General features: G+C 44.7%; 1 protein-coding gene across 2 annotated transcripts; it reads left to right on the forward strand.

Moving 5' to 3' along the window:
* Positions 1-6,094: 6,094 nt before the first annotated feature.
* Positions 6,095-49,138, forward strand: LOC146020700 (protein mono-ADP-ribosyltransferase PARP15-like). 2 transcript variants are annotated; one of them, XM_083154031.1, is made up of 13 exons: positions 6,095-6,202; positions 17,292-17,452; positions 19,142-19,204; positions 20,379-20,552; positions 21,683-21,846; positions 29,367-29,487; positions 32,439-32,501; positions 36,305-36,481; positions 38,718-38,890; positions 42,656-42,701; positions 43,705-43,850; positions 44,603-44,777; positions 47,068-49,138. In XM_083154031.1, the coding sequence occupies exons 2-13, from the start codon at positions 17,338-17,340 to the stop codon at positions 47,361-47,363; spliced, it is 1,713 nt and encodes a 570-aa protein (XP_083010157.1). In that variant the 5' UTR covers positions 6,095-6,202; positions 17,292-17,337; the 3' UTR covers positions 47,364-49,138. The 2 variants fall into 2 exon arrangements, with proteins under 2 accessions (XP_083010157.1, XP_083010158.1); XM_083154032.1 differs by lacking the exon at positions 6,095-6,202 and adding an exon at positions 17,082-17,190.
* The last annotated feature ends 22,951 nt before the right edge of the window (positions 49,139-72,089 follow it).

The raw sequence follows: 72,089 nt of genomic DNA on the forward strand, positions 1-72,089 counted from the left end.
TTTTAAAGATTCAACAATTTGTAATTTTGACACTTTGTTTGCTGATAACTAAATACTTTTTTCTAATAGATATCTCTGTATTTCTATTTGTATTTGGTTTATCAGAAATTCCACCTTGCATGGTTTTACTTTTATCATTTAGACATACGTTGTAATTTATCGCCATCTAGTGAGAAAATAGAGGAAATGCGTGTTACAGTACTTTCTAGTTTTTTTTTTATATGTGTGAGAAAGAGATGTAGTTTGGTAGCAGATGGCAGTGTTCTGGAGACTCATGGACACTAGACGATTATAGATGATTGGAGTTAAAGAATATAACTTGTTATTTGTCACACTGACCCACTCTCATTGCCAGGACATCTGAATAGTGTCATTGGGTTTAAAATCAACAGTGCAGATATCACCCAATAAACTGTCTAAAGCATTGGGATCCAAATGTTCTTGAAACATGGGGGGAAATTTACTAAAGGAAATTTGTAAAAAAATAGGTGTATTTGTATCCAGAAATACACTTATTTTTTACATTTACTATCCCGAAAATACGGCAATTCGTAGTCGTATTGATGTGCTATCAATACGAATACGAATTGCCGTATTTTCGGGATAGTAAATGTCAAAAATAAGTGTATTTCTGGATACAAATATACCTATTTTCTACAAATTTCCTTTAGTAAATTTCCCCCCATAGGGTCTAATTTAGACATGATCACACAGCTGCTCATTTGCAGAGCCCTGCGAACGGGTATACACCGCTCCACCAGAGGGAAACTTTGCTCCGTGCACACCAGCCAGTTGCTTAGCAGGGCTTGCAAAAATTAGCTGGATCGGCGATCAGCTACAAATCCATCCATGATTTTACCACTGTGTGCAGTCTGTGCGTAGCCCAGCACTTACTCCATGCCTGCAATAGAAACAGGCTGATCGGGACTGGAGCTGATGTCACACGACTTGCCCTGAAACACCTGGGCGCGCCTGCGTTTTCCCTGACATTCCCAAAAAACAGCCTGTTTCCACCCCCAGGCCAGCTTTCTGTCAATCAACTTGCCCGCAGCCAGCAATAAAAAAAAGTAGCAGGACTTTATGGCAGAATGGCCTGTACGCACGCGCAGTCTACTGATAATCACCCAGCCTGCAAATTCCCAGCCATGCATCAGGGCTGAATTAGAGCCCAGAGTACCCTATAGCAGTGGTTCCCAAACTGTGTGCCTAGGCGCCCTGGGGTACCTCAAGGCTCTTGCAGGGGTGTCTCAGGTTGGCGGTCCAGGACCAAATCATTTATGTTCATTGTGATAGGGAAAACGAATGCTAATCATAAAACATTAGGACGATCATTTCCATATGTATTAATAAAAAATTGTTATTCTAAGGGTACCATGGATCTAGTCAACAGGCAGACAATGAAATTCATACCTCCACAAAGCTGACAATTAAAGCTGATTTACCACTGGGCAACCTAAATGAGCGCCTAGGGCCAGGCGAATCCCAGGGGCCCATTGGCACCTGTCATGCAAGCACAATGGACCACAATGGAGGCATGCGGAACGCAACTGTGCTGCCTCCTCTCCACAGCACGAATCACAGGAGCAGATGTTATACTGCTGGGGGTGGTGACTGGGATGTGCTGCAGCAGAAGCTGAGCCAACAGGGAGGGGCCAGGCAGCTCTGCTCTCCAATTGGACAAGGGGCTTGCTGTGAGAGGATGCTCTTTGTCCGTAGGTAGCAGCCTGATCAGCCACCTGATGGATGGTGTTGCGGGGTGTTCGGGGTGTCCCCTCATGGAGCGGCGCATGTGACAGCTGTTAAACTGATTACAGTATGCGGATGGGGAACACGAGATCCCTGCTAGGTTCGAGGCAGGGGTTCGGAAGGAGTAGTGAGAATGAGCTTCAGGCCCATCCACAGCTGCTGGAAGCACACAAGGAGAGGCTGATAAGGTGCGATAGGGGTCTTAAGGGCTGCATGTGCCAGGTTCAGGGGGGGGGTGAGGCCACGGATGGTAGTACGGTGTATGGGTGGTCACAGGCTAAGGACATCAGAGGACACGTAAAAGAAGAGGTGTGGGTTAGGGCTACAGGCTGGGCGTAATGGTGGCCACACAGGGTGTATGGGGTTGATGCTATCCACATGGGGGTGTGTGGGGTCCAAAGGCTGGGGGTGATAGAAGCCACACTGGGAGAAAGGGTGTGTGTTTCATCCACACTGGGTAAAGGGGTTTGTTTAATCCACACTGGGTAAAGGGGTGTGTTTGAAGGCCACAGTGGGTGAACTGGTGAGTATGAGGACCACAGTGGGTAAAGTGCTGAGTATGAGGGCCACAATGGGTGAAGGTGTGTGTGTCACACTGGTTGAAGGGGGGTGGGTGTGAAGGCCAAAAAATGTTATTTGAAAGTCTGACCCAGAAGTCACATGACCACTATACCTGGACGTCACTCTGCAGGAGCTGCAGTCATTGGAAGCAGGTAAGTCACCGCTTCGCCATCAGGAACAATATGAGGACATTCTATAACAACAACATTGTCAGCATTCTGATACCACATGCATCACCTTTATGTTCAGCTGCGTGACGGTGGACAGGGTTTGCGCTTCTCCGTTTCCATGTATTTTATAATTTAGCATTGGAAAAAGTCCAGAGAAGGGCTACCAAGCTAATAAAAGGGATGGAAGCCTTAATCTATAAGGATTGATTAGCCAAATGAGGAATGTTTACGCTGGAAAAGAGACGTAAGGGGAGATGTTTAACTTGTACAAATATATTAAGTGCCTAAATCAGTTACTAGGACATGCGGGCATGAGACTGGAGGAGAGAAGGTTTAGTACACTTAGAAGGAAGGAATTTTTTAAGGTCAGGGCAGTAAAATGACTGAACTCTCTTCCGGATGAGGTGGTGTCGGCAGATACAATAACGTCATTTAAATTAAGGTTAGACAATTATTTATTGGATAAAAACATCCAGGGTTATAACTGGTAATCAAAGGTTGAATTTGATTGAAGTAAGTCTTTTTTGCAAACTAAACTACAGTACTATGTAACTATGGGCATTATTCTAGTTCACTCTTTCTGACAAATTCCTTCTTAGATGGACAAAACCATGTGCACTGCAGGGGGGAAGATGTAACATGTGCAGAGAGAGTTAGATTTGGGTGAGTTATTTTGTTTCTGTGGAGGGTAAATACTGGCTGCTTTATTTTTAAACTGCAATATAGATCTCACTTTGAAGTAAAACCCCACCCAAATCTAATTCTCTCTCATCTGCCCCACCTGCAGTGCACATGGTTTTGTCCAGCTAAGAAGGAATTTGCCTCTAAGAGTGAACTAGAATAACCCCCTATGTAACTATGTTTTACCCAGCACATGGACCATACATAAACACTAAGAGCAGAATGTAATGCCGCACGAGTTTGGCTTTGCACATGCGTATGGGTGAATATACGCATGTGCAGGGCTGCTGTAAGTACTCGTTCAGAGACTATTATAGTCCCAGAGGTGTTTCCACGGGGGACGGGCAGTGGGCATACAGGGGGCCAGCGCATGGGGATGCCCAGCTTTTCCTGGGCTTGCGCCACAAAAATGATGGGTGCGCCCAGAAAAACGTTGTGCATCCCCGTGCAAATGCAGGCAGGTGGAAGCCTGCACCAGGCTGGCGGATGACATCACATTATGTCAGCGCCTGATTCCTGTTCAGCCATCTCAGGGCCAGTTCTGCGAGCGGTCAAAAAATCATTTGATGGTTGGCGAACGGATATGTACATGTATGTAAGCATCCCTGCGTGCGGCGGGGGCGGTCGTTCATCGGGGCGGCGGTAACTAGGCTGCTCTGAAAAAACGCAGCCTAGTGAGCAGGACAGAATCGGGCCCATTGTCCCTAGTGATGCGCTGTGCGGCTCCCTCTCGGCACTCAGGAGGCGGAGCTCACACGCACCCAGAGGATGTGTTGCTTTCCCTCCCGGTGCGGCCGGGCGGCTCCTGAAAATTGGGTCCCCCTCCTGGCCCCCCAGAAAGGTGGGCAACCCTCCCAGATTCCAGTGACCCCCCCCCTCCTGCGCATCTCCCGTGGCAGCGTTAATTTCCCGCAATTCGCAGCTGTTCGGTGGAGGGGCTAGCCTAAAGATGAAGATCGGCATGTAAATCAGGCCCCGCCCCTGTAGTGCTGCCGACAGTCTCCTCTCCGGACTTCTCCCGGAGAGGAGACTCTAAAAGTAGGCAACCCTGGTGTGGGGTGTAGTCATTACATGACCAATAACAAAAGTGGAAGGTACAGTACAGTACTATACATCTGGCACCTTGCGTGGAACTTTTTAATTCATCATAGTTTTATCTGTCAAAATATGAAAGCAAACAAACTTGTGTTTGAAGTCATCAGGGAATTCACGGAAATATGATTGGGAGCTGATTACCGGAAAGTGAAAGTAGACAGCACGTCCATATAAATGCCTTAGGTTTCTCTTTATTGTCTCAGAACATGACACATTCAACACCTACAGTAGGTAAGAAGACAAACATTAATAGAAATGAGGCACATTGGTAAGAAAAAAAAACTTACAGTAAGTCATATTTATAATATGCTGGTTGAGTCTTTCTGTGAAATACTATATTTAATACAGTATACAATACTTTTAGCCAATTTCTAGAGAAAATGGGACTGTTTCAGTAGGATGGCATATATGATTAGCTGCTCGCTGCAGCTTATCATATGCAATCCTAAAGGTCCATACACACTGGGCGATATTGCCCAGTTGTATGGACAGCAATGATGGGCTGAAAATCACTCAGTGCACACACACTGAGAGATTTTCACCCGTCCAAGTAATTTTCGTGGGGGTGGATGACGTTCCATAGCAGGACACTATGAAAAGCCATCTACATTGCCACTCATCTGCTGGTAATACTTGAAGCACTTCTGCTGGAAGTGCTTCAACCCGACTATGATGTGGCAAATGTGCGTGCATATCGTGGCAGGTGAATTGTCGTGCACACCAGCAGCCGGTGGGCATTCTCTCCCAGCATGCATGCTGTGTCGTGCAATAGTGACAGCCAAGACTGAAGAAGATACATCTGTAATATGAGAATTGCATACCTCCCAACTTCTTCAGTAGGGAACCGCATGCATGCCCAAAAAGGGTGTGTGGCCTATGCTAATAGGGGTGCAGTATATAAAAATGAGCCACCATTGGGCCCGCCCCTGTTTATTGCCCTCTGCAACGCTGAATAGACGCTGTGTCTATTCACTTCAGGCTGGGGGGACTCCCAATTGCCCCCCCACCCCCACCCCCACCACCAGACACTACCAGCCCCGGGCTGTACGCGGGAAGGTCCGCAAGAAAAGGGGACAGTTGGGAGGTATGGAATTGTATATAAAGCAGTATGTTGTAATAGAACTGTCAAATCAGAAACTTCCAGGAATATATTCTAGAACTGTATTTCAGATTTAGGGATTGTTATGGACTACTGTATGTTCTGCACATTTTTATTTATGTTCAGTCATTAGCCTTACATCCCTCAATGGAACAACCCTACATTATTTAATGCAGGGTTGCCGACCCTCCCGGAATTACCGGGAGGATCCCGAAAATCGGGTCCTCCTCCCGGCCCCCCGGAAAGGTGGGCAACCCTCCCGGATTCCAGGGGACCCCCACGCCACCCCCCAATTGCGGCGTCTTCCCCATACCTTTTGGATTGAGATCGTCAATCCGCGGGTGTCAGAGGAGGGGCGGAGCTAAAATCGCGTCATTTTAGCTCCGCCTCCTCCACGGAGATCCGTGAATTGGGGGTTTTAACATCCTGGGAGCGGGGCTTAATGATGTAAAGCTCAAGCCCCGCCCCCCGACCTGCAGCTGGAAGTCTCCTCTCCGGGCTTCTCCCAGAGAGGAGACAGAAAAAGTCGGAAACCCTGATTTAATGTCATGTATAATTATTATACCTTTCCAAATCAAGTATCTTTTTTTGTATTATTATTATTATTTTATTACAGTGATCAGCCTGTGTTGTCCATTTGGCGCGCATAGCTGATTATACTGTCCCAGGCCCTGCAAAGCTTTCTCTAACGAGGGGTTAAAGGAAATGAACTTACTTGTTATTATACTGGGTTTGGATGAAAGGAAAGTGAAAGCAAAGATTTAGTTTTGTTTTACATTTCATACAGAACAATCTGAGATAAACAGGCTGCGCTGCACAAGAGAACACCGATTCAGGCACGGTGCTAAAGGTACCTTTCATTTATATTATATTACATATATTAAGCTGTTTTTTACATTAGTTGTTTTTAGTATGTTTTATTAAATTTAATAATAGAACTTCCTGATGCAGAAACTCATATCTCCTAACTGTCCTTATTAAAGTAGTCCTGTGCCATCTAGTACCATGGTTTTGGACTATTACTGTATATACAGAAAGTGCTGTTTGTAGTTCTGGAGCAGCCCTCGTTGGTGCTAGACAAGGACCTAAGGGATGTGCTTCACTCTGACTATGATGTGGATCTTATTATTACTTCTTCCATACATACATATATATATATATATACATACATACATACATACATACATACATACATACATACATACATACATACATACATACAGAGGGGAAAATATGGATACCCTCTAAAATCATTGATAGAAAAGTTCTGTGACCATAACAAAATACCAAGACCAAGAGTGCTTTATATAGGTCACAGAAATACAGACGTGTCCTCATCTTTACACCATATTGTGAGAGGCGCCTGGTGGGGCAGTGTACTGCGCAGGAATCTTTATGTATTACTTTATGTTACTTGTTATTAAAGAATTTCGGTACTTGTTTAGTTTCACGGCGGAAGATAAATCGCATGCGATATCGCATGCGATGCAATGCGATCAGATGTGATTTGATGCGATTTTGTACCTGTTCATACCCCCACTATCCATGTCGGCGTGGAGTTGATTTTATATAGTGTGGCGAGCGATTTTATATAGTGTGGCGAGCGTGCCCGCGTGTCGTTAATGATGATTGATATCTACCAAACATGCAGGTCAATATGGCAATATAGCCAAGCGACCTGCATGTTTAGCGGCCACCGATATCGTTCAGTGTGGATGCACAATATCAATAGCCAACTAACATATCGGCCACAGCCCCATTGGCTAGTGTGTATGGGGCTGAAGGGCGATGTTTGTTAAAGTTGGAAGATTCTCATTTCCGCACAACTGGGTGTGTTCAGTACACAGTAAGGGAATTGCAAACTGAAGTCTGAGCTCTCAGTGTCACTGCTCACACCTGAGTCTGCAATATACACATACGGTAACAAAGGAAAATAACACAGAAGTGGTTTTGTGACAAATTCCCCTGCTGTTATATAAAATCATACCTATTATACATGCCCTTAAGTGCGGTTTTGATGTAAGGAAGTATATGTTATTCTGCGTAGCCAACTTTCAGCGACTAGCTTCATACATACTTCCAAACTGTCCTGATTTTCGTGGGACAGTCCCCATTTTTTGGGGACTGTCCCATGTCCTACAGGGGGGCGGCAGTGTCCCGTGGTGGTTGGGGTGCAGTTGGGAGTCCCCAGCCTGCTGCTGGGGACTCCCAATGAATAGTCGATGTGTGCATGCGCACAGCATATATTCAGTGAAACAGAAGGGCTGGGGGGTGTGGCCAGCAGCTTACACAATGCTGGCCATGCCCCCATAGTAATGAAAAACAAGGGTGTGAGGCTATGCCCCCTTTTGTAACGACCATGCCCCCTTTTTGTCTGGCGTGGTTACCAGTGGCGTAACTAGCTTTTTTGCGCCCTCCCCCCCCCCCCGCCGCATATTTTTTTACCGCCCCCACTCCCCCTCCCCTCGGCGCCCCCCCATGCCCATACCTGCCCAGCCAGCCGCATCTTCGGTCACAGTCCCGTCTCTCCCGGCGCGCCGGCTCCTGCTGCAGTATGGCGGCAGCCATTTTCTAAGTGTCCGTTTTCATTATAGAAGCAGGAGCCAGCACTGGGAGAGACGGGACTGTGCCGGCACGCAGACAGGTACCAGACAGCGGCGGGTAACTATAGCCCCGCAGACCCCCGGCGCCCAAACTTTCTCTGTGCCTCCCCGCCACTGCGGGGGCTGCGGAGCTATAGTTACGCCACTGGTGGTTACAATGTTGAGAGATATGCGCTTCTCCACTTGTGGTTAAGTGTGCTATTGGGTGGCAAAGGACCTGATCGCAATACAAATTTGTTCTCAAAATGGGCCCAACAGTGTTGCACTGCAGGTGGGGCAGATGTAACATTAGGCCCTTTGTCCCTTTCCACTTTATGTCTCTCAGCCCTATCATGCCCATGGAACACTCCATGTCTTGGAAGTTCCTTGAAGAAAATTAGTCTTAAAGGTGGGACAAAACACAAGGGCTAAAGGTACAATTGTTGAATTGTGGTTCCCCATATGCTACACACATCCAGTGGTGCTGAGTGGAGGAAGGCATGTACTATTTTCCCCACTACGTGCCCCCCAAACACCCCCCCCACCCCTTCATCATTGTAGACAGCAGAAGTGGGAGAAGAGAGGACACTGCTGTACCCTATCTCTCATTGGGGCAGATGTATTAAGCCTGGAGAAGAGAAAAACCGGACATAAAGTGGAGATAAAGTGTAAGGAGATAACCCACCAGCCAAACAACTCTCAACTGTCATTTTCAAACACAGTTCATTGGCTGGTGCTTTATCTCCTTCCACTTTGTCTCCACTTTATCTCCACTTTATCTCTTCTCCAGGCTTAATACATCTGCCCCATTGTGATGCACAACTGCCCCCTGCTCCTTACCCAGCACCCCCCTCCCTCATCCATGCATCGACCACACCCCCTCCAAGTACTTGAGCTCAGCCTGGCTGTCAGTGCCGCTGCACACATCCACATTAATTTACCATTGCGTGTACTGTATATAGGCCCTTATTCAGATCGCTTTGCTTGGACGTGAATTCGGGCAGCATACCAATGCTGTGCGTATACGCATGCGCAGAACCATTTCTGCGCATGTCTGTATGCAGGGAGCGTGCAAACTCAGCAAGAAGTCCAGTCGCAGAGTTCTCACTCCTAGCCTTCTGAGCAAGGGGTGGAGAGGGGCGTTGCGGCCTAATCAGGGTCCTTACCATATGCAAGTATCCTGTGTTCCATGGGCGTTCCCATAAAAATGAAGGGCATGCGTATGGAAATGCGCAGTCGTGACGTGCGTGCGGGGGGGGGCGGACAGCGGAATTACCCGAATGTCAGCTGCCCGTCCATATCCCTGCTTTTCTTTGCTCATATGTACGAGTGTTCTAGACCGAATTCGGCGTGTGAATGGGTGGCGCGGGCGATCCATTCACTAAGCGGGGTTTGGTACATTCGTTTCGGCCCATGCACGTGTCCGAGCAAAGCAATCTGAATAAGGGGCTCAGTACAGTACAGATGGGGCAAGCTTCTTCTTTGCTGGGGAATCGCCAGAACGTCAGCGCTGGCGATCCGCCAGCAGCCTTGCTAACCAGCTGACTGAGACGCGCGTGCGTCTCACGCGCACGCGCGCCTCAATCTCCGTCGGCGGGGCGACGGGAACCCTGTCCATCTCCGCCTCAGGGAGACGCACAGGGTTAGGGGTTTGTGCGGTCAGGCGGTGGGGACCCCGGGTTACCGCCGATAAGCCGGCGGTGACCCGGGGGAGCGCCTGGAAGCGTCGTCGGAAGGGGACACGAGCGCCTCTCGTGCGCGCGCGTCCCCTTCTCGCTATGCAGATGGCGTTGGCGGTGGATGGTGGCTGGCGTAGCCATCCCCTGCCAAGATGGGACCTGCCCCATCTGTATGTCTCAATTTCAGCTCACCAGGACTTGGTGGACCTGTGTTCCTTGATTTCTGCAGGGCTGTTTTTGTAAATTCTCCAGCTTTTCAGAGCAAATGATGATTGTAATTTCTGAGACAGTACCAGATTTTTGTTAGATTTAGTGTGTATAGTGTGTATCCAGGCCTGGGAATTGATTTCATAGATTTGTAGCGTAGCTTGTAGTTTATGATTTTTGGTTACAAAAAGATAGTTTGTTGCTAGTGCAAATACTGCTGCAGTCCCCTGTGAAAGGTTTAAATGGGGACATATGTATCATAGGGTTAGGGCAGTGGTTCCCAAACTGTGTGCCGTGGCTCCCTGGGGTGCCTCGGGACACATGCAGGGGTGCCGCGGCTTGGTGGTCCAGGACCAACTCAAATTATTTATGATCAATTATTTATGGACAAAACCAGTGCTGGCGGCTGCGAATCATAGAATGTGTACAAACAGAAGCAAATCCTGCCCTTTACCACATAACTGACGCTAAGAATCGCATATAAACCCAATCTAATTTATTTTTTTGGACCTAGGGGTGCCGTGAAAAAAATTCTGATTCTCTAGGGTGCCGTGAATCAAAAAAGATTGGGAACCTCTGGGTTAGGGGAAAGTACATTCAAGGCGTGCCTGCTGCACTGTGGAAAGTCCCAGCAAGTCTGTTATCAAATATATCAGACTATTTTCCTATGCCTTAAAGACTGTTGATTTTGTTAAATCAACAAATGCACCAGTCTCTTTCTGTAAAACTACTGGACTAATGGAACAGGAGAGAGTTACTGCTCATTTAACCGGGGCCAAAACTAGAATTCTTGTCATCTGGGTAATGGCAGTAATTTCCCCAAATCCCTCCAAAGAAAAAAAAAGAATATAAAATATATAGCATAATTGGCACATTATTGGGCATCATTGTTCCCATTGCTCTAAGTTTCTCTGTCACATGACACCAACCCCCCCCCCCCCCCCCCCCAAGCAGCATGTTCTACTACATGCCCCCATGTGTGTCCCCATTCATTGCACTACAGTCAGGGCTATTTTTCAGCAGGCTCCAGCAGGAACTGAGGCCCTTATTCTAGTTCACTCTTTCTGACAAAATATTTCTTAGATGGACAAAACCATGTGCACTGCAGGTGAGGCAGGTGTTACTTGTGCAGAGATAATTAGATTTGGGTGGGGTTTTACACCTGCCTCACCTGCAGTGCACATGGTTTTGTCCATCTAAGAAATATTTTGTCAGAAAGAGTGAACTAGAATAAGGGCCTCAGTTCCTGCTGGAGCTTGCTGAAAAATAGCCCTGACTACAGGGGTTATTCTGGTTCACTCGCAAAGGCACAATCACTCTCTAATGGACCGTATGCACTGCAGGTGGGGCTGATGTAACATGTGCAGAGAGAGTAAGATTTGGGTGGGGTTTGTACTTCAAACTGATATCAATATTGCAGTGTAAAAATAAAGCAGCCAGTATTTACCCTGCACAGAAACAATAATACACCCAAATCTAACTCTCTCTGCACATGTTACATCAGCACCACCTGCAGTGCATATGGTTATGTCAATTAGAGTGTAATTGTGCCTTTGAGAGTGAACCAGAATAACCCCTTACATCCCTATACTACATGCCAATATAGACTGCACTACACCAGTACACAGCATGCTACAATACATTCCCTTTCACGGGGCACTACACTACATTATACACTATATCCCCCTACACGCTGCACTACACTACATGCTATAATAAATCCGCCTACATGATGCACTACATCCCCTACACGATGCACTTCACTACATGCTACACTGCATCCCCCTACATGCTGCACTACCACACTACATTCTACACTACATCCCCATACATACTGCACTACATTTACATACGTGACACACTACACTGCATCCCCCTACACAACACACTACACTACATCCCCCTACATGACACACTACACTACATGCTACACTATATCCCCTAAATGCTGCACTACACTACATGCTACACTACACACCCTACATGACGCACTACATCTCCTAGACACTGCACTACACTACATGCTGTACAACATCCCCCTACATGCTGCACTACTACACTACATGCTACATTACATCCCCCTACACAACACACTGCACTACATCCCCCTACATGACATATTTCACTACATCCCCCTACACATTGCCTCACACTACATGCCACACTACATCCCCTACACAATGCACTACACTACATGCCCTGTACACTGCACTACACCAGTACACTACATGCTACACTACATCCCCCTACACAACATACTACACTAAATCCTGCACTATATACCCTACACAAAGCACCAGACTACATGCTACGATACACCCACCTACATGCTGCACTACCCTGCATGCTACACTAGTAACACTACATCCCTCTACAAAACGCACTACACTACATGCTGCACTATATTCCCCTACACATTGCACTACACTACATGCTACAATAAATCCCCCTACACACTGCACCACAATACATTTTTGTGCCAAGGGCCTTTTGTATAGGGAAAAAAATCCTTCGGGGGCCATATGTAAAAATATCTCTTAAAAATTGTCCTGCTGCAGCCGTCCCACACGCCGGTGGCTGCCGCTGACTAGGACTGACAATTTCCGGCTGCTGTTGATTAAGAGGAATCTCGCAAGAACTACCGACCTCTCGCGAGAATTCCCTTGTACTTGACTCCCGGCAAAGCTGCCAGGCAGGTGGGAGGGCCACCCAGACCGGCTACAGGGGCTGTATATGGCCCCCGGGCCTGAGGTTCCCCACCCCTGCCCTACACGTTGCACTACATGCTACATTGCATCCCCCTACACAACGCACTGATGCTACACTGCATCCCCCTACATGCTACACTACATCCCCCTACATGCTACACTATTCTACATCCCCCTACACACTGCACTACAAAACAGGGCTTTGCAGTGAGTGCTGGCCTCCTTCTCTCTGTACCTGTCGGGGAGGAAGGCAGAAACTTGCGCCGGTTAAGGCAGAGTACACAGCCTGGCTTTGATGGTGTGGAGGCAGAGCTGCTCTACAGTGCTGCGCTACACTGCTCTACAGTCCAGCCTCTTAGGCTCTGAATAACCAGGAGCAGCAGCAAGTGGCAGCATGTAATGACAGAGAAGGAGCAGAGGCACGGCTTTCAGCACCCTCAACTCCAGTGCCCAGGGCATGTGCCCCCCTGCACCCAAAGTTGAGGCCCTGATTTTACCATCATATATAATGCAAAGAAAGAGATTGATTGCCTTGTTGATTATACAGATAATTATTATTTTCTAAAAAATCCCTTTATAGGATAAGATAAGAGGCCGCAGTGAATTTATAGGGGTTAAAATCATACATACAAACACATACACATATACACACAGATGGTGTTTTAAGTGAACAAAATAGAAGGAAAAGTGATCCTTAAAAATAACCTTTGTAATTGAAAATGTCAATATTTAATCAAGCACTATCTAGGACAGATAGAACACAGCTGTGTGGAAGGAATATTTAAAAGGGATATTCATATACCAATTTTTGGGCTCTTAAAAATAAAAGTGCCTAAGAAATCTCACTTTGGTCAGTAGAGGGCAGTAAAGTTACACCAAACACCCCATAACCTAGTATACATCATAAAGTGATTTTTCTGAAAAAACATTTATGTGAAAAAGGAGCTAAGGGTATATTCCAATGACCGATAGTAGTCATTGACACCTTTCTGGAATTTTTTTCTTATTTACATTGAGACAGTGCTTGATTAAATATTGACTTTTTTAATTACAAAGGTTATTTTTAAGGATCACTTTTCCTTCTATTTTGTTCACTTAAAACACCATCTGTGTGTATATGTGTATGTGTTTGTATATATGATTTTAACCCCTATAAATTCACTGCGGCCTCTTATCTTATCCTATAAAGGGATTTTTTAGAAAATAATAATTAAAAGTTAAATTTTATGTGTATTGATTAAAGTGCGGTCCCTGAACAACAGTCCTTTCTCTTTTCTTTAAATATGTTAACTTGTTACTGTTTGGGATCTGCACCCCCACTAACCGATTTAATAAATGTGGGGAATGGATCTTCGGATCATATAAACAAGATTTTTTTCAGTGTGCAGGCATGCCCCCAGCTCCGACAAGGAGCAACCCATCCATACATGATTATACAGATAACAATATGTGGATATATTTTTTTTGCGCTCATTTTAGCGATGCACCAGAAGCTCATAAATCAGTCCACAACCTCCTTATCTCATCAGCAGAAAATTACATAAATAAGATAATTGTGCTTATTTGCCGTTAAGGTTGAGTTGTTTTGTATGTCCATGTCACTTCTGTTTGGCAGCAATCTGTCCTGACTTTGCCCATCATGAAGAGCGGATAAGTGGAATACAAGTGGGGAGAAATTGTGGTACAAGCCAGTTATGGGGGGGATGAGAATTAGAAGGTATAATAGATTAGATGGGGGAAAAATAGAAGACACACATAAAGTGATGGACAGAGGGACACATATGGACACAAAAAATTACATACCAATTTGTTTTCCATTTAAATGATTGCCCCTTTAAAACATGTATAGGTCAGGCTAATAAATCTACCCCATAGAGGGAGAACAGATACATTATACAGATGACAGGAAAAAACTTGGCATGGCTTAGGTCAACAATCAAACGGCCGACATGAGTTTTTAAAAAAACAATTTTGGAGCCGATGTCACACCAGGGGGCTTAGTTGACAAGACTGAGACCTCTGGTGGGGACCTGGACCGGTACCTGAACCGGGGAGGTTGGGGAGGACCCTTGCGCATGGACTGCGCGACAGTGCACCCAGAGCCAATAAGCAGTCAGAGGTAAAATACAACCGGAGTTTATTTGCAGATGGTTGTAATAATGACAGACAGTAAAGTATGCAGGGATAATGACAGTTCATGCAGATTGCAATACTTTACAGATATGATGAATGGTATCGATGGTGGAACATCGGATATCGGATATGGAGATGACTGTGGGTCCGGAATGACGGACGGGAGATGACTGTGGGTCCGGAATGACGGACGGGAGATGACTGTGGGTCCGGAATGACGGAGGGAAGCAGGAGATCCGGAATATCGGATTAGCGATGAAACATCGATGGTGGATGATGCTGGAGCATCGGAAGGACCAGAGTCCCGGAGCTAGGCTTGGTCGCTGGGCTGAGAGGCAGGATCACAGGCGGTGGAATAACCTGGACTTCACAGGAGATGGAACAACCTGGAACACACTGCAGCATGGAAGACAACACCAGCAGATAAATACACTTTCACGGAGACAAGGACAGCTGACCATACACTGGAGACAACTGAAGCACTAGCAATGGTTCTGAGAGCTCCCAGCATACTTATCCCCACTGGGTGGCCAGGATTGGACGAGGAAGTATGACAGGGAGATCAGAACCAACAGGATTGGACAGCACAGACATGTGACTGGAAAGAACATGGCAGCCCCCATGTCTGCTATGGCGGGAAAGTGTGTTTGTGCACACCATGCTGGATACTGGGAGCAATGGCGGCGGACAGGTGGATTGCCGTGCACTGGGGACTGTCACTGGGAGACAGGAGGCCGGCAGAGATGACGTCTGGACCGCAAGCTGAACCTGCGGAGGCACTTAGCCGGTAAGAAAGTCTGTCTGACAGCTCGGATCGTGACAGCCGACTTGTACCGACAGGCGGTATTTCTTACCCTACTATCCACTAGGGCAGGGCTGGGCAACACCGGCCCTCCAGATGTTGATAAACTACACATCACAGCATGCTTTGCATCAGTTTCAGCATGGCCACATAGCAAAACTAATGCAAAGCATCCTGGGATGTGTAGTTCATTAACATCTGGAGGGCCGGTGTTGCCCAGCCCTGCACTAGGGCGTGGAGGGAGGATATAATAGTGTTCTGAGTGCAGCAAGGCACCAAGCCAGAAGCATGGCGAGCGTAGCAGTACACTGATACGGTCCATGTCAACATACGTTGAAATTCGGTACAAAAAATGTGAAAAACTCATGTCGATCTTTTGACTGTCAATCTTCTTATTGTGGACCTATTGCTTGTGTTGACTCAACCTAAGCCCTATTGATCTTTAGTGGTCAAGTTTTATAGTGTCAACCCCAAGACCCATACCCGATTAAACTGAGTTGTGGTTGGGCACTGGGCAGAGAAGGAGCCAGCGACTACTCACATTGAATTCTGCGTTTGTGCACCTTATTGTGCACAGGAAGTCATACCACAGAGGGGGTGCAGCCCGAAGAAAGCCCTGCAGTCATGAATGGAAGCAAGTAATGAGTGTGAATGAGAGACATAGATCTTGTGAATAGCAAAGGTTTGTTTGGGAGATATTTTAAGATAAGCAAAGAGACAGGGGCATTTTAAGAGAGGAGAGGACCCGCGCGCAGCTTCTGCTGTGGGCCCCCTCCTCTTTGATGGGGCCAGATGCACTAAGCTTCAAAAGTAATAAAATGGAGAGTTATAAACAACCAACCAATCAGCTCCTGCCTGACATTTCTCAAACACATGGAACAGGTAGGAGCTGAATGGCTGGCTGATTATCACTCTCCATTTTTTGAGTGATTTTGTGTCTTAGTTGCTGAGATGCGGCTGCGGGACTCCGGAGGGTTAAGTATAATATATGGGCAAAGAGATGTACAGTATGTTGGTGTAGTTTGGTTAATGGCTTCCTTGTGTGTGAGTAAAAGTAGGAAGATTAGTCTCGCAGCTGCATTGGGAATGGATTGTAGTGCTGAGAGACTCTTTTTGGTAAAACTAGTAAGAAGACTATTGCAATAATCAATGACGGAGCTATTGAGAGCATAGGTTAGGTTTTTGCAGTGTCTTGTATAAGAGTACTATATACGGATAACTAGAGTATGGTATGCCGGCGGTCAGAACACTAACAGCAGCATCCCAATGGAGAGAAGCCCAACAGGGGTTCATTAAGAATACTTACCTTCCCTCTGCCCCCTCCCCCAACCATCTCTTCCTGCAGCCTAACTTTAAACCCCCCAGCTTATCCCACCCTTAGGTATATTGCCTAAAACTAACACCCAACCTACCCCCGAAGCCTAAGCCCAACCAACCCTGGCACACTTACAATCAGGATGCCAGCAGTTGGGATTCCTGCGTTGGCATTCTAGCGATGTTGTTAATTTGGTGCCGGTCTACTGGAGTTGAGATTCCAGTGATGTTATTTCGACTGATGGCATCCCCACCGCAAACTGCATCCCGTGTAACAAATGGTTGTATTTTGAATATGTTTTTTAGATGCCTTTTTCATGATTTTGATACACATTCAATGTGGGGAACAGGGGACATTTCAAGGATGACACTTGTAGGGTAGGATTGAATGTCAACAGTGATAGAGACATCAGGTTGGTAAATTATGGGTTCATATTAAAATGACACAACTTGGAGGCTAAGCAAAATCAATTTGCAAAGTATCATCAGATGTTCTACTTTTTTATTGTTTTAGGTACAACATCAAAGTGCAGTAAAGTCTGCTACTTGTGGTGATCACCATGTGTGAAGTGGTGGTTTGTGACACCTCTGTCAAGGTAAAGCAAGGGGACATAACTGCTGAAAGTGTGGTCGCCATTGTAAACTTAAACAATGAAACCCTGGACCAAAATTTTGGTACGTACTTACATATTTCGTTATGTAACTATATATAGTATATTATAATATTAGTATATAGTAGTGGAGAGATTTTATTAGTAGGCATACAGTAATAACAAAAGAGCAGATGAGGAAATAACATACTCGAAAATAATCAGTGAAAGAAGAAGTCCAGTATAAAAGGCAGGCCAGGCAAATAAGATAAAGAGAATATTCGGGGTACAGCGCTGCGGAATGTGTGTGCGCTATATAAGATACATAATGATAATAAATTAATAACGAATACATTTAGTCACTTTGAACTCCGATATGGGAGACAACAGATGGATTCTAGTTTTGTAAAAGGAAGGGTGGGAGCAAGAACCTAACATCATACAGTTTGTGTCCCAATTGTATGGCCGACTAAGACAGATTGTGTTACTCCGGAATAAACATATGAAAAGGTCCCAGCAGTGTCAAAAACATAGTTATGATGTCACCAGTCAAACGGTCTTTGTAATCCAGGAGACAAAAGGAGGGCTTGTGCCCACTACAGAAAGTAACATATATGCTCAATGGTGGGGTCCTTATGAGTTCAAAGAGCCGGTGGCAATGGTTAATTACAAGCTTCGACAGGAGGGTAGAAGGAGGGAAGTAAAAATCTACCATATAAACTTGTTAGAACCTTTTGAAGGAAAGTGCCGGCCAGCTTTGCTACACAGTGAAGTGCTCACACATCACCGGCTGCCCACTGACTGCACAGCCTAGCTCTGGGCCATGTTCTGGGTCGCAGCAGCTGCGTGTGACTTCACGCAACCACCGCAGCCCTCCTCCCAATCGGTCCAGACCCGCCTTCGCTGTCCAGGCCACTCCCACAAAACGCCACATCCTGCCCCCACAACAGCTCATTGCCAGCTATGAAAGTGCGATCGGCTGTGATCGTAGGTTCATGACTCGCACATTCACGCTCTGGTGAATGAGGCCCTGTGGACCTTATTCTGGTAGACATGCATCGCTGCGAGTCTTTATAAGCCTGTCCACCGCTCGCATTGCCGCCCACCTCTTTTCGCACGGTGAATTCGCTTACATGGCTGCAAATGGACGTTTTGCATAAACATCCATTTGCAGCCTAGGGGGCAAGAACTACATCATTCGATGGTCACTGACCATCGAATGATGTGGAGCGTACACGCCAAACTAAGACATTCTTTTTATGTCATCGGGGCATTACCATGAGAATGCCCAGACTCCAGACATAGAAAATCTAGGGCACAATTCATAGATGGGCAATGTTGCACAGTACTCTCAGGTTACTAAGTATGGCCGGTGTATTCCTGCAGCTTCCTAGAATGCAGCTACTTTTCTCTGCACAACCAAAAATGGGGCCAGCACCCCATGTTTTTTGGATCATTGGCCACTGCTGTTCCATCCCTACTTATAGCATGGTAATGGTGCAGCAGCTTAGGAGCACTGTGACCCGCTTTGCAGACAGGGACCTGTGCTGCGCCCTACAGGTCGTGCCCATGTGCAGATCTAGAAACTTCAGTGATTTACAAAAAACAATGTGTACATTTCTGATTGTAGTCCATAGTTCCTCTAAGGGATTCCATTACTGATGACCCTCTCTATTGCTGATGAATTGTAAGGTAACAGGCATACAATGTTTTAATTAGATATAATGGGGGTTTATCGGGTTCTTTTTAATGGTTGAAATGTATACTTTCACAGGTGTATCCAAAGCCATTCTCGCAGCAGCAGGAGATACCGTAAAGGAAGAATGTGCACGATTAGGTATGAACAAAATTATTATAAGCCTTCAGTATTACCTAGGAAGGGCAGTGACATGCGGTGTGGTCAATAGCTGGGAAGGCAAACATGGGGATGGTCTGAGTATCGGTAGACTGTTTCATCCCCTACTCACTGTAACTATTCTCCTACCTGTGTTACTGAGGGGTAGATTTATTAAGCTCGGTGAAGTGATAAAGTGTCTGGTTTTTATCACCGGCCAATCCGCTCCTACAGTACCTGTCATGTTTCAAACCAAGCTTCTAACTTCCCAGGTAGGAGCTGATTGGCCGGTGATTAAAACCAGACAGTTTATCACTTCACCGAGCTTAATAAATCTGCCCCTCAGTCTTCTCTTTCTCTCTGCTGCTGAGATGAGCACTGGTCTCTATACAGTGCACTTCCTGGTCACATGACACATGGGTGGTCATTCTGGTTGATTCGGTCCCGGTCGTGCTTGCACCGGGACCGATGTTGAGCCTCTATGTGTATCCGCATATGCGCATGTGCAGGGGCGCTGTGCGGGTGCCTTTGGCGACTTGCATATTCGCTGTGGTGCTCGCACGGGTGGGGGGGGGTGGAGGCGATTTTTTTTCCTCCGCTGCGGCACCTGAGCTTTGTTCACATAGAGTAGTGGTTCTCAAACTCAGTCTTTTGGACCCGACACAGTTCACATTTTCCAGGTCACCCGACAGGTGCACTCATTACTGGCACATTTTAATAGACCCACAAGATCCACAGGTGGAACTATTATTTCACATCATTCTGTGAGGAGACCTGCACTTTGTGGTGTCCTGAGGACATTTGCAGATCGATTGATTATGGAATGACTGCAATAGAAAATGAATATAAGACCTTACACTGGTCCACACGCAATGCTGCAAATTTCGCAGCATTGCGTGTGGATTAAACGTTATTGCGCAATTTGATGATGGGCTATCACGTCACATCACCAGAAAAATACCATGATTCCTGCATCTGCAGGTGACCTGGCCTCTCTTCTGGGAGTGCAGGGAGTAAATTGTAAGTCTCCCGCAAATTTCCCACGAGTAGGTAAGTATGCGTCAGTCACTATTAGCTACCAGTCACATGCTGTGTGAGGTAGGTTGAATATTCTATAGCATGTCTTAAAATGCTAATTTGTAAATTGTATTAAAGTTTTTCCAACAATGTATTTTAGGTAAGTTACACAATGATGGAATTGTTGTAACTTCAGCTGGAAATCTGAAATGCCAAAAGATAATTCACCTGATTAATGTTAAACCACATATCATTGTGGAATCGGTAAAAAAAGCACTGAAAGCGTGCGACCAAAACTATGTGACACGTGTTAGTCTCCCAGCAATTGGAACAGGTAAGAAAATCATTGGCAGACACATACTATCAAGCTATAATAATAATATAATATAATATACGTAATATACGTCAAGCTCAAAAGACATGAACTACAGTCGTTAACGAGTATATATTACAGTATATACAGTATACAGGTCTCCCATATCCAAAATTTTGTGAGGGTGAAAGATGACACGTTTGCAGCGGCGGCTCGTACCTTATTGGGGGAGGGTGGCTGCCTCTGGCCGCAGCGGTGGTGCCGTGATTCAGGCACCCCCTGCCTCCGCCACTGATGCTGCCTCCTCTCCCGTCCCGGTCCCGGCGCCTGTGATGAGTGACAGGCGCCGGGACTGGCGCATGCGCAGTACACACGTGTACCGCGCATGCAGCCAACTTCTATGGGCTGCTTGAGCAACAGCCCATAGAAGCAATCTTGGTCCCAGCGCCTGTACAATGTAAGTTACAGGCACTGGGACCAGTGCGTGCGCAGTACCAATATAGGTACTGCGCATGCGCATTGCCGTTTTTGCACGGCAGCCCGCACAAAGGTGTCCCGGAGAGAGGTAACACCTCCCAATGGGACTGCCTTTGTGATTGGCAGGTCGGACTTCCAATTGGCAGTCACTGCCAGTCACAGTGAAGCCAGTGGAGTCTCACAGACTGCATCTGGCTTCACTACAGTGCCGGATTTTACCTGGGGGCGCTGCAGCCCTGCAGCCCATAGGTAAAAACCGCCACTGCACGTTTGCTTTCTTATGGTTCAATGTACACAACATTTGTTTTATGCTCAAAATTTTTCAAATATTGTGTCAAATTCTGTGATTGAATTCTACACATTCTCTTTTTTGTATGTTCTTTTAATTTGCTTGTCAACAGTATATAAAGATATTTGGAAAAAACATTTTTTGCCATTTAAGCTTGAACATGTTCAAACATGGTTGCATCCATACATTTTATTTTGTTTTATTTGTTTTAACGGTGAGATTTCGCTATTGCTGCTGAGCCACGAACAAATGTAAGATTTCTAAACTTTATCAGAAATGTTAGTGAACACTGAGCTATTAATTTGCGTATCATTATTCAAAATGGAAACTTTGGCATTTAGCTGTGCTTTAATTATATTTTATCTTGTTTGTAATTCTGTTTCAGGATCAGGTAATCTAGATCCCATCAACTCAGTGAAATTGATTATGAGAGGCATTGAGGAGTACCTTGCTGGTCCTAGCACTATGACCAGTATTTCGGAAATCACTATTGTTGTGTTTAATCCAGAAGTTTATAAAGAATATTTACATTTTTTTCAGAATTACCAGGTAAGTTAAAATGACTGTTACGGAACTTATGTATCCTGGTAACAGTCACAACCATTTTGTAAAACAGTTTATGTTATAGTTTGTGCACTGTATTTAGATGTGGTGCTACCATATTCTGGTAAATTGACGACAGATGATATCGCTAGCTAGAGCTGGTGCTCGCTTGGCCCACCAGTACCCCACCACCACCACTGCCATCGCTACCGTATATGCACTTGCCGATGGATGCAACCCCTCTGGTCCCATCGCTATAGATGTTGCTGGTTACCAATGTCATTCACTGAGTACCCAGCTTAAGGCCAACTAAAGGTGTTGCTCATGGCAACCAATAAGATGCTAGCTCTCATTTTATAGAGTTTATTAGATAGCTAGAACCTGATTGGTCATCTTACTTGTCCTCTTTAACCCTTTGTGTGTCAAGTTAATTTGTCAAAATAGGTGTGAAAATTGCCAAGCAAACATTTTTATTCATCATAATGATCTTCAATGATTACCGTATATAGGAAATATCATTTTTGTTTTTACACATTTTTTATTTGAAGTTATATGACAAATGTGAGCAACATTGTCATTTTTAGCACACCTCTCACAGAGATATTGGCATTTAACCCCTTGAGTGGTGTTTTTTTCTGGGGCAGGACATACAGATGGAGCCGGGCTTGTCTTTGCAGGGGATGGCGATGGCGACGCCAGCCGCCATCCCCCGCCACCCACCATCTGTATCTGCGAAAGGGGATGCGCGCGCACGAGATGCACGCGCGTCCCCTTCCGACAGTGCTTCCCCCGGGTCCCCACCGGCATGTCGGCGGTCACCCGGGGTCCCCACCACCTCCCCGCACCCCTCCCCTAACCCTGTCCGTCTCCCCGGAGCAGTCAGATGGAGAGCCGGGCTGCTGGCGGATTGCCAGCGGTGACAGTCTGGCGATTCGCCGGCAAGAGGGTGCCCGGCTCCATCTGTACCTACCAGGGTTTTTCCTGCCGCAGTAATATCCACCACAGATGGGACAGACCACTCCCACAGAGTTCCCCTGCTGCCGCCATTCACAGCAGTGACCAGGCGGCAGACTCAGGAATGTTCGGGATGGCTCAGGTGGACTCAGGCGCCCGAACATTCCCGAGCAGGGCATGCCACCGGCGTATGCTTAATGCAGAAAATGGCGGCAGGGGGCAGCAGCAGGGGAGCTCCGGCGTACGATCGCTGGGGCGGGGGAGAGCAACGAGAAGGGAGGAGCAACAGGAGGGGAGGGGGTATCGATCACTGGGGGGGTGCCCCCGAGAGGTGATGCGCCAGCGTTGCCTGCAGCTATGCACACATGCATATTGGTAGTATGGGCAGAAAATTTTCGGGACAGACCGCTGCTGCAGCACAGCTGAGCCTGGAAAATTTCTGTGCATACCACTCAAACGGTTAAAGGGATAACCAACATGTTTCCATATAAGGCAGCATGGTTTTACATTGTAAATGATTGCTCCTTTAGAAAATCCTGAGTGCAGGCGGCATCCCACACAGCAGCTGAACTCAGATTTCATTACATCCTGCCCACTATTTGAAATACCAATTACAATTTAGATCCTAGATGAGACAAATAGTGTTCTAAAATAAGTGCGCGATTAAAGACACTTGTGCAGCTGTGTTCAAAACCACAATTAGGTATACATCCAACAAGATACCATAGGGATAGAGAGAGCAACAAATTGTAGTGATTTTGAAAGATAGCGCTCAGTGTATAGCCATAATAAAAGGAACGATACAAAATTGATTATATCACCATTAAACAGCACTGTTTCCAAATAGGATGTTTGTAGGGTTTTTGATAAAACCTGTAGGAATAACCACCCTTTCACAGGATATGTGACAAGGGGGCACAATAAAGGAAAAGCAGATAGTGCAAATTAACCTTTTAAAACAGGGGGGTTTTAATAAAAGTCCACACTTACAACTGGTAGACAGTAAAAAAAGCATTGGATAGATTCCACAAGGCAAAAGCAGCATGCAGGTGAAGATGTAATGGCGTGAAAATCCTCTTCAGTAGTCTATGACCGACCCATCCGGAACAGGGGAACCAGAGACCAGGGGATAACACGTCACCGCCAGCTGTCAGCACCAGGGGATCCTCCAAGAACACTCAACGCGTTTCAAATTAAAATTCTTCCTCAGGAGTGTATAATGTCCATGAAGGGAACATGTCCCTATATATAGTCCTTGCGGATAGCGTACACACTTGTGCACGCTTCCGCATTGATTACCCAGCCGGATTTCCCGTATCGCGTCACTGAAACCAAGATGGCCGTGCGTGTCACGGACTTGGTATGGAAAGCGGAAGTAAAATCAAGCCGGTTTTGACGCGGCGATCGCTATTCCATTAGACACAGATGCTGGGGATTATCATTCAAACAATGCCGTGTTTAAAAAGCTCCGGCCATCTTGTTTCTAAGTGCATGTTTTGAAAATACATGTTATTAGTTTTTTCTAAAAGAAAAGAGAAAACGTATCAATACAATATAATGGGTAAATATTAACATAAAAAGAGAGATGATAATGAAAAAAGACAGATAATAGTGAAAAAAGACATGAATGGTGGAGCGACCTAGCCTACAGCAGAAATGGTTTAAGCTCGAATTCACCGTTGAGGCCCTGTGGAACCAGGGTCCTCAAACGGTGAATCCACTTCATCTCCGCCTTAGATAGCCGCACCTCCATATCACTATATCTCCAATTAGGGAGAATTTGCTCTATACCCCAAAAACTTTTTAATTTTCCAGGATTAGATCCATGGTGAGCTTTAAAATGGGCAGAAACTGTGTGATTAATTAAACCTTTTTTAATATTATATATATGCTCCGCTAGGCGGACTTTCATCTGTCGGGAAGTTTTCCCGACATATGTCAGTCCACACTCGCACTGCAGAGCATATATAATTCCCTTAGAATGGCAAGTGATAAAGTTATTAATTCTGTAAGTTTTGCCATTAATTGTAAAATCAATTTTCTTTCTTTCATCACTTTTGACAGTTTTGCACATTAAGCATGTACCGCAACGGTGGAAACCGTTTGTCCTGGTACTTTTTCTTGTAGCGGTTTGAACTTTTAACCAGATGGTTGCGTAAAGTAGGGGCCCTCCTATAAATAAAGCTTGGCTTTTCAGGCAATATTTTGGATAGCACCAGATCTCTATGTAGCAACTTCCAATTATTCCTAAAGACCTTCTCTATCTCTCTATGTCTGGAATTATATTGGCTAATAAATGAGAATTTATGAATATTGTCTTCCTCTTTATTTTTAAATTTAATTTTTAATAAATCTGTTCTATCTAGTTCTGACAATCTTACTAATGATTTTTGTAAGGACTCCTCTGGGTAGCCTTTAGCTACTAGTCTTTCTGTGACTTCATCAAGTTGTTTCTCACGGATCTCTGGGTCTGTACAATTACGTTTGATCCTTGTATATTGGCCATAAGGGATCGCATTAAGCCAATTGCAGTGATGTTCACTGTTAATATCGATGAAGCTGTTTGAGTCCGTAGGCTTACGGTATGTTTTAGTCTTAAGAATATTACCGTCAATGTAGATGACCAAATCCAAAAAAGACAATGATTCTTTACTCCAAACAAAACTTAAACTTATAGAAAAAGTATTGGAATTAAGTGAATTAGAAAAAGAAATTAAATCAGATAAATCCCCATGCCAAATAAAGAAAATATCGTCGATGAAACGGTGCCAGGACACCAGATCCGCCACCAGCCCGCCACCTGGCCAGATGTTTTGCTCCTCCCAGAACGCCATAAAAAGATTGGCGTAGCTGGGGGCAAATCTGGTGCCCATCGCCGTTCCAACGCATTGCAAATAATAACTGCCCTCATGAAAAAAGTAATTATTAGTCAAGATAAACAAAATACTTTCTAAAATAAATTCCTTAAGTGGCTCCTTCAGGTTGCTTTTATTCAAAAAGAAAGAGACAGCTTCTAGACCCTTTTCATTGGTGATCACTGTATATAAAGTGCTAACGTCAGCAGATCCTAATATACAGCCTTCTTCCCATGTCACAGTAGATAGTTTCCTTAACATATCACTGGTATCCTTTAAGTATGCTTTTGTATCACATACTAATGGTTGAAGGAAATAATCAATAAAGGCTGATAAATTGCTAGTGATGCTGTTACACCCAGAAATTATTGGGCGGCCTGGGGGGTGAAGGGGGTCTTTGTGCACTTTTGGAAGTACATATATACAAGGAGTGGAGGGATTTTTTATATTTATATATTCATGTTCTTTTTCGGTAATGATGTTATTTGTTAGAGCCCTATTTGTGAGCTCCATAAGAGACTTTTTTATCCTTTCGGAAGGGTCAGATTTAAATTTTTTATATGTATTATTTGCAGTTAATTGTTTATCAATTTCTTTGAGGTATGATTCTCTTGTCATAAGTACGACCCCTCCCCCCTTATCGGCGGGTTTAATCACCAAATCTGTATCAGTTTTCAGGGTTTTTAGGGCCAGAACTTCCTTTTTATTGAGATTACATTTCTTTTTACTTTTTCTTTCTAGGATTTTTTCTATTTCACTGCAAACGACCTTATTGAAACACTCCAAAAAAGGACCCTTGCAGTGGGTGGGATTAAACGTTGAGGGGGGCTTAAATTTTGATCTTTCGTTTAAGGTGTTTTCAGAGGGATTAATCTCTTCACTTTTAGAAAAAAACCTTTTGAGGGCTAACTTTCGGATATATTTTTGTATATCAAGAAAGATATCGAAAGAATTAGGTTGAAATGTAGGGGCGAATTTAAGGCCCTTGGACAGAATACTCAATTCATCTGGGGTGAGCTCGCGGTCAGTCAAATTAAAGATCTTTCCCCTGTTTAATTCATCAATTTTTGAAGATCTATCAGGGGTAATTTTTTGTGAATTCTTCTTTTTTTTCCTCTTAGGTTTGGTAGCTTTTTTGGGGGCACCACTTCTTTTCCCTCTTCTAGTTTTTTTCTTTCTCAATTCCTCTGTGGTATCCGATGTCCCCGGGATAAAAAAGACGAAGAAGAGGGAATGGACCGATTATTAATTGGGGTTCTGTAATTATCTGTATTTGCATATCTATCCAAAGGAGCAAACCGATTGGTGGTCTGTATTTGGGGTGAATCATGAGAAATCCTTGTGTAATTTCTAAAGGGTTTTCCTGCATAGTCATTGAACCTTTCTCTATTATTAATTGAATCAGAGCGGTTATATGGTCTGTTATCGTATTTGAACCTATTGTTAAATTGTCTCCTGTTATTTCTAAAAGGTGTATTCGGCCTATAATGATTATGGTGGTAAGTGGATGTATTAGCATCATGTCTATTTGCGGTTCTTCTCCATATTGGATTTTTCTTAGCATTATTGATATTTCTACCATTATCCTTAGAGTTTATTTTTGGAACAATTTTTATAGGGATAGATAAGGAATCATTTGCTGCATTATTTAGAATTTGTACATCCCTCTGATATTTTTTATGCTTTTTTATTTTAGTTCCTTGTTGCTTTTTGCAATTTTTTGCAACAGGGAATTTTCATAATATTTAAAGTCTTCAGAAGACTCAAAGGGACGCAGTAATGTCTGTGCAGCAGAAATGTCATCATTAAGGCTTTTAGCAGTTTTTGTGCGATTCCTGACAATTAAGCCCATTAACGCATTAGAGCAACCATCAAGAATCATATCCCATTCCTTTCTAAATTCTGGCTCAGCAGAATCAAAAGATGGGGGTTTGATAATCTTTAACCCTTTAGGGATAATTTTGGTTGATAAATAATGCTCTAATGTGGCTAGCTCCTAGCTTATTTTATTTTCTTTAAGCATTAACATTTCCAATTTTAAAAAAGCAGATCCCAAATCATCATTAATAACAACATCAATAGCTTCACCTGTTGGTGAAAAGGCATTTTTTATAAGTAAATCTCTATTAGTTTTATAGGTAAACATGGTCGCAGCACCTTATTCAGAACAAAGGATGTAAAGGATAGGTACAAGATGAGACAAATAGTGTTCTAAAATAAGTGCGCGATTAAAGACACTTGTGCAGCTGTGTTCAAAACCACAATTAGGTATACATCCAACAAGATACCATAGGGATAGAGAGAGCAACAAATTGTAGTGATTTTGAAAGATAGCGCTCAGTGTATAGCCATAATAAAAGGAACGATACAAAATTGATTATATCACCATTAAACAGCACTGTTTCCAAATAGGATGTTTGTAGGGTTTTTGATGAAACCTGTAGGAATAACCACCCTTTCACAGGATATGTGACAAGGGGGCACAATAAAGAAAAAGCAGATAGTGCAAATTAACCTTTTAAAACAGGGGTTTTTTAATAAAAGTCCACACTTACAACTGGTAGACAGTAAAACAGCATTGGATAGATTCCACAAGGCAAAAGCAGCATACAGGTGAAGATGTAATGGCGTGAAAATCCTCTTCAGTAGTCTATGACCGACCCATCTGGAACAGGGGAACCAGAGACCAGGGGATAACACGTCACCGCCAGCTGTCAGCACCAGGGGATCCTCCAAGAACACTCAACGCGTTTCAAATTAAAATTCTTCCTCAGGAGTGTATAATGTCCATGAAGGGAACATGTCCCTATATATAGTCCTTGCGGATAGCGTACACACTTGTGCACGCTTCCGCATTGATTACCCAGCCGGATTTCCCGTATCGCGTCACTGAAACCAAGATGGCCGTGCGTGTCACGGACTTGGTATGGAACGCGGAAGTAAAATCAAGCCGGTTTTGACGCGGCGATCGCTATTCCATTAGACACAGATGCTGGGGATTATCATTCAAACAATGCCGTGTTTAAAAAGCTCCGGCCATCTTGTTTCTAAGTGCATGTTTTGAAAATACATGTAATTAGTTTTTTCTAAAAGAAAAGAGAAAACGTATCAATACAATATAATGGGTAAATATTAACATAAAAAGAGAGATGATAATGAAAAAAGACAGATAATAGTGAAAAAATACATGAATGGTGGAGCGACCTAGCCTACAGCAGAAATGGTTTAAGCTCGAATTCACCGTTGAGGCCCTGTGGAACCAGGGTCCTCAAACGGTGAATCCACTTCATCTCCGCCTTAGATAGCCGCACCTCCATATCACTATATCTCCAATTAGGGAGAATTTGCTCTATACCCCAAAAACTTTTTAATTTTCCAGGATTAGATCCATGGTGAGCTTTAAAATGGGCAGAAACTGTGTGATTAATTAAACCTTTTTTAATATTATATATATGCTCCGCTAGGCGGACTTTCATCTGTCGGGAATTTAGATCCTGCTACAATATCTCTACATAACTCGTCACCGTTAAACATTGAATTTAACAACTTTATTAGTAGATAACAAAAATACACTGGCCTCACAACCCTTTATCATTGACATTGGGGATGCATGCAGTTTATAAAGCCTTCTTCTTTATACTGTAGGTACCTTTATCATTTATTATGTCCAGAAAGGTTGTTTTACATTGTGCAATTAATTGTTTGCTCTCTATTTAGACAAATTATCCCCACTTTACAGCTTTTGGAAAAGCAATAGAATTAATCAAAGGCGACATCACTGATCAGGCTGTGGACTGCATATTGAACTTAACAAACAGCTCTCTCAATCAATCTTCTGGTAAATATACAGGGTTCTAATAACATACTGTCTATGCGATTATGGGGCTGAGTCATATTTGTAATTTAAGCAAAAAAAGCAAATAACTTTGTGTCTGGAACACACCATGCTGACTTACGTTTATATTTTTTTCTGTGCAGGGTAAATAATGGTTGCTTTTGCATGTCGCACACAAATGTTAGACAGCTTGATTTTACACTGCCATTTAGATTTTAGTTTCCATACACCCCATCCAAATCTAAATACCTCTGCACAGGTTACATCTGACCCACCTACAGTGCAAAAATAGTTTTGATTTACTTACAAACACGAATCATGCCCCAGGAACCCACATCCGCAATGGTTTAGTTGAAATTTGGTTTAGCTGGGAGTCTACATCAAGGCATGAAGTCATGTAAGAAATGTTTGCATCATCCAATGGGAAGAGTGCAATGGATTGTATTAGATTAGATGGCCCTTATTCTGGTTGACTCAAAAAGCTTGCAAGTCCACCAAGGGCTGCCCACACGGCCACCCACGCCCCCGAACCCCTGTAGGCATGAGAATGGATGATCTGCATAATCATCCATTTGTAGCATTGGGTGCGGGGGAAAAATCATTCAATGGTCTGCGACTATCGAATGATTTCTTCGACGCTCTCAGATCTGAGACACCTCTATTGTGTCTCAGACCTGCAGGCACACTGTACGAGGACAGGGCTGGCAGCTGATATCCACTGACATCATCTGCCCGCCCACTGCACCAACCGGCAATTTTCATGGGAATGCCCAGCCTGCTGTGCCCCACGCCCCCAGCCCGGACTGTGTGGAATTGGTCCCCTGTGTGAATGCGCCAATTGAATCTGAATATACCTATATGTAAGGAGGTATACTGAATTCTCAGTGTGCATTATTGTCTCCTAGTTGCACGTTTGTAGGGCAGCATATTTCTGAACACACGTCAAACGGATTCAGTACTGAATCCCGGCGGTCGGGATCCCGGCGTTCAGAATCCCGACGCCGGAAACCCGACAGCCGAAATCCCGACAGCCGAAATCCTGACAAGGGGGGGACGTGGATCGCCCCCCCCTTGCGGGCTCGCTGCGCTCGCCACGCAGTGGGCCCGGTGCCTCGCTGCGCTCGGCACACTAGTTTATTCTCCCTCCAGGGGTGTCGTGGACACCCACGGAGGGAGAATTTGTCGGATTTCGGCGGTCGGGATTTCGGCGGTCGGGATTCCGGCGTCGGGATTCTGAACGCCGGGATCCCGACCGCCGGGATTTTAACTGCATTCCCGTCAAACAATATAAAACCACAAAATGCACAAATTAGTCTAAACCAAGCAGAATTTTCTGGTGCACACCACACACATTTTCAAGAATTTTTGGAAAAGTAACCATGTAAAGGTGATTCCATAGTTCATGAAGTGCATTTCCAATTGGGCATTTGTGTACAAATAGTTATGCAGTGTGGACCCATGCTTAGGAGCAGATTGTATTACCCTAAGGATGAATTGAGAGGTCTATTCACACAGTAAAATTGCCTGGTCCTCCTAGATCCATGAGCAGCATAATTGTTAACTACTGTCCCAGGCTGCATGCAGGTTGATCAAGGTTTTGTAATTGAATAGCTCTGGGCATATTACCCAGCATAAATAGACCAGGTGATGTAACATGTGGGTAATAATTTCTACCCACTACACTTATTAGAATCATTAAGAACAGCTGAAAACAGAACCAAATAAGAATCAGACAGAATCCACTAAGTGGCAAACATATAGTACAATAACGTAGATATTATCCCTGAAATTAAATTTTACATGTTATATTAACCAGTGGCGTGAAGTGAGGTCAGTGGCTGGTGAGGCCTACATGTTGGCAGGTGGTTTTTAATGCTCTACCATCCACTTGGGGCGTGGAGGGAGAATAGAATAGTGTGCCAAGCAAAGCAAGGTGCCCTGCCAAAAGCATGGCGAGTGCATCAGTGCACCGATATGGTGTCCATGTCAACCACATTAACATTCGGGACAAAAAAAGTGTGAAAAATAACCCATGTCTACCTTTTGATTGCTGACCTTCCCAATGTCGACCCAATGCTTGTATTGACCTTTTGACCCTGTCGACATTAGGCCTGTCAACATTTTCATGTGTTATGCTGTGTACACACGGCAGGGTTGCCGACCCTCCCGGAATTTCCGGGAGTCTCCCGAAAATCGGTTACCCCCTCCCGGCCCCCGGAAGGGTGGGCAACCCTCCCGGATTCAGGGGGGACCCCCGCTGACCCCCGGATCGCGGCATTAAAGTGCCGCAATCCTCGGGTCGCAGAGGAGGGGGCGGAGCTAAAACGACACAATCGCGTCATTTTAGCCCCGCCCTCTCCATGGAGATCCCTGAATTAGCTGCTTTTAACAGTAAGGGGGTGGGGCTTAGTGATGTCACTCGTAAGCCCCGCCCCCTGAGCGGCTGCTGAAACTCTCCTCTCCGGGCTTCTCCCGGAGAGGAGAATGTTAAAGTCGGCAACCCTGACACACGGTGAGATTTGACATTAGATTTTGACTGAATAGTCAAAATTATATGCAGATCGCACAGCTTTTTTTACCTTGCGATCCCGTTGCGCGCTCCCGTGACAGCACAAATCAAAACCCAGATAGACAGGGCAGCAATGACTATATAGTGCAGATCTAATGTAGATAGCATGAATTGTATGTAAATAGTACAGCGTTAGCAAAGATTTCCTGGCACTCGAATCTTAAGTCGAATAGCAAGGGAATCTCACCGTGTGTACACACCATAAGGCCTCTCGATGCATTGTATGTCGACCCAATGACCATACTCAGGAAAATATGGTATTTCTACAATTCAAATAAAATTCATCCTAGAGATAAAATAACTGAAACATATTCTTGAACATTCCTGAAAACAGTTGTTCACCAATGTAGTGATTGCTGTAGTGATGTGTTTGTGTTTCCCGCAGGTGTTTCTGGAGCTATATTGGCAGCCGCTGGGGATGCTGTTAAGCAAGAATGCAAAGAGATTGGTACTTGAAAATAAATAAATATATATATAGCAATCCCATATGTATATATCCATACCTTCCCAATTTTGGAGGTGGGAAATTGGTATGAAGTGAGATGCTGAAGAATGCCTGGGGTGTGATAATGTAATAATGGGGGAAGGAAGCATGGTAATGCCTGCGATGAGTGCGTTTAGCTGAAAAACAATCTTTTTGCATGCATACAGTACAAGGGTGGTTCAATAAGTACCTGTGTTTGAAGATAGGTGGCGTTGAAGAAAGTTGGTATTACTATCATGGACAGATGGAGCGCCCTTCATTCAGGCAGGGGTTGGCGGTAGATTCGCCAGCCGCCAGAAGGGGACGCGTGCCCATGAGACGCACTCGTGTCCCCTTACAACGGAGCCCCCCCCCGAATCCGCGCTGCCTCACCGCTGGTCCTCAAAGCGTTCCCCCACATCCCCGCTCCCCCCCTAACCCTGCCTGTCTCCTTGAAGCGGAGACAGGTAGGGTTCCTGCCCCCCGCCGCTAGGAAACTGGGATGCGCGTGCGTGTGGGGCGCTTGCACATCCCAGTAAGATGTAGCATCCGCTCACCCAGTGGGGGTGAATGAGCGGTGCTACATCTGTACTAAGATCTTTCAAACAACACCATACCATATTTCAGATTGATTCATAGGTTAGTTTTTTTTTTCTACCGCAACAATGTACCAGCTCCCTCATCCTGGAATTATTGTGGCCAATTTGCATGAATTGCGCTATGAATTAAGTTTTTTTCCTGTGAGCCACGTTTTCAGGTTAAGGAGCAGAAAGAAGTCGCAGGGAGCCAAGTTGGGCGAGTACGGCAGATGCGGCAACAATTCATAGTGCAATTCATGCAATTTGGCCGCAACAATTCCGGATGAGGGAGCTGGTGCATTGTCGTGGTGGAAAAAAGAATTAACTTATAAAACAATCTAAAAATTTGGTTTGACGTTGTTTGAAAGATGGTAGTACACGATAGTAAAACCAACTTCCTCAGCAACGCCACCTGTCTTCAAACACAGGTACTTATTGATCCACCCTCTAACAACCTGAACTTCTGCAGATCAGGACAACTGAGCCAATCATGGGGCATTAGAATAATCCCCTCAAATCAGGACTGGCTGCCAATTTTGGGACTATTGGGAGTATGTATGTAGTTCCCTTGAGTTGTATGAAGCACAGACAATGGACATAATTCAGGTTGGCTGGCTCGCTAAGCAGAGGTCATTTGCTGCTTATCAAACACCTTAGCAAGAAACTAGCATAACCAAGAAATTAGCATAGGTTAATAAAGTTTAAAACAAATATTTTTATTAGTAAATAACTGGGTATCCAGACTATTAACTTAGTCTGCCGCCAAAACAAAATCTGCCTCCCCTGCACGCCACTGTGCACATGTGAGAGGACTTAAACTGCATTCACATTTTGTGATCTCAGTCTACTATTGTAAAGCGCAACGGAATCTGCTGCGCTATATAAGAAACTGTAAATAAATAAATAAAGGGCCCTACACACATGCCGATATTAAGGCATTTTCTAAGCGACTTTGCTTAGTTTGGCAAAGTCGCTTAGAAAATGCCCCCACATCGGTGTGTGTGTGTAGGGGCTATAGCGATAGCAATGCACATTCCCGCATGTCGCTGTCGCTGATCGAGATTGATGGGCAGCGATGCAATTTCAAAATATTGCAATTGCATCGTGGGGAGGGACCCAGCATGCAGGGCGGCCTTGCCTGTGCTGGATGGCCCTGTGCATGTGAAAGCAGTTGTAGTTTCTCGCAAACCATAACTGCTGCTGAACTAGGCCCTAAATACAATACTGTGTTTAACTCTAGTCAAAAGTTCCTTAATAATGTGAAGTGCCATTTGAAGTATAATGTAATGGTACAAACTGGTCTGAGATAGATTTGCATTATTTCATACAGTTAAATATAACATATACGGAGGAGGCATGAAAACATAAGTGATATGCAGTACATCAGGGCCCCTGGGGACTAAGGGGCCCACTGCTGCCCATGTCACACTTTTCCTGTCACCCCCTATCACACTCTGCCTCTCCGTCAAACTCTGTCTCTCCCTGTCACCCACTGCTGTGTTGCATATTGTTAACTTGGGTTGGGATGGGGGGGGGGGTTATATTTTTGCACCTGTGCCCACAACTCACAAGTTCCACCACTGGCCAGGTTGGTGAATCTGTGTTTGCTTTCACTGCCAATGTTAACACTGATAATGATGTGGGCAGCGGTGTAGCTAGGTGCCACGGTGCCTGGAGCAAGGGCATGTTTCGCGCCCCCCTTTCCCGATTTGTAGTAGGCAGGGCTCTTGCAAAAAGGGGATGCGGCCTAACATTATACCACACACCGTAATGCCCATTGCACTTAAAGCCAAATGCTGTGATGCCAATTACACATAAGGTCACACATGATGCCCATTACATACTATATAACAAACCGTAATGCCTATTAAACGTCACACAGACATTACATAGTATAATGCCCATTATACATTATGCCACACACCATAATGCCTATTACACGCTGCGCCCCACACTGTGATGCCAATTACACATTGCGCCTTACACCATGATGCCCATTACACATTATGCCTCACACCGTGATGCCCATTAGATGTTGCGCCTCACACCGTGATGCCCATTACACACTATTTGACACACTGTAATGCCCATTACATATTATATGGCACAGGACAGACAGGGGGGGCAAAAATGGACAGATAGAAAGATGGACGAGGGGAGGGGGAGCACAGGTGGATGGATCAAGGGGAGCATAGACAGATGGGGACAAAGTACCATGTTGGGGGGACAGACTGACAGATGGATGGAGGGGCAGCATAGACAGAGGGAAGAGTTGGGGGGGGCAAAGACAAACAGATGCTGGGATGCTCACCATTACTTTCTCTCCTTCATCAGACAATGGCAGCGGCTCCTCCTCCCTGTGCGAAGCAAAGGCATCAGCACTGTGTCCTCTCCCTCTTCTCCCCCCTTCATTGTGAGGCAAACTATGGGCAGAATGCTTATCCCTCACCAGCTACTGCTCAGGTGAAGTGATTTAGGGTATTGGGGCGAGTCTGTCACCACTCTGCCAGGTCAACAAGCACATTCCCGCAGCTGGATCCCAGCAGGTGCCCCCTTTGATTGACAGCTGGCTGTGACGTCAGAAGTGCGGCTAGTCCCCACCCCACACACCGCACGGCTCCGGGCTGCGTCTAGTCTAGTCTCCCCCCCCTCCCCCCTCTCCTCTCCATGCGCACGCCTATGCCGGGGCTGGGACGCCTGGCTAGGAGACGTGCACTGCTATTTAAAATTCACATCTCCCGCTGGACCGCGCTAGCCAATAGGCGCTCGCGGTCCAGCAGCCCCCAGTTGATTGGCTGCTGGACCGCAAGCGCCTATTGGCTAGCGGTCCAGCGGGAGAGGGGAATTTTAAATAGCACCGCGTCACGGACTTCCACAGCGGGGACTCGCCGGGACCCAGCGAGGGAGGGAGATGGCGGCAGCGCGGCAGGGAAACGGGCGAGTTGGCGGTGCCGGCGCAGCTCCGGCGCCATAATACCTTCCTGCGCCCGGAGCTGGTGCTCCACCGGCACCACCCTCGCTACGCCTCTGGATGTGGGGGAGGGGCAGCGTAGTTGCAGAGATGAGTATAACTCGGCATATGGGCATTTGGTTCCAGGTGCGCGGTGCGAGTTATACAGTGGCCAACTTGCATGCAGCACTAAGTGTGCCCCTTAGTTTGCAGAACTTGTGTTTCTTTCATTATTTGCTCACATAGAGGTTTCTTTTAAGGTAAATTAAACCCAGACGAGATTGCAATAACAAGCGGAGGGAAACTGAAAAGCAAATCTATCATGCATATTATCGGACCAACCAGGGTTCCACAATACGAGCCGGCAATGGACAGGATTCTGCTAGAATGCCATAACAAAGGGTTCACAAGTTTTGCACTGCCGGCTATTGGAACAGGTAAATGACACTTTACAAAGCAAAATGTATCATTTTCACATCATATCCATCAATTCGAAATGAAATGACTGAAAATGATGATTGGCACATTTTGGGACATGATATTCTGGTGTCAGTCATACAGTAGTTTGTACTCATCACTTTTTAGATTTGTATAGTATGAAACAATACAGTTTAACATGAAACTAATAAGATGACATTGGGGCATACAGTATTTTCCTTCAGTATATTAGCACTTAGGGGCCGATTCAAACCTGTTCAGTCTGGTCCGTATTTGGCCACGTTTTTTATTTTCGAATATGCGCATGTGCAAACCCCCTGTGTGTTGACGAGATGTTTGCACTGTGAGGGGAGGGAAGGGGGCGACAGCAGTGGAAGGCTCAGCGTTTTATGGGATCCCCATAAAAATGATGGGTGTTTCCTTGGGAACACAGGATGACATCACATGACATCAGCGCCCGCCCCAAATTCGGCCATCTTCGGCCAAGATAAAGGTCAGTCTAGACTGATTTTTATCTGCAAACGGGAAAACATAATTCGATGGTGAGCAATTACGAATGATTTTTTGCCTAGGTGGCCACATACAAGGTAATGTATTCACATATACATCCCCTCGCATGCTAGTGAGGGAAGTCAGGTGACAGGGGCGCTTACCTGTTTGCTAGGCTGCGAGCCTACCCAACAGCTGCTAGCCTACCCAACAGCTATAAGTCAGGCCCTTAGTTATGTACTGTATAAGAACAATCTCCATTTGGCTGAGCTGCAGGAAATATGTTATTGCTTAGTTCTCTCTCCCTGATGCAGCGACGACATGAGCTTCCAAGGAAGCCGCAGTGATAGCAACTCCAACCACATCTCAACTAGGTCTCTTGTGCCTACTCGGCAGTTATAGGAATATATAGAACAGGCATGTCCAAATTATGGCCCTCCAATTGTTGTGAAACTACAAGTCCCATCATGCCTTTTTACTATTAGGAAATGCTAAAACTATGGCAAGGCATGATGGGACTTGTAGTTTCACAACAGCTGGAGGGCCATATTTTGGACATACCTGCTATATAGAAAGTCTATATCTAATAAACATGCTACACTAATGCCGCTATAAAGGGTATGTGGTCATTAGATCAACACTAAATAGGTCAACCACTATTGGTCGATACAAGAAAAATGTCAACAAGCATTAGGTCGACATAGTCAAAGGTCAACAAAAGCAAAGGGTCAACACAAGAAAAAAGTTGAAAGGAGTTTCCATGATTTTTTGATTAAAACTGACTTGTTTGTACTTTACCAACCCAGTGGGCAAATAGAGAGAATATGAGGGTGGATCCATAAGTACCTGTATTTGAAGACGGGTGGCGTTGCTGAGGAAAGTTGGCATCACTATTGTGTACTACCATCTTTCAAAAAACGCCATACCAAATTTCAGATTGATTCATAGGTTAGGTTTTTTTTCCGCCACGACAATACACCAGCTCCCTCATCCGGAATTGTTGAGGCCAAATTGCATGAATTGCGCTATGAATTGTTTTGTTTTTTTTCCCGCGAGCCATGTTTACAGGTTAGGGAACAGAAAGAAGTTGCAGGGATCTAAGTCGCGCGAGAATGGTGGATGCAGCAATAATTCATAGCACAATTCGTGCAATTTGGCCACAACAATTCCGGATGAGGGAGCTGGTGCATTGTCGTGGTGGAAAAAAAACGAGTGAGACACCGTTCCTAAAGTGCGCTAGCCATACGAGGGGACGCAGAAAACCCTACCGTGTCCATGTCAACATCTGCCAACATAGCCACCCAAAAACATGAAAAACCCATATTGATCTTTTCCTGCGTCAACCTTTTCCTGACGATCTTTTGCTTGTGTCAACATGTTGACCATGTCAACCTCATGCATGTTGACCTTTTGCTGTGTCGACCTTTCGTCTGTCAGCCAATAGTGGTCTACCTATTGGCTGTCCCCTATGAAGAGGGGACTGGAGACGACGGAAGGCAGCCAGATGGTAGCACAGATGAGATGGAGGCAAATAGGGTAACAATGACGTGGCCATTCAAAAGATAGGCAAGGCATTAAGCATTAAGGTTTAGCACTAATTTGAATTACACATTGGAGCACCCATATTTTACTTTCATTTATGGAATCTTAGTTCGTTAAAATAGATAAATTACATTGTGGAGGAAGCAAGTATGAGAATAGACACTTATCTTTCGTTCCATAACAAGATATTGTGTGTATTTGCAGGCATAGCTCATGTAGACCCACAAGACTCAATCATAGCTATATTGACTAGCATCTTGAACTATTTATCAGAAACATGCATTCCAACCCTTGAAACAATCTGTATCATTGTACTGCAAGAAAACATTTACAAGACGTACCTGAAGGTGTTTCAAGAAAAATGCACAGAGTTACAGGTAAACATAATCACTTTACTTCAGGGATGTGTTGAGTACAATGCAGTGGCGTATCTATAATGAGTGCAAGGTGTGTGCATCCGGGCCCTGGGGGGCCCATAAGGCAAACTCTGCACCTATTTCTTGACTACTTACCCCTCTGGAGTCCTGCAGAAGCAGCCCTACTGAAATCACTGGGAAAATGAAGCGGTGGCTATCTTACTGCCATTTTGTACATGCACAGTAATAAAATGGCCGCAGTATCATTTCTCCGGAGACTTGCACATGTGCACTACACTCTTGACAGGGCTAATGTGTCTTAGTGCAGGGGTCCTCAAGATCTACCATTGGTCCACGTTTTCCAAGTCACTAAACGGTGCACAGCTGAAGTCATTAATAACTGTCACAGTTTCAAAAAATGCTGCATTCATACCTACTTTAGAACCACAGGTTGCCTGAAAAACATGAACTGTTGGTAGATCTTGAGGACAGGTTTGGTCACCCCTGCCTTAGTGCATACAGAGACTGTATAACAGGCTAGAGAGGAGAGGTCCCACATGGAAATTGCATATAGGCCTCCTGCACTCTTAATGCACCCTTAGAACAATATTTTAGGATTTTACTTGAATCCTAAATCTTTAATAATGTATTATACAAATTCCAAACAGAATGCTGTAAAAACAAATACTTAGAAGGATTTAATAAAAAAATGGCCACCAGAAAATTAAAATTAGTTGCAACAAATTAGCAGTAAAATTTTAAGTATAACCATTGATCAAAATATTACAACGGTCAACAAAAAAACCTGAAGTCTTTATTTTAATGACTATTTTCTGATTCTCTATATCGAAAAATAACCAAAACCTTCATTTATTTTTGAAAAACTTTGCTTTTGTCCCCTTTGCAATGATCATTACAATTATACATATGTTACAAGGCCACTTGGACCAATTTAAAGATAACATGGGTGCCCATTCAGAAGAGCAAGGTGAACGATTTCATGAAGATATGACAATACAATGAGAGTATGATGGGGGATTATATTTGGGGGCTAATACGAGAAAGTTTATACAATCACAGAAGTACAAAAAATATTCATTTCTAAACTTTTTTATGTATTCTGTGACTGTTGTTTGTTTTTAAATTTGTTTTGAAAAAGAGCAATTTAAATTCATAAAAAGGTTAGTTTTATTTTTACATACAATAAAGGAATGAAAATAGGGAAATTTTCTTAAAATACTTAATTTCATTCTGATAGCTACAAAGTCAAACTTTTTCGGGTTACAAAATTTTTTCTTTAATTAGTAATGTGGAAGAAATAAAGATTAGATATGCAGAACTCAAAATTTGTGTTGACCGTTTTTATAATACTACTGCTAGTTTAAGCTTTGGGAAATAATTATTCTGATATTTTTTATCTCTACAGGTCTTGTAAATAGTTATACTAATTATTAGAGATGTGCAGGTCCGGATTTACTCGGATTTACCCGGAAGTCAATGCGGGATCTTATTGGCTATCCAGCTGTCACATGTTTTGGAGCAAAAACATGTGACAACATATAGCCAATAAGATCCCGTTTTGACTTCCGGGTAGATCCGAGTAAATCCGGACCTGCACATCTCTACTAATTATGGTATGTATTGAATGTGTACTGGGAAAGATGCTTATACAAAGTCTTGGTCTTTCGCCTTTTTTGTTCCTTTACCTCTTGTTGTCATTATTTGTTCTCTTCTCACGCCTTACTTTATTACTTATTGTTGTCAAGTGTGGCAGGTGCACGATGGCTACCTTGCTTCCCACAGCGTCCATTTCTCTCTCTGCGGTTCAATGCCTCTCCAGGTGGCACCCTCTGATCACTGGTTCCATGACTTCTTTCTTGCTGGGGATGTCTTGTGGAATTTTCCAAAGTTTCTTCATATATTCAATGCTTCTTTCTCCACCATTGGATACCATAAACATTTCATTTACGGTGTATACTACTGTTCAGAAGGGAGTGCACTCTTTTACTGCCTCTTACTCTGTCCATGGTTGTTGGGTCTCTCTCTGTATTTTGGAGATAGAGGTGCATCACAAACTCTATCTGCGGCATCTCTGTGCATCTTTTATCCTCCTCCTCAACAGTATAGTGTCTCTATAATAGAGAGTGTGGTCACAGCCGTGACTTGATATATACAGGTATGTGCTACACTACACTGCACACCATCTGCATTAGCCCCATTAATTGCTGGCTGCACCAGGATATACTGTTGTACATATTGTGTATCTTCTGCATACCAATTAACAGTGTGTTCCCTGCCTCTATTGCAGCTGTGTGTGCTGAGCTGATAGCAATCAAGTTTGAGATTTGGTAAATAATATAGGGTTTTCAGGTGAACAGGTCCCAGCAAGCCTACTCTGCATGCTGGTACACGGAGAACCACCAGTACTAGCAAGCAGGGCATTGAAAGGTCAACTGCTGCCTGTAGTCCACCTTTAAAAAAAATATTAAAATAACTATAGAACACATATACCATTGAAAATTTTAACTAACACTCATACATTCTTACCTACTGTACATTTCAAGTAGCCATTTATGTCCATTTGTCAATGTAGGCATCCCTGTTTGCTGGGGGGAAAAAATAATACCCACTTCTTGGGTACGTCTAGGCATCCAAGGGGTTAAAAACCAAAACCCACAAACACATAAACTATGCCAGACAGAGGAGCAACATATGTTTCCACCTACAGCTTCTCTAGGTGAATGCCACGCTCCACATTACTTCTGTCATTAGGAGACCCAGCAGCCAATCGGCGGCCAATTCCATAGGAGCAGCCCGCTGATTGGTTGTCAGTGGGCAGACTGACAATTAAACATTCCTCCATTGAATTCAATGGTGGGAATTGCTACATCACCATTGAAGTCAATGAGCTTATACATAGTGGTTAATGATGGAAACCACAAAGTTAACCTCTAATAACCTTATGGTTCCCACCATTGACTAGTGGAAACCTTTGATTGACGGTCTGCCTGCTCAGAGCAAATCAGTGGACTATTGCTATGGGCTGCTGGATCTTCTAGTGACAGCAGTCAAATGGAAGCCTTCATCTGAGAAAGACACCCTACTGTATGTAGAACTCCTATTGGTTTGGGTATATTGATATTCTATTTTTTAATCTTCTGAGTTCCTACGTGGAATGAAGAAAATGTGATCTACACAAGGGATAGGTGAGCATGGATTTTTTTTTTTTTAGCTTCAAAGTAAGTAAATACAAAACACACCAGGCTTTGCACTTCATTTAAGTTATGCTTAGAGAAGTTTTGTAAATATATCCCATAGCGTACTGGGGGGGTTGCTATGGGTGAAAGCCTCATAAAGATCAGTTCAGATCATTTGTCTTGTGTCAGTTTGGTAACAGTGTTGTCACCTTTTGTATCCTCCTCTCCTCATTTTATCAGTATTTCCCTCCTATCTCCTCTGTTGCTATTATTTATCCTCCTCACTTTCTTGTTGGCACAATTTTCACCTCCTTTGCAATTCTACATGCTTCACTTGTATGTTGTTAGTCCTTCTCTCACACCCTCATGTTGTCTTATAATGTACATGTATTATAGTAACCACTTGTCTCCTCATCCATTTTATACCTCAGAAATAGGAATAGCCCTAACTTATACCATAAAAGAAGGTCATAAAAATTATATTTTAGTTCAGAAGAACTAGGCAGTACTCTGTGTTGAAGCTTTTAAACCATAAATCTGCAACTGATCTTTGTTACAAAGAATTCAGATATGTATAATTTTGTTTCAGGCGATCCAGCGGGAAGAAAATATATTATCAGCCATACACGCACAAGGTATATATGATCTTCCTAACATTCTACTGAGTCACCAGTAACATATTATATATAATTCATTGAAAAAACTTGAAAAATAATTCCTTTAATGCCAACGTTTTATGTACCGTATCCACTTCCTCAGGACCAAAGTACACATCACACAATGCCAAATATTTATACATACATGTGTATAACAATAACTTACCCCCTCCAATGCTGTACCCCTGTGTGCGGTGTCTGCTGCCTCCAGCCATCCAGGGACTCCATCAACTTCCGGTCACATGTGCCACATAACCCGGAAGTGATGCTATCCCGCTGCAAACATAAACAAAGTAGTGTGTTGTATTACAGATATTTCATCTATCACATTTATCTGTATAATTATTCTGTCACCACGTATATAAAGTGTCTTATATAAATATTGCCCTCTATGGGTTACCCTAGATATTTTCATAGTACTTATATTCAAACCAGCTGATGGTGTATATTATCTAAAGAAACTTCTTTTAAACAATTACTGCAGCAATACATCTAGAGAATACAGGGCCGCCACTAGAAATGTTGGGGCCCGGGACTAACCTACAGTCCGGGCCCCAGCGGCACAGCCCCACCTCATCCCTTTTACTTACCATCGCCCATGTCACGCATCGTCCACCGGCTCCTTCAGTGTCCACAGTCAGGTCCGGCGCGCACACTGCACAGTGCAGCCTGCAGAGCACCGAGCCCCTCTATGTCCTAGGCTCGGTACTCTGCAGGCTGCACTGTGTATTGTGCATGCCTGGCCGCAGGCACCGGGTGGGGTAGGCTGGGTGCGGGAGTCTGTGGGCAGCTGCCTGGGCCCCTCCAGAGGCCGGGGCCCGGGACAGCTGTACCCAGGGCCACCCCCCTGTCGGCGGCCCTGAGAGAATCCCTCATGGCAGTCTGATATATTTTGCATAAAGTTAAAATGTTAAAAAGTTTTGCATAATGTTAAAATGAAATACATTTAATAACGTCCAATTCTCTGCTCTTTGTGTAACAGACAAATTTGACTATCCGGCAACTTGGACAGACATTGTGAAAAGTGAGTTCCAGGAGGTGACTCTGGATGACGATTCCCAGGAGTACAAAGATGTTGAAACTAAATTTAACTCCTCTGCAGGACCAAAGCAATTCGATGTGGTGGAGGTTAATATTACTTATTCACTTTAGTACATACTTGCCAACTTTTTATACTGCTGAAGGATAAAAGGGGTATTTATGATATGTATGATAGTATTACGTCATGCTCCTGCCCACCGAGTATTGACAAAGGAAGTAATTAGTGTAATCACAGTAATTCTGTGTAATCATGTCACATTTTGCAGGAGAAATTGTCACTCTACTGTAAGTTCCCAAGGAACTTACTAAATGTGTTGACTTGTTATGTGAATAACAGCATTACTTTGCACACATGGTCTGATATATTTTGTTGACATTCATAATGACAACATGACAAGGTCATAATGTCGACTTGCAACATGTATATAACAAAATTGACCTCCTGGTGCCTAACCCTCCCACGAGTGCCACACCCTAACCTTCCCTCTTATAGCCTTACGCCTAACTCTCCCCTTAGTGTCTAATTCTAAACTTCCCTCCAAAATGTGTCCTGCGCATGCGCAAATACTGAAAGTTGGTACATCCCGCCACAGATCCGTTTCTGAATAACCCCCATTCATTAACAAGAGGATGAAGCGAAGTGGAGTAAGTATGGGCACAGTGAGCATAAATTCCGGGGGATATAGGAAGACATAGGAAATGTAGAGTACTGTACACAACAGTTACTGTAGTTTAATATTTTCTTGTATTTTGCATGCGTGCAACCAGGTGAACAATGGGTCCAAAATACTGTTAGGGTATACAAAATTATAGACTTAACACTTCTTTATATTTTCTAGATCAAAAGGATTCAAAGTGTAAAACAGTGGCAGAGCTTCACAGTTAACAAGAGAGCAGTCAGCAGAAAGAACCCTGGAAAGCGAAACGTCCACCATTTGTACCACGGCACAAAGTTTGAGATCATTAACAACATTGACCGGGATGGGTTCAACCGAATCTATGCTGGTAAAAATGGTAAGTTGGTCTGTGTTTTCCAGTACATTAATAAAGGATAGTTGTTTTTCAAACAGTATCCCCATGGATTGCCCATTGCCTGGAAGCTGGCATGTATTTATATACAGTATATACTATATAAACAAAAAATGTATCTTATCCCAAATAAGATTCAGCTCTTAAACCCATTGAAGTTTTTCAGTAAGATGGGAGTTCTATTGAAGTTGGGACATTGCTTTGGACAACCAATCAGATTCTATCTATTATCTTCTTGAAGGTGCTAAATAAATAAGAACTATAATCTGATTGGTTGCTATAGGCAACATCCCAAAAGACATCCCAGGAAATTGTATCACCTGGGGCTATTCACTTAACCCAGAAAAGCTTGCACAAGCCGTGCTTTATAGGGGATTATTGTGTCACCGGTCTCAGCTCCTTCAACAGTTCCAGCTCCCCATCATATGGGGATCTGGAACCATATGGATGTGGGTCACGTATACTGGCTCAAGGGCACCCTTTCTGCTGTCCATGGCTACTACAGCAGGTGCGTTACACAGACTGGAGGGTTCGCCGCAGTTTATCTGGGATTTCTTAGGCAGGTGAAACAAAATACCCGATAAGCACCAGCTTTTTCGGGGCTGCTGTAGTGAACACACGCAGGTTTCACTTAACCAGATGGAACGCCATCTCGCCAGCGGGGGCATTCTGGCGAGCCCCGGCGCTGGCTGAGAGGCACTCCATCTGTACTTAGCAGTTTGAGGGTGAGATGTACTAAGCTTTAAAAAGTGATAACGTGGAGAGAGATAAGTACAGTCAATCAGCTCCTAACTTCCCTATTACAGGTTGACCTTGAGAAATTAGAGTTAGGTTGGAAGTTTTTCTCCACTTTACCACTCTCCATGGCAAGGTAAATCTGTGCTAACTTAGTATACTTAATATTCTGAAAAAGATTACTTATGCTCTGCAGCAGTCTAGTTAATGCTAAGTCAGGGGGCCCCGTGTTGTGCACTTGAACCACAGATGACATTGTTGTTAACCTGAGTTGTGGTTATTAACACTTTGAGCGCCGTTTATCAATGATTCAAAATTGATGTCATCTTTTTCCCCTTCTCCTTGGCACTATATATTCTGTGATATTCTGGAAGATGCACAATCTTCCAGATGGCCAATGTTTTTGTTTTTGTTGCATGGCTTCTTTTTTTTCTGAATATATCACTAGGAAGATGGACAATGCAATGGTGTATTTTGAAACACTTCTGGCCCCAATTATGAATGCTCTGTGTGCAAAGCTGTAAGGCCAAAGTTGGAAATCCATCTAAGCATTATAGCTACCCTTATGGTATTTTTCATTAATGGTAGTGAGGACTTTTTTTAACACCATTCCATTCGCCACATGCGGTGGTCATAAGCAATTATTTAAACACAGATATATATCAACTATCTTTTAACAGTGGCTCCTTCCCTGCAATGATTAATGAATATAATGAAAGATTTATATAGATTCAAGCAACCAATAGATCTCTTCCTAACAAAAGGGAATATAATTGTCACCTTCAATAGATAGCTGAATGTTAACATCTGCAGTATACAGTAAAGGCCCATACACAGTAATGGATCCGATATGATATCCCGGCGGTCGGGATCCCGGCGGTCGGAATCCCGACACTGGAATCCCGACCGCCGAAATCCCGACAAGGGGGGGACATGGATCGCCCCCCCTTGCGGGCTCGCTGCGCTCGCCACGCAGCGGGCCCGGTGCCTCGCTACGCTCGGCACGCTATTATATTCTCCCTCTATGGGTGTCGTGGACACCCACGGAGGGAGAAAGTTTCGGGATTTCGGCGGTCGGGATTCCAGTGTCGGGATTCCGACCGCCGGGATCCCGACCGCCGGGAAATTAACCGCATCCCACAGTAATGGGCGATTTTGAGCTGAAAGCCGTTCAAAACAACAAGTTTAATTGGCTTTCAGCTCAAAGCCGCACAGTGTATACGGCCCGGCGGTGAGCGGTGATGCGCACTCCCGCATCATCGCCGGAAAAGCCGTTCATCTGCTGGTATTACCAGTAGATGAGCAGCTTTGTGGACGGCTTTCCATATTGCTGCGCTATGCAAAGCCGTCCACGCCCTGTTGACAGCGCCAGGCAGCGGGAAAGCGGCTCAGTGTGTTGCAGTGAGCAGCTTTCCCCCCAGCGATGACAGCGGTCATCGCTGTCGATACACGCTGGGCATAATCACCCAGTGTGTATGGACCTTTACATGTATTGCTCTTGTTACTGAATGAGACTGTTTTTCTTGCATTAATTCTACAGGCACAGCTTATGGACACGGAACTTACTTCGCTGTAAAGTCAGAATACTCTTGTGAAGACCGATATTCTGTTCCTGATAGTAATGGAAACAAATACGTCTACCAGGCGGCAGTTATAACTGGAAGGTATTGTAAGGGAAGTTCTACTTACAAAGAACCCCCATACATCAAAGATGACCCCAGTGGAGACCGCTATGATTCTGTCACAGACAAAATTGTAAATCCATCTGTTTTTGTGGTATTCCATGATGACTATGCATATCCTGAGTACCTGATAACTTTCAAGCCTAAAGAATAGACTCCAATAAAAATGATGCTGTATTTCCTATTACTCCTATCTATAGACATATAGAACATCTTTGAAGTACTGTATACAGGTATTAAGCAAATACATAAGTTAGTTTGAAATCTCTTAGTTCTCTCAAATTTCATTTTATGTGTTACCATGATAGCATCTCTTTCTTTACTATTAAAATTTCAAATCTAGATTTCCATGTCCAGACTATTGGGACATAAATAGATAAGACTAATGTATTGGGGCTCTCATTAAGGGTTAGAGGTATGACAGAATAATAAGGGAGGAGAAGTGATCCAGAGGAGGAGTGGCCCATGGCAGCCAATCAGCACTGAAGTAACATCTATAATTTGCATCAAATAAAACTATACAGAGCAGCTGATTGGTTGCCATGGGCTACTTCTCCTCTGGCTCACTTCTCCTCCCTTAAAACTGCTTCATACATTTACCCCTGCATTTTATATTAAGATAATATGCTGTTATCAAGCACAAATATTGGCACAACCTTCAAATATGGATCACATATGGATAATTATAAAAAGAAGTGTATCAGATTAGGCCTGGGCTTTTGAAGCAATATGTTAAGGGCATATTTACTAAATATCAGCTTTTAAACCTGATAATCAGAATTTCCTATTATCACTCGTTGCGGCAATAAGGAAATAAGATTAGTCTGAATGTACTAAATTCACTTTAGAAACTATCCCTGCAATGTACAATGAAGTGAAATGACCAAAAAAAGCCATCGTCTAACTTCTATATTCAACAGATGCTTTGGCCATTGCGGGGGAAGGTTCTCAACATTTTTTGAGAATTAATAGTCAATAGGATAACACGATCTGGCAGTATCCTATCAGGGCCAATCTCCAGAATGCTTTGCATTGTAGAGCATGGGAAATCTTTGCAGCCCTCATAGAAACCTATATGGGCAATGGCTGATTTCAGAAATGGGTCATTGGGAAAAACCCTGCAAAATGTTACTTCATAAATAGGCCTCTTGGTGAGATAGGTCAAAATTAAGTAAATATAATAAAGAAAAGAAAGAGTAGAACACATGTACTGTAGGGTTATATACTGTAATATTACCTGCACCACAGTAAACCTTACTAGGTCTATATCAACAAAGACCTAGTAAGAACATGTAAAAAACATGTACCTGTTATACTGTAATTTTTCCTAAATATTAAATAGCTAATTTAGGCACCATATTGTATGTATGTGTATTCTTAAGCCGGCCATACATCTACAGATTAATTGTCAGATCTGGCTGGTTGGAACAAAATCCGGTACTTGTGTATTATCTGGGCGCCCGATTTTTTCATCGCAGGGCAAAAAATCGCGTTGCATCGCATGCAATCATATCGCATGCGATGCGACGCGATTGGACTCGATTTTTAATTGTACAGGCACCCAGATGCCTGATTCCTATGTTAAATGCCCCCCCAGACCCGATTTCTAATTGTACACCCACCCTGATGGGTAATGACTATGTTAAATAGCCCCCCATTGTTAACGCCACTCCACTATCAACGCCAACCCGATGCGTGGCGAGCGCAGCGAGCCCACGTGGGGCGGCGGTACGCATCCTCCGACCTTTTCATACCCCCACTATCCACGTTGGTGTGGAGTTGATTGTATATAGTGTGGCGAGCGCAGCGAGCCACCGAGCCCGAAGCGTGGCGAGCGCAGCGAGCCACAGGATGGGCCGCGGATTACTTCACATATATTCCGCTGCCCCTAGCGGGGCGCGCTGCGCTCGCCACCCTTCGGGCTCGCCACACTCTATAAAATCAACTCCACGCCGACGTGGATAGTGGGGGTATGAAAAGGTCGGAGGACGCGTACAACCACACTTCGGGTTGGCATTGATACTGGGGTGGGTTTAACAATGGGGGGGGGCATTTCACATAGTAATCACCCATCAGGGTGGGTGTACAATTAAAAATCGGGTCTGGCGGTGCATTTAACATTGTAATCAGGCATCAGGGTGCCTGTACAATGTAATATCGGGTATAATCGCGTCGCATCGCATCGCATGCCATTATAATGGCATGCGATGCGACGCGATATTAAAATTGTATACTCTGCTCGGGAAAGCCTCAAAATCGGGTCCCATCGCATCGCATGCCTTAATTAGTGGCATGCGATGCGATATATCGGGTGCCCAGATAATATACAAGTACCTAAAATCCTGGTAATGGATGAGAGCAAATGACAGTTGACCATTTGCTTTGAAATGCTGGAAAGCTGCCAAAAACTGTCACTCAGATATTACCAGGTTTTTGTTCCAACCAGTCAGATCTGACAATCGATCTGTAGATGTATGGCCAGCTTTAGAGTGTCACCGGTCCAATATTTGTTTACTTACAATAGCAAATGTTAACATTTTCTCTCAAAGTTTACAGCAAAAAGAGATTTGTTTACAAATGTATTTACTGTAATCAGCAAAATATTGTCCAGTGAATCTCATATATATATATATATATGTGCATTGGTGGATCTATAATGGTTGTAAGGTGTCCCTGGGTACAGGGGTGGGGCCAACAGACCCTGCACCCATTTTATCATACTCTCCTCTTTGTCGGTCCAGCGCTGGCAGTGCAGCAGGAAATATCACCGGAAAATGACCACCACGGCCATTTTCCAGTTCAAACACATGCAATAGAGGTGTCCCTGGGAACGCAGTATGGGCACCATGTTCCCAGAGATCGGCACATGCACAGTAGACTCTGGCACATTGCCAGAGTCTACTACTTTGTCGGAGAGGATAGGGCCCAATTGGACCCGGCACATGGGCCTCCTCTCTCATAAAGCGCCCCTGTGTATTTTTTAGAATTATGTTCATAATAAAGATTGAGGGGGGTATTCAGTCCCAGATTCCGACTGTCAGAACATCCCGACAGTCAGAATCCAGGCCATTTTTCGTTCCTTCCAACAGGAACTCGACAGTCGGTATTCAATGTACCAAAGAGTGAGTGTCGGAAAGTAAATCGTCAAAAACGCCCGTGGATTGTTGAAAACGGTCCATGAATTCGACTATCCGTGGCCGTGTCCGACAAAACAGATCCGACTTGTTTTAAAGTAAGATCTGTTTTGTCGTAAACTGCCCTCAATGCTGTCGATAATGGCAGCATTAATTAGGCAACGACCGCCATTTCCGCTGGCAGAAATAGCGGCTGGGACTGAATACCCCACTCAAGGTTTAATATATTTACCGCAGCAGTTAGTTCTGGGATCCTATAAGAAGCAGACTTCTGTTTGGTCACCTCCTAGTAAAAGGACTAAAAACAGGCCTTTAATTGGGTGTTATATATAAAATACATTAAAAGGCTTTCCTCAACCTTGACCAAATGCTTAACACTAACACTTCCATAACAATAACTAATAAAAAAAATTAAATCAAAATAAAGCAAAATAAAGTCTGACGTTTTTATGACTACAACTTTGGCAGACTGGATTGTACATGTGATTCTTTCTGCAGTTAAATTTAATTTTCTAACAGTTGCCCAGCAATGGGATTTGGGAAAAACATGAGCCAATATTATGTACTGCTCTCTTGATAAAACTTATACTTATATATATTTTTTTCTTGTTTAATTAAAGTTTACAGTGACTATTGTTTTTGACTAATGCTTTTTTTGTGGTCCGGTAATGGGTGGATTTAAAAAAAATATTGACCCATGTGTGCCACCTATTATATATGCACCTCTGGTAGCATAAACGTAGGTTATTAATAAACATTTCTGCTGCTGTGTATTCTTCTTTCTGGAAAGTTTTTCATGTTTTATTGTGATTTTAAATCTATTGCTATAGTATCACTGCCTTTTAATAAACTGCCCGTTGTTTTGGAAATATTGGAGTCCCTTCATTTATTTGAAGCAATTTATTATTATTTTATCTTTATTTGTATCACAATACCTGCTACCCTATAGCTGCTTAGCTGTGACCTATTGCCAGGGGCTATGCTGATAGATGTTAGTAGTATGGTAGAGGCAGAACTACCATTGGTGCAGCAGGTGCAGTGCACCGGGGCCCCTAAAGACTAAAGGGGCCCACTGCTGTTCCTGTGTGTGTGTGTGTGTGTGTGTGTGTGTGTGTGTGTATGTATATATATATATATATACACAAGGGTGGATCAATAACTATTTGTTATAATAATGAAGACTAAAATTTTTCACAATTTTTTTTTTATTTTGCAACATAATCTGAATCTCCTTTCACTGCAATACACTTTTCCCAACGTCCCTGCCATTTCTTTAAACCCTCTCAAAAATAAAATTTGTCAAACTCACGTAGGCTTCTGTATCGACGATGACCTCGTTTGAGATGAATTTTTTTTTTTTCCGCGATCCACGTTTTCATGTTGAGGAACAGAAAGAAGTCGCAGGGAGCCAAGTCGGGCAAGTTCGGTGGAGGCGGCAACAATTCATAGTGCAATTCATGCACTTTGGCCGCAACAATTCCAGATGAGGGAGCTGCTGCATTGTCGTGGGAGAAAGAAAATCGAACCTATGAATCAATCTGAAATTTGGTATGGCGTTGTTTGATAGTACATGATAGTAATACCAACTTTCCTCAGCAACGCCACCTGTCTTCAAACACAAGTACTCTTTGATCCACCCATGTATAATCTCATCCGCAGCCATGGGTGGCCGATTACTGAGTGTACACACTGATCAATATCGGTACACGATATCGTTCAGTGATGTCACTGAAAATGCGGTTGTTTTGCTAAAATATCTCTCAGAAAGCCTTTTCTGAGCTATATAATTTACTATGTACTCTAGAGTTATGGGTGATTGGGTTGACCCAATTAAGGTCAACATGCATTTGGTCGATCAACGGCAGTCAACAGATCTTAGGTTGACACGTGAAATAGGTTGACATGGCTAAGTTTGAAAGGGTTGGAAGGTCGACACAAGCATTAGGTCGACAATGGCCTATTTCTCTCATAATAAATTAAGGCATATATGAGGCTAAACATAGCAAAATAGTCTCATTCAATGCAAGAAGTTTGGACTTGTGATGCGCTATTTACACCTCCTGTGCTCCTTCACATCTCACCCGCCACATAGCAATGTGTTTTGCATGGTATATACAGTAGTATGAGAATCAACATGTTCCTCAACTGTGCTGCATTGTTCTCTCTACTATACAAATGTTCTCTTTTTGGCACTAGGTGGCAGAGTAGGTTTATATTGGAAAATGTTGCAAGCAAATGTAATATACTGCAGGTGTTCCAGAGAACATTTACAAAGTACAAAATGGACACAATGCAGACCATGGGCCCGATTCAGACCTGTCTGGAGCCCAGCAAGCAGGTAAACGCCGCCCCATGCCGTCCTGCATAAGTGAAATCCCGCACATGTGCACAGCTGAAAATGCGTTTGCAGCTGTGCACACAGGGGGAATTCATTTGGAATTACTCAGTCTAGACTTACTCAGCACTGCGAAGGCTGTGGGGAGAAGGCCAGGGAACTGACTAACGCCCCCCAAACGTCGCATGGCGTCAATCACCTTGCATACGAACAGCGAAGGCTAGCCTTTGCTGGTTCCGTTCGTATAGACAGATCGAGAATGCACACTGCGTACCATGCGCATGCGTGGTCGGATGATAATCATCAGGGCTGGGGATTTGCACCCCCATGTGCAGGGCTGAATCGGACCCGATATGTCAGTTCAAGTGCAGCTAGATTTCCCCATGGGTAACAACTTTACAGAGCAGATTAGCACATTTACAAAATGGTTCACAAAACGGGAGCGCGCATCGGGATCAAATCGGCATCGAATGCGGCTGAAAACTGTTCAGTTTCTATTTGATTTTCAAAATCGAATAGAATGTTAGTGAGAATCGCACCTGGTGTACACTACTTTATATTTAGAAAGTGGTCAATGGACTCCACTATGCAGATCACAGCACCATCTACTACCTTACTTTATACAGGGGCAAGCGCAGGATTTTTAAAGGGGGGTTTTCAAGCAGTTAATCTTTAATACTTTGGCTATGGTGACTCAAATAACAGGCTAAAGTGGCATAATATCTGACAACATTTTAATGCCTTTTATTTGGTGGCACTTTCATCATATTTTGAACTGCTGAAAGTGCCAGGGGTGCCGCACTACCCCTACCATACCTCACAACTGTCCTAATTTTCACTGGACAATCCCAATTTTTGGGAACTGTCCCACTATCTCTCACTACTCTGCTCATGCACACAGTGTCTATTCAACAAGACAGAGGGACTGGGGGCATACCAGTAGCTCAGAGTGCTGTCCATACCCCATAGTAGTTGGAAACAGGGCTTGGCTTGCAGTCATCACGACATCCCTGCAATGCCATGCCCCCTAAGTCAAGGCTACGCCCTCTTTTTTCCCGATTCCCCAAAAAAACAATGTTAGGATGTATTCATATAAGTGTTGTATTATTTATTCCTGCAGACACCCAGGGCACCTGTGACACAATCCAGGGAGAGCCAGACTATTTAGATAGCGAATTGGGTGGCTCGACCACTGCCGCCCGCCTGCCCGTTCGCCACCTTTTCTAACTCCCTCCCTAAGTGTAATCCACCACCGCCGCTAGGGGAGGAGAGTGCATTGCGCGTCTCTCCTTCCCCTCAGTGTGTAGCCCTGTGACTGGGCTGCCATCAGCCAATCAGAGCTCGCGGGCCGGCAGTCAATCAGGAGCTGGCCCGCGAGCTTTGATTTACTGACGAACGGCCCAGTCACAGGGAACGGAAGCGGCACTGACTGCAGCAAGCCAGCAACCGGGACCTAGTCCTCCGTGAACCACATCCCCCTCTGTGCTCCTGCAGCCCGGCCACCGCGCAGTCGGTTCTGGAACCCCGGCCTATGCCAGCAGCGTCTCACTGTCTGCTGCTGCTAATCTCCCAGTGCTGCTACTGCTGCGGTCACGGCGCTGCCTCCAGTGCGCTGACCCACGGTGCGTCTCGAGTAGCAGCAGCCAGTACTGCGAGACCGAGCCAGCAGGGCACCACTATCTCATCCTGTACCCCTGTATATCACCCTCTCTATAACACCATCTTCCTATCACCCTCTCTATAACACCATCCTCCTATCACCCTCTCTATAACACCATCCTCCTATAAACCCCTCTATAACACCTTCCTTACATCACCCCCTCTATAACACCATACTCACATCACCCTCTCTATAACACCATCCTCACGTCAACCCCTCTACAACACCATCCTCACGTCAACCCCTCTATAACACCACCCTCACATCACCAGTCACAGGGTAGGGAAGCGGCAGCACTACAGCAAGCAATGGAGGACGGAGGAGCCAGCCAAGCACCGGACTCTCCTATCCCCGGCAGCAGAAGGAACAACAACAGTGAGTTCTGCTGCTGCTGGCACAGTGGGGGACATACCTGGCACGGTGGGGGGCATATCTGTTTCTGGCACAGTGGGGGACATACCTGGCACAATGGGGGGCATATCTGTTTCTGGCACAGTGGGGGCATATCTGGCACATAGGAGCATATGTGTATCTGGCACTATTACACAACAACACAGTACAGCTTGTGGCATGAGTAATGTGTCTGGGGCATTAAAGCGTTTGGCATAATATGTAAAGGGCATTATTTGGTTATTAGGCAGATTTTTTTTTTTAAATGTTAGTAGCTCTTCGGGTGGTTTATTTTGCCATGAGTAGCTCACATACCAAAAAAGGTTGGAGACCACTGTTCTAAGCCCACTAGAGCTCAGACTCTATTGCGTTGCGCAATGGAGCACTGCGGCCAGGAAAGAGAAGGGCCCCGATGGAGGAGGCTGCATACAGGCCTACTCCGCTCTTAAAGCACCCCTTGGTCTATAACTAGTGTAAATATATCGGATAGCAGCTTACCTGTCACTACCATGGATACATGACAAAGTACAGTGATACAGGAATATAGACTGGTCACCATGCTCAGGTGGAGATGAACTATAACCGGTACCCATTGCATACGGTATGCAAATACCAGCATGTGTTCTACAGTGTGCCAGGGTTTCATTAATACAATCGGAAGCTGCGCCCCGTTCTTGCCATCCATGGAAGGATCGTTCTCAGCCCGTGACCCTTGTTCGAAACTTCTAGAGCATGAGATGGAGATAAAACTGTCAGTCTCTTTCGGTGCAGCATGTTGATTGATTGATTGATTGATTGATTGGTGCATGGGGGGTTCTTCTTAGAAGTTGACACCCCTCTAAGCTAGCCCAGTCAGGTAGTCAGTAATTGTAAGTTCCATCAGTTAGTATGCTGTGGTGACAGTTCTGCTGCTAAGGGAAGTGACTCTTAAACTACAAATCAATTTTGTTTGAACCTTTTTTTTTTTTTTAAATACCCCAATTCCTAGAAATATATGTATTGCAGCAACGAGTAAACATCAGATGGAATGCTGCTCTGTTATGATTTTTGTAATTCCTCAGATGTTTGATGGTTTGGGGACATTATTACAATGGAATTAACTGGTAGCAATAATGCTTACTGTTGTTACTAACCAGTAGCGATTTTACCACAAGACAACCAAAGTGGCTGCTCAGGGCCCTGTGGATCCCAGGGGGGCCACATACACAGCTGTATAAAGTGCATTTCTCTCAGTCCACAAGCTCCACAGTAACTGCACAAAGGTTGGCTGAATACTGTGGACGGCCTAGCAGTGATTAGACAACTGTTGGCTGCCAACTCCAGTGCAAGTCTATGTTTTTACCCATGGGCTGCAGGGCTGCAGCCCCCCCCCAGGTAAAATCAGCCACTGTCTCTGCCTAAAGTGAAGCCAGATGCAGACTGCACTGACTTCACTGTAACTGGCAGTGACTTCCTATTGGAAGTCTGACCTGCCAGTCACTCAAGGCATCCCATTGGGAGGTGTTCCTTCCCTCCGGGATGCCTCTTTCTGCGCAAATGCACGGCAGCCCCCAAAATGGGGCATGCGCCGGAACCCGGGAACCCGATCAAGCCTCTGGGGGCTGCTGCAAAGGCAGCCCATGGAGGCTTGGGCCAGCACATGCGTAGTAGGTATCAGTGGCAAACGCAGGATTTTTAAAAGGGGGTTTCCAGAGGGGCGGAGCAAAGCACGGAAATGGACACTTAGGTGACCCAGTATATGCCGGGTCAGTTAAAGTATTATAGATAGACCAAATGTACATAAATAATAAAAACAAATATATATATATATATATACATACATACAGGGGCATCAACAGCAGTGTAGACCCCTGGGCATAGCAATGTATTGGGGCCCCTACCGATCCTCCAGCGGTAGGGGTGGGGGAAGCTTTGATGTCCTGCGGGTGGTAGGGGGTATTATATCAACCACTCAGCATGTAGGGCCTGGATCAGTTATTTCCACTAATTACCCCTTTACTGCACAGATGGTGGGAGATGAGGTGGGAGAAGGGGGCATTGGGCTGAATGAAGGGGCCCTGATACATAACTTCCAGGGTGGTAGAGGATGTTTAATATGCAGAGGAGGGGTGTATAGTGGAGTGGGCTTATTATTCATAATTTTCTGGTGGGAGGACAGCTTGCTTGACTGCAGATATCTCCAGTTCCCAAAAATAGATTTCTTAGATTTTAATGGAATTAAAAACTAGAGAATCCCACCTACCAAATGGTATTGGGGACTAGGGGATCAGAGTTCAGGAGGCATAGCAATCTGCAAACGAGCATATAAAACTACATACCAGGTGTGTGGAGCTGGAGCAGTAACCAGCTGCTGGAAGGCTGATATCTCTGGTTCTGGGAACAGTAGAGACAAGCTACTAGTGTCCATCAAAGGGGGAGAGTCCCAGCTTTTGGAATATACCCTCAGAAAAGCTCTACGTCAGACAGAACCTGAAATATCTGACTGGGAAGTGCAATTAACAGGCTTGGATGGGGACCACTGATTTGAAGTCAGATATCTCCGGTTCCCATGGGCCGATTTTTAAAATTCTTGTACCCATGGAAAGAGGGGACCCTCAGCTTTCAGCCTAGGGCCCTAAGACTTCTGGGGGGGTTTCTGGGTACTCGTAAACCCCCCCTGCGTGCGCTACTGGGTATGAAGGTACTGCGCATGCGCTGGCCCCGTGCAGGGGACAGGGGTGCGCACCTGCGCTGACTTCTGGGGACGGCGGTGGTGGCTGGGGATGGCGATGGCAGTGGAGGGGGGGCCCGCATCGCGGCAGCCCCCCTCCTTTACAATGGTGAGAGCTGCCACTGGTCAACAGCCCTGCAGTATTGTGCGTGTGACTCATCTATCATGAAAATAACATAGCAAATACAAATGGAATAAAAAATTCTTATGTGATAAAAAGAGAAAAATGCAAACTTAAATTATAGTGCAACTGAGCATATAACATTATTGAGCCTCTTTCAGTCTGTTGTGCTGAGAATGACACAGAAGCAGTGGTGGCTCTTACCCTTTTGGAGGAGGGGGCTGCCACAATGTGGGCCCCCCCCCCTCCACTGCCGCGTTTCCCGCACCTACTGGTCCCGGCCGCCGGTCCCCTGCACGGGGCCAGCACATGCGCAGTAACTTCATACATACTGCGCATGCGCTGGCCCAAGCCTCCATGGGCTGCCTTTGCAGCAGCCCCTGGAGGCTAAATCAGGTTCCCAGGTCCGCCACATGTGCAGTATCGTATGCTGTACTGCGCATGTGCAGAACCCGTTTTGGGGGCTGCCGCGCATTTGCGCACAGAGAGGCATCCCGGAGGGAGGGAACACCTCCCAATGGGACTGCCTTGAGTGACTGGTAGGTCGGGCATCCAATAGGAAGTCACTGCCAGTCACATTGAAGCCAGAGCAGTCTCACAGACTGCATCTGGCTTCTCCTAGGCAGAGACAGTGGCAGATTTTACCTGGGGGGCTGTAGACCTGCAGCTCATAGGTAAAAACCGCCAATGCACAGAAGGCATACTGTACTTTGTTAATTCATAATCTTAATTCTGGATGTAATAAACTCACCTATTTCAGTGAGAAGGTTGAGATTGTCTCCTCGTGATGCGGAACGTCAGCCCAGTAAAAAAAATCAATTTAGCGATTACGTTTTTGTTTTTCACTTCTCAAAACAAAACTTAAAACTGAGCAAAATTTAGCAGTTTGGCAAAAGTTCTCATAATGTCCTAGAGACGGCTTGATGGGGTTCTCTAATTTTGATTAAAGAGTCCCAACAGTAAATGCATGACGCGTTTCACAGGCATTCTGCCCACTACTTCAGAATACTAATAATGAGCAATCAGTCATGAATGTTCCAGACCAGGAAACCCCACAGAAAGTGTCAAGCTTCATAATACTGAACAGACATTAATATTTATCTGAAAGGTCTTAGCACTAGGGACTAGGATATATTTGTGCTGGAGTCTAGGACTGCCGACATACTCTGGCTATGATATTTTATTATTCAGTTGTTATTTTGATTAATGTATGCTACTTTGATCCTCTGATCATCTATTATATATATATATATATATATATATATATATATATATATATATATATATATATATATATATAGACAAAATGTAGATCCAGACTGCGCACAGCCACAAGCTTCAGAAAATAGGAGTGCGTCCTTGGGTCAGGATGTAGTGCAGCTCTCTCCAAATAAAGCCAGACCTAAGCTTTAATTGTCCCAATCACATGTAGAAAGAAATTGGAGAAAAAGCGCAGATATGAGCAAAGTGTAAAACAAATTTTACTAAAAGTGCAGGCTCACATACATCATAGATAACAGCAAACAGCTTGCCACAGTGATATCCAACACGGTGCACCAACGACTTGAATAGCCGGGACCAGCCTTTTCGCCGCCACCAGGGCCTCCGTGGTCAGGAACTCCAAAAGCACAACGTTGTCAGTTTAGGCCACGCCCAACCGGTTTCGTCATCTGGGGACTCACACCCCCTGACGAAGTCCCCAGATGACGAAACCGGTTGGGCGTGGCCTAAACTGACAACGTTGTGCTTTTGGAGTTCCTGACCACGGAGGCCCTGGTGGCGGCGAAAAGGCTGGTCCCGGCTATTCAAGTCGTTGGTGCACCGTGTTGGATATCACTGTGGCAAGCTGTTTGCTGTTATCTATGATGTATGTGAGCCTGCACTTTTAGTAAAATTTGTTTTACACTTTGCTCATATCTGCGCTTTTTCTCCAATTTCTTTCTACATATATATATATATATATATATATAAATATATATATATATATATATATATATATGCGCTGTTTGATTGTATTGAAATACAACTACACTACCTACTGCATCCGGAGGGCACCTGGGAAGTTGTACCTGAGAGTTGGAGTGTCGAGCCGCTGTATACTTATATATATATATATAGATCTCAGCGGCAATACAAGCAGCGGCACTCCAAAGGATTTTCAAACTGTGCTTTTAATGGTGCTCCATGGTATTGCCGCTGTGATCTACAAATTCCCCCAGAGGGCACCCAGGGTGGTTGAACGCAGGAGCGAGTGCCGGGCTGAACTACAAATGTATATATATATATGTATGTGTAAGCTGTTTTTGATAAAAGCCCTGGAGGGCTGAAACGTCACTTGTCCTAGGCTACGAGTCGTTTGTTATTGGAATAAGTCCTGAGTGCCGCTGCTATTGTCTACTTATATATATATATATATATAAGGATGTGGGGGCGGCGGCACTCGAAATGAAAACACAGTAGGCAGGTTTCCTGACGTTTCAAGACCACTATATATATATATATATATATACAGTAGGAGCAAGTTTCATCTTTGCTCCTTTGGGCGTGGCTAGCCATGGCTAGCCATGGCTATTCTATTGTTCTCAGCTGCAATACAATACGTATTGCAGCTGAGAACAATAGAATAGCCATGGCTGGCCATGGCTAGCCATGGCCAAAGGAGCAAAGATGAAACTTGCTCCTACTGTATATATATATATATATATATATATATATATATATATATATATATATATATATATATATAGGCAGGGATACTGAAACAAGTGGAGGCACTCCGGCGGTCTTGTAAAAAACTATTTTACTGGTGATACAACACAAAGTTTCGGGGCTATAGTCGCCCCGTCTTCAAGGTGTACAATTAACAATTTTACTGGTGATACAACACAACGTTTCGGGGCTATAGTCGCCCCGTCTTCAAGGTGTACAATTAACAATTTTACTGGTGATACAACATGACGTTTCGGGGGCTATAGTCGCCCTGTCTTCAAGGTGTACAATACCTTGTATTGTACACCTTGAAGACGGGGCGACTATAGCCCCGAAACGTTGTGTTGTATCACCAGTAAAATTGTCTTTTACAAGACCGCCGGAGTGCCTCCACTTGTTTCAGTATCCCTGCCTATCCATTGTCGTCTGGAAGGCACCCGCGGCAGACGCAACAGAAGACCTCTGGAGTGTCGGGCTGACACAGCACCTATATATATAGATATATATTATATATCTATATATATATATATGTAGTGTCTTTGTGTCTCCATATACTAGGCAGCGCATCCCCCTCCCCTGGTACTTGGCAGCATGTGGGGATCAGGTCAGCGGGGTCCATGCTGGGGAGGCAGAGGGGTCCGTGCTGCAGATGGGAACTAGTAGCGCTACTAGTTCCTATCTGCCACAGAAACCCCGCCGCTGACTTCCCGTCGCACACTGCCCATTCGCCGAACGAACCTTGCTGCCTCCCTAGCATGGACCACGCTGCCTCCCCGGCATGGACTCCACTGCCCGGATCCCCGCACACTGCCTAGTACCAGGGGAGGGGGGAGCGGGGGTACCCGCTGCCTAGTACCAGGGGAGGGGGGAGCGGGGGTACCCTCTGCCTAGTACCAGGGGAGGGGGTACCCACTGCCAAGTACCAGGGGAGGGGGAAGCAGGGGTACATGCTGCCAGGTACCAGGGGAGGGGGGCAGTGGGGGTACAGTTCACGCTGCCAGGTAACAGGGGAGGGGGGAGAGCAGGGGTACAGTACATGCTGACTGGTACCAGGGTAGGGGTTGACGCAGGCCAGGTACCAGGGGATGGGGGGTTGCAGGCCATGTACCAAGGGAGGGCGGGATGCAGGCCAGGTACCAGGGAATGGGTGGTATATTACTGGTGAATTACCATTTTTGTACCTTTCACAACGGGTTCAATGTGAAAGGTACAAATACAGTAATTAACCAGTAATATACCATTTACAACATGCAATGTGAAAGGGGTTTAACTTGCTCTGACCCATTTTAAGAAACATTCCAAAGACCGGGTCAAAGCAGGTTTTGCCGTGTGAAATCAGTATTTCTCTCTCACACATGCACAAATACAGAGACTAGTGTTTGTGCATGTTTGTATAAGGTAGCAGATTAGCTTTCGAAGCATTTGCACTAATAACAAATGAGTGCATTATAAGTGCACTTCTATCCAGGACCCACCAGTCTATAGGTTTTATTATTTGTTCTTTTTTCTTCTATATACACTATCTTACCACTTATTGGAGTATTAACAGTCCAGAACAAGGATATTAAAATATGAATCATTCAATAGAGTTTTGTTTAACTAAGGGCTACAGTACTGCAGCTGCCCCAGTTAAATTTGTCACCCACAGTGACTGCCTAGCAGTGGCAGTAACTTCCCATAGGACACGATCCCTCCAAATCACAGGGAAACCCAGGGAAATCGCTACTGCCAGTCCACCAGCAATAGCAAAGAGCACAAAGCTACTCCCCTGTTATAATGTCAGCCCTACCTGACTGCTTTAGGCTGCAGCTGATCCAGTCCCTAGAAGCCAGCCTGTTTAGAAGCTGCAGAGTTAATACCTTTGATAAAGTTGCCTGTGGGCAACGAAACGCGTCAGTCAAGGTGCTACAGCTCTGACTTTTTGGGACTCCAGACAGAGACTATCTCACTTGGACCAACTCTCCTCCATTCCCCCCCCCCCCCCCCCAGTTTCCTATCTGGGACATCCAAAACTGCCGCGGGAAATTGAAATCTGAAAAACGGGTCTCCCTCCTAGAAAGTTGGGCAACCCTCCCGGGTACCCCCCCCCCACCCCCATCCCCCATCTCCATGGCAGCAGCTTTAAAATTACCGTGATCCTCTACTTTTTTGTTGGGGGTGGCTAAATACGCAATTCATGCCCTTTTAATACCTCCCACTCCTCATAGACCCGCAAATTGTGGGATTTGCATTACTGGGGGCGGAGCTTGATTACATCACCTTCAGGCCCCGCCCCCACCAGAAGTGCTACTGACAGTCTCCTCTCCGGGGTTCTCCTGGAGAGGAGACTTTAAAAGTAGGCAATCCTGAGTTAAACAATATCATATTATGGCTCGTTGGTTATTCTGTATTTTTTTCCGCAATAGCAGATCCCAGAAGGAAACAGCCCATACTTACGCAAATCCATTTACAAATCATTACACGTCTCACATTTCATCTAACACTCATAATAAGGTTACCCGATGCGTAAGCACATCAGTCACTTGTTGCTCAACACCTATTCATTCAAGTACTGTACATGCAATTCTGTTCTTAATTTATTGTGTTATTTAATATGAGCATTTGTTTAAATTATTAACCATAACAACAGGCTTCCCGAGTACTGTTCAAAACAAAGCTCCAATATGACTCAAATAAATTGTGAAATACTTATTTAATGTTTTGCCAAGAGTTGTTTACTAATTATCGTCTTAGTAAATGTGATTGTATATTTCGCCTAGTTTACACGCCAATGATCTTAGCACATGGTGTGGATTTTTACATAAACCACAATATCTATGATTCTTTTTGTTTTTTTATTTAAAAAAGATTTTTATCGACAAGCATTTTCAGATACCAAATACACAAAAGGTACTGTAAGCACAAAAATCAAATGACAATGCCAAGTAATACATACCTCCCAACAGTCCCGATTTTATCGGGACAGTCCCGATTGTCAGGGCCTGTCCCGCTGTCCCACCCGCGGGCGGCAGTGTCCCGCGGTGTGGGGGGGCTGTTGGGAGTCCCCCCGTCAGATGCTAAGCAGCGGGGAATAAACGCTGTGCGCATGCGCACAGTGTCTATTCCAGGCAGCCAGGGGGCTGGGGGCATGGCTAGAGGCTCACAAAGCCTCTGGGTCATGCCCCCATAGCGGCAAAATGGGGGCGTGGCCTCGTGGGAGAGCCGCAAGTATAAGCCACGCCCCCAAATTAGGCCACGCCCCCGGAAATTTCAACACGCCTGCGGCGCGCAGCAGCAGCGTCCCGCCTGCTAACCTGCCAAAGTTGGGAGGTATGGTAATATGGGGCAGCAGTAGCCTGGTAAAGTGATATAGCAGTGGTAAATTGGAAGGTTATAAAGCACTAGCTGAGAATTCTGTGTTCCCAGTTGTGACCGGGGTGGGCCAGTGGAGGACGTTGAAAACTAGGGAGTTTGATGAAGCGTGACGACATACACTGGTACACCAGGGAACAGCTGGACCCGGAGGGTTGGTGGAGACCATGAACAGGGGCGAAGATTCTAACTCGCCGGTGGTTTTCAAAAGGGAGCCCCGCAAGGAGCTTTGGACTTAGCTGCACCTGACGAGCAGGTCGCTGCCCCCCTGCCCTGGTCCTCTGGATTCAGCTGACTGGTGAAAGAGCACACCAGCGTAATGGTAAGAGACGCGGCCACAGTCATGGGTGCATACCGTGATTCCTGACACTAGCCAATCAGCTGTGTTTGAAAAGTTACAGTTAGGAGTTGATTGGCTAGTGCATTATCACTTTCCACTTTATCCCCACTTGATCACCACTTTATAACTTTACCAGGCTTAATAAATCTGCCTCATGGTGCAGTATGATGAAATGAAGTCAAAGTAAGGGTCCTAATAATAGGAGTAAGCAAAAATAACTAGAGTCAACCTACAATGTCAAGGAACGGTATATTAAGGGATTATTATTATTGTATATTTATATGGCGCCACAAGGGTTCCGCAGCACCTGACAATACATAGATGACCAAAGAACAATAAAAAAAGATTGTGATTTACAGTGCAAATGAAAATTAGGACAAGTACATGGTGAGTAAAAGACAGTTGCAGCAGCCGACACTGATGTAATCATAACAGTGGCAGAAATATATTCTAAGAAAAGCACATGAGGAGAGAGGGCCCTGCTCGTTAGAGCTTACATTCTAAAGGTACGGGGCAGACAAACTGGGGTGACACAGCAGGGATAGAAGCAAACATAAACATAGGGTTAGGATGAGAGATGGTTGGATTTAATGAAGAAGTGGGTCTTGAGTTCCTGTTTAAAGTTTTGTAGAGAGATGGCAAGTCTAATATGGAGGGGTAGAGCATTCCAGAGATATGGTGCACAATGGCCAAAGTCCTGGAGGCGGAAATGGGTGGAAGTAACCAGTTTGCAGGAGAGGCGACGTGCATTTGTGGACTGGAGAGGGCGGGTGGGAGAGTAAAGAGAGACAAGGTCAGATATATAGGAGGGAGAAGAATGGGTGATGGCTTTGTAAGTGAGTGTAAGGAGCTTGAATTGTATTTTGAAAGGAAAAGGGAGCCAGTGCAGGGCTTGTAAGAGAGGGGAGGTGGACACAGTACATTTGGAGAGGAAGATGAGCTGGGCGCAGAATTGAGAATAGATTGGAGTGTAGAGAGGTATTTTACAGGGAGGCCAGAAAGTAGGAGATTACAGTAGTCCAATCTGGATATGACTAGTGAGTGGAGGGTCTTTGTAGCAACCTGGGTGAGATAGGGTCTGATCCTGGAAATATTTTTGAGGTGGAAGCGACAGGACTGTGAGAGATGCTGAATGTGTAGTTTAAAGGAGAGAGAGGAATAAGGAGTGAAGGCAGCATACTTGGTGGCTAGAGGAGATTGCTCCATAAGTAGAAAGTGAAATTGTGGAAGGTGAGGTAATGTGGGAGGGCGGGAAGGTGATCAGCTCAGTTTTAGACATGTTTAAGAAAGCACTGGGATATCCAAGAAGAGAAAGCGGAGAGACAGTTAGAAATACAAGTGCGGAGATCAGGAGTGTGGTCAGGAGAGGAGAGGTAGATTTGAGCGTCACCAACATAAAGGTGATATTGGAAGTCAAATGAGCGAATGAGCTAACCTAGCAATGACGTATAGAGAGAGAAAAGGAGAGGACCAAGAACAGAGCCTTGGGAGACACCTACTGACAGTGGAAGTGCAGGGGAGGTGGAGTCATGACAAGAGACAGAGAAGGAACAGTCAGAGAGGTAGGAAGATAGATATGGATAGTGGTAGATGCTCAATTAGTTCTGTAATACCACTCAGGTGCATGCAAGGGAGGGGTTAATACTGTGTAAGTAAAACAAGACATAGCTCTCCCAGCTCACTGAATGGTATTAGTAACCAATCTTGAACACTACATGATAATAGAATTAGATATTGATATTGGTTGCATATACCTGTGCAGGTGAATGATATGCCCCCAAGCCACGTCAAGGCTTCTCTGTATATTAGGGGTCCCTAGCGCTATATATAGGTGCAGGGTGCGGCACCCCAAAAAACTAGCATAAGCTAGAAAGCCCAGTGCAGCACACCAATGAAAAACTATAGTGTTAATAAATATTAGTGGTAAGAAGCCGAAGCTATGTAGAGAGAGAGAGAGGGAGAAAAAAAATGAAATGTAATTATAATATTAAAGAAATAGTGTTAGTGAGGAAAAAAAAAGGTGCAGGTGAGGTGCAGGGGAGGTGGAGTCATGACAAGAGACAGAGAAGGAGAGGTCAGAGAGGTAGGAAGATAGCCAAGAGAGAGCATTATCACGCAGGCCAAGGGAGTGAAGGATTTGGAGGAGGAGGGGGTGGTCAACAGTGTCAAAAGCAGCAGAAAGGTCAAGAATAAGTAGAGAGTAGTGGCCTTTAGATTTGACAGCATGAAGATCTATGCAGACTTTAGTGAGAGCAGTTTCAGTGGAGTGGAGTGGATGGAAACCAGACTGGAATGGATCAAGCAGGGAGTGGGAGGAAAGAAAGGCAGTATGGCGGTTTTAGACAATACGCTCAAGGAGTTTGGGATAGACATAGAAGGGGGAAGCAGGCATATGTGGAATGTTCTAAGTCACAGGTCTTCACCCTGTGGCCCTCCAGATGTTGTGGAACTACATTTCCCAGCAGGCAGTTTTGGCATGCTCTTATAGGAAAAAATGTGGCAATGCATGTTGGAACATGTAGTTTCACAACATCTGGAGGGCCATAGGTTGAAGACCCATGTATCTAAGTTATAAACTAACTGTATGGGGTAAATTTACTAAGATAGGAGAACTATTGAAGATTGGGTGTTGCTATGAGCAACCAATCAGATTCTATCTATTATCTTCTAGAAGGTGTTAAATAAATAACAATTAAAATCTGATTGGTTGCTACGGGCAACATCCCATCTTCAATAGAATTCCCGTCTTAGTAAATTTACCCCATAATGTGCTTTACACTAATGCACAATTGAAACACCTCCCTTCATTGATATTATTTTAGAAACATTTAAATAGATTTTCTGTTGTGCAGAGAGGCTGGTTTTGTGGGTTGTGGTAATTTCTGGCATTCAGTTCTCTGGGCTCCTCACACTTGAGAGATCGTGAGAGGAACAGAGAGTTCTGAAAACCACAAATAACAATAACCACTTTGGGACTTACTGACTGCCTTATAGTATAGTGTTAGAAATGCGGCTAACATGTGATGACTGGGAGTGGGGAATTAAAGGAAAATCTTTAAAAAAAAATATTATAGTAATTATTATGTTTATTATTATTATTATTATTATTATTATTATTATTATTATTATTATTTACCTTCTGTCAACAGTTGCCTGCATGTTCATTAAAATTAGGGTACAGGGATTCAGGCAGTCTCCTCAACCTGAAATTCTTGTTGGTAAAGCCAGCACTTTGCTCCTTGGAAGCAGCAGTGATGTTGCTGTATGGGGCTGCAGCAGGATACATCTAAACAAGTAAATACAGAGCCGGCCCTAGCCAAAATGACGCCCTAGGCAAGATTTTGTCTGGTGCCCCCTAGCACCGCCACTAGTTCTGCCTCTGACCCTTCTCTCCTTTCCCAGCACCATCAACCCTCATCATAGCAGTCATCATTTTGGTGCTCCTACCCGCAATATTTGAAATAGAAACAGTGCACACATTCGTTGCGCAGCCCAAACAGGAGTGTGTTCTTGCTGGGTAGGGGCATGGCCACACAATAGTACCCCCAATTCAAATTATGCCACACAGTAGAGCAACTTTATTCACATTATATCATGCGATGGTGTCCCTTATTCACATTACATCACACAGTAGTACCACTTTACCTTATATACATTACTCCTCACATTATTCACATTATACCCTTAGAAAAAAATCCTGAGAAAATATTGTATTTTAAGCACCTCCATGGCCACACTGCAACCCAGCACAAAGCAGTGTGTGCTGGGCAGAGGAAAAGAGCTGCAGCTGCTGCTGTCACTTAAGGGGAGGGGGGCTGGGGCCCCCACTGGGCCCTTCCATAAGACTTTGGCCTGGGTAATTTGTACCCCCTACACCTTTCTCTCGGCACCCCTGATAATACCACACAGTAATGCCCCTTATACATGACACACATTATTAATGTCCTTATAACCATAATGCCCCTTACACATTATGCCAACCAGAGGCGGGCTGGGCCGGGGGGCAGGGTGCCATGTGCCCCCCGGGCCGCTTTATCAATTAGCGCTGCAGGGCAGTAAGGGCCGCCTGGTGGTCCAGTGAGTAGCCCTCCGGCTACTACTGTCAGCCGTGCTGGCCGCGGCTCTTAGAAAATGGCTGCTGTCCTCCTGCACTGAGGACATGTATAAACAGTGCAGGAGGCAGCAACAAACAGGGCTGTGGGCTGGGCTGTGGGCTGAATGTAGGCGGGTCGAGGGAGGCCAGAGCAAACATGAGGAAGGAATCCTGCCTCTGACCATCATGGATGGCACCATGCTTCCGGCGGCCGGCCTGCGCGTATGTACTTCTCCATACTAGTGCTGCAGGACTGCAGCCTCGTTGTTTTCATCCGGCGGCGGCGAGATCAGCCTCACTACCGCAAGTACTACAGTATTAGCATCTATACAGGGGGAGAATGGGACTGAGGAGTCAGGACACCACAGGAGAAGCCTGTGGTGTCTTGACTCCTCAGTCCTGTTATTATGCAAGGGGTGCAGCCTTCAGTGTCCTGATGTTATGCAGGGGGAGCAGCCTGCGGTGTCCTCCCGTTTTTATGCATTGGGAGCAGCCTGTGGTGTCCTGATGGTATGCAGGGGGAGCAGCCTGTTATGTCCTGATGTAATGCAGGAGGAACAGCCTGTGGTGTCCTTCTGTTTTTTTGAATTTGGAGCAGCCTGTGATGTACTCCTGTTGCAATGCAGGAGGAGCATCCATTGGTGTCCTCCTGTTATGCAGGGGAGCAGCCTATGCATTTTGTGTACTGGGCATTACGGCGTGTGGCATAATTTATGGGCATTATGTTGTTGGAATTACAGTATGTGTACTGGCCATTATTGGGGTGTGGCATTATATTTAATTGGCATTGCGGTGTTGGCATTACGTGTGTGGCATATTTAATTGGCATTACGGTGTGGCATTATGTTCAATGGGCATTACGGTGTGTGGCATTATATTTAATTACCATTACAGTGTGGCATTATGTTTAATGGGTATTATGGTGTGTGGCATTATGTTTAATGGGCATTACGATGTTGGCATTATGTGTAATGGCCATTATAGTGTGTGACATTATATTTAATTGGTATTACGGTGTGTGACATTATGGGGGAAATTTACTAAAGGAAATGTGTAAAAAATAGGTGTAAAAATAGGTGTATTTGTATCCAGAAATACACTTATTTTTGACATTTTCTATCCCGAAAATACAGCAATTCGTATTGATGTGCTATCAATACGAATTGCCGTATTTTCGGGATAGAAAATGTCAAAAATAAGTGTATTTCTGGATACAAATACACCTATTTTTACACCTATTTTTTACACATTTCCTTTAGTAAATTTCCCCCATGTGTAATGGGCATTACGGTGTTAGCATTATGTGTAATGCGCATTACGGTGTTGACATTATGTGTAATGGGCATTACAGTGTTGGCATTATGTTTGGGCATTACAGTGATGGCTTTATGTGTAATGGGCATTACTGTGTGTGGCATGTGTCATGGGCATTACGGTGTTGGCATTATGTGTAATGGGCATTACGGTGTTGGCATTATGTTTGATGGGCATTACAGTGATGGCTTTATTTGTAATGGGCATTACGGTGTGTGACATTATGTGTAATGGGCATTACGGTGTTGGCATTATGTTTGGGCATTACAGTGATGGCTTTATGTGTAATGGGCATTACGGTGTGTGGCATGTGTCATGGGCATTACGGTGTTGGCATTATGTGTAATGGGCATTACGGTGTTGGCATTATGTGTAATGGGCATTACGGTGTTGGCATTATGTGTAATGGGCATTACGGTGTTGGCATTATGTTTGATGGGCATTACAGTGATGGCTTTATTTGTAATGGGCATTACGGTGTGTGACATTATGTGTAATGGGCATTATAGTGTAGATTTTTGCAGCGCGCCTTCGGCGCGCACTGTCCCCGTTTCTGGTGTATGTGTGTGGTGGAGAAGGATTGTTAAATCCTTGCTGCATACTAGAGGGGAGAGGGTAGAGTGGTGAAACAATGGCGATGGTGATGGGCCACTTGCTTGTGTTGCCCCCCAGGCTGAGAGTTGCCAGCCAGCCCCTGATGCCAACCTTTATTAATGCCCTTCATACACATAATGACACACAAAATGCCCCTTAAGGTGCCCACAGACGCATCAATTATCGAATGCTTTTTGTACTTTTTAAGCACAAATTGCATCTTATGTACAATTATTGGATGGTGTTTATGTTCCTGGGAGCCCGATATTGTATGTCTAAAAAAGTACGTGCTGCACGTACCTTTTAGACTACATCTGAAATTTAACATTACAAACATGGGTTCATCACATGCATCCAAGTGCACATCTCATAGCAAGCTGGAAGAAAAATTGTATAGAACCATTGTACAGTCAAAAACGCATAGCACAGTACAATTGTAGCGTCTGTGGGCACCTTTACACATATGTTGCACATTATTAATGCCCTTATACACGACACACATAATGCCCATTACACATATGTTGCACATTATTAATGCCCTTATACACATGACACACATAATGCATGTTACACATATGTCGCACATTATTAATGCCCTTATACACATGACACACATAATGCCTGTTACACATGTCGCACATTATTAATGTATTTATACATGACACACATAATGCCCCTTACACATATGCTGAACACTATTGCACAACCAACCCACCCGCAGACAGCACTCGCACAGCCGCTAACACTGTGGCCTCTGCTTGAATACAGATGTTTCATCATACATCTTGCCTCAAAAGACCATGCAGCTCCTGGTCAGTTCTGCTAAGGTTGGGTGCCTTTTTTGCTGAAAATTCATGTTATTTGCATTGTTATGTGACCAGGACACACAAGGAGCTTCTGATGATTAAAATTATATGTGGCATGCTTATATTCTGTGTGCGACTGTGGCTGTACCTGCATATGGAATGCTATGTTACAGTGATTTCCATGAATACACTTTATCATATGCAGATACAGCCTCACTCACACACAGAATATAGGCATGCTGCATATGATTTTAATCAGTAGAAGCTGCTGATGCCCCTAGGCATTCCAAATGCCCTAGGCAATTGCCTAATTTGCCTATGCCTAAGGCCGGCTCTGAGTAAATACCCCAGCTGTAGTAGTGATCCGACCTGCTATCTAGGTTGACACAGTGGATCACTGCTCGCACACCATTGGGTGGCTTGTGGCACTCATGGAGATGCACAAGCCACCAGGGCCGGACTGGGACCAGAAATAGGCCCTGGCATTTTGAGCACACAGGCCCACCTGCAGCTGGGCACAGCAATGTTGCTGATGATCAGCTGACCGTTATACCACCAAACAAAAGTGCTGGACCAGTCATCTGAGTCTCTCAACCATTCAGAGTGCAACAAGGGAATAAAAGGCCTTCCAAAGCTCCAGCAAGACTCCCAGAACAGTGTTACTATATCATCTATGTCTCTAGACTATAGACTTGTACTGTTCAGACTCTGTTCCCAGTGGCTCTTTTTATAAAAGCACTGGTAAAGTAATAACCGTGAGATATGGGCAGCATGGATGGTGTAATGGTTAGCATTACTGCCTCACAGCACTGAGGTTCGATTCCTACCATGGCCCTAACTGTGTGGAGTTTGTATATTCTCCCCGTGCTTGTGTGGGTTTCCTCCGGGTGCTCCGGTTTCCTCCCACAATCCCAAAATATACAGGTAGGTTAATTGGCTCCCAACAAAAACTAACTCTAGAATGTATGTGTGTGCATGTACATGTGGTAGGGAATACAGATCGTAAGCTTCACTGATGTGAATGTTCAAAATATTCTCTGTACAGCGCTGCGGAATATGTATGCGCTATATAAGAAAGTGTTAATGAATAATAAAATATGTTTTTCCCTAGTTTTTGCCCAATGTGATTTAAACCCCCAGGAAATATCTGTTTCTATTACACAGCCCTGAGTAGAGTTTGAGCTTTTTTTTTAAAGGCCCACCCCCCCCCCCCCCCCCCCCCTAGTCTATACTACCCAAAATTTTAAAGAAACCCTTAAGTTAACCAAAACTCTTGTAGATTCTGTCTTTCATAACTTGCATCGTGTTCTTTTCTCTGCCACT

This window comes from Crinia signifera, chromosome 7 (genome assembly GCF_055691185.1).
Source record: "Crinia signifera chromosome 7, ASM5569118v1, whole genome shotgun sequence".
Classification (NCBI taxonomy): domain Eukaryota; kingdom Metazoa; phylum Chordata; class Amphibia; order Anura; family Myobatrachidae; genus Crinia; species Crinia signifera.

Excerpts from the sequence above, each read along its gene's own strand:
- LOC146020700 (XM_083154031.1), top strand. The coding sequence starts at position 17,338 with ATGTGTGAAGTGGTGGTTTGTGACACCTCTGTCAAGGTAAAGCAAGGG. Across the intron at positions 19,205-20,378 it reads GGAAGAATGTGCACGATTAG|GTAAGTTACACAATGATGGA; the intron begins GTATGAACAAAA and ends AATGTATTTTAG. Across the intron at positions 20,553-21,682 it reads TCTCCCAGCAATTGGAACAG|GATCAGGTAATCTAGATCCC; the intron begins GTAAGAAAATCA and ends ATTCTGTTTCAG.